This window comes from Nicotiana sylvestris, chromosome 6 (assembly GCF_000393655.2).
Source record: "Nicotiana sylvestris chromosome 6, ASM39365v2, whole genome shotgun sequence".
NCBI classification, from domain to species: Eukaryota; Viridiplantae; Streptophyta; class Magnoliopsida; order Solanales; family Solanaceae; genus Nicotiana; species Nicotiana sylvestris.
In genome coordinates this window covers 208,132,886-208,204,974 of record NC_091062.1, presented here as the reverse complement: position 1 = coordinate 208,204,974, position 72,089 = coordinate 208,132,886, and the positions used below count along the sequence as shown (strand labels likewise).

Here is a 72,089-nt window from a genome sequence, read left to right as displayed (position 1 = left end):
TAATATATATATATATATATATATGATGAACAACTTGTCATATGAAAGATTTTCGAGTCTGTTTTCCAACGCTTTAAACCGTTCATTATTTGGACATTCCTACACAAAGTTATGATCAAATTACCAAAGGTTGGAAAAATGCGATCCTGTGTCAATTCTGCGATCGCAAAACCATTATGCGGTCCGCATAATTGATCTGCGATCGCAAATCTGGTCGTAAACTGGACCAATGTAGCCCAGTTTTGGGCACCAATTCCGCGATGCATTTTGCGACCCACATTCTTGTTTTGCGGTTCATTATGCGACCGCAGACCCGATTTCGGAGGCTTATTTTTACTATTTTTATAACCCGATCCCATTTTAATATATAGGCTTTGGGACTTCATTTGGGGTCATTTTCTATTGATTTTAGAGAGAGTTGAAAACATATAGAGAGATAAAGAGAGAGAAGGAGCCTAGCTTCATAATCACCCAAATCTTGCTCAAGTTTTCAAGAATCAAGGAAGATAACCACTTGATTGTCCTCCATCCGGGGAAGTCCTTCTTCCAAGATTTCATGTAAGAGGTTAAGGGTTCAAATATGTTTTGGGGGATTAGAAATAGGCCATGCATGTGGGACTAAGTTGTAGTATATGATATTAAAGAACTAATTTGGGTAGTTCCTGTTAAAATTGGTTGAGAGAGGAAGGAATTTCCATTTCAGACCTTGTAGACTACTTCACATGTTAGGTGTTTGATGAAATTCCTAAGAGAGTTACACCATGGGTAATATTCCTAATTATTAATCGATTCCCGCTATCTCTTTATAGATTGTTATTGCTAGAGGTGTTGGTGGATTGTAAAAACTTAAGGAAAGCTTAAACAAGGTATGTATGGCTAAAACCCCCTTTTCTTAGAAATTGAGCTCACATGGTGTCCCCGCATATGTTGTAAGTCCGAAATTTGATTTATGTAGTATTAGTTATTTCAAAGGATTTGGTGTTGCAAGAATATATGTGAAAGGTGTGGCTCAATGTGTTCAATGTGCTATTCTTGGTAAATTGGGGATATGTAAAGAATGTGAACTATATGCTAAATAGCCTAGATTTCAAGTCAAGCTTAAATTGTGATTATTATGTCGAATCATGAGAATTCCTCTCTATGCTTACAACTTGAATTGCTCTTGTATGTGTCCATTATCTTCAATTGTAAGTTTGATGTTGAAAGTGAAAGTGATGTGGAATGTGAGTTGTGAAATGTGGCCTAGTGCCAAGTATGAGGTGATAATTGTGGCCCTAAGTGCCTATGAATTGATATATGTGAAATAAAGATTGAAATGATATGATTAATAAGAAAGGAACAACACCTTGGTAAGGCGGCCTAGCCGCTCGGGCCGTGATCGGACGTCATGTTGCACACATGGTGGTATTGTGCTGATATTGAATTCTAGAAAATGAGAATGAATTGTGATTGAGGTACATGGCTCAAATGAGGCAACCTAGCCGATCAGGTCATGATCGGACTCCGTTCAAGAAAGCATCGATCGGACTCCGCTCAAGAAAGCGATGGTATTGGGAATGATTATGAACAGAATTAGATGCCCCAAACTAAAGCTATGGAAATTATGTGAAAGCTGTGTGATTCCTTTTATTTGATGGTGTGGTGATTGTTTAAAGCTTTTGTTGAATCCTTATGATTTCTTTGTTGTTGTATGGTTGTTCATTCTAATGAGATGGTGTTTAGTTATACATACTAGTGCCATTCGATGGCACTAACGTCCCTTTTGCCAGGGGTGCTACATCTTTAAATAGATGTAGTGCTTCTATAGCAGGCAGTGTTGGTCGCAGCTAGTGACGCATCTCCCTTTCAGCTGACTTGAAGAGCCCAACTTCATTTTGGGGTCCTATACCGTTGTTTATCATGTACTTTGTATTTTGAGGTCTATCCGAAGCCTTGTTGCCGACATTTTCTTATTACTCTTCAGTTGTATTTAGAGGCTCCGTAGACAGGTTGTGAGTTGTATCAGATATTGAAAATTTGAACTAGATATGTTGTCATTTGGCAGAATATTTCCTTCGTATCTATTAATTGTAATAATTTGGTTAGTTTGGTTGAAATGTTAATGAAAGACAAAGATAAAAATTGTCAATGTGATGCTCATAAAGTAGAATTTATGGAGTTCATCTCCTTGTTATTCATAAATTAACTTTTGGGTAGAATGAAACCTAATAGGCTTGCTCAATCGGGCTTGCTCGGTTGAGCGCTGGTCGCGTCCTTCGGTCTTGGAGCGTGAAAAACTTGGTATCAGAGCCTAAGGTTTTAAAGTGTCCTAGGATGTCTCGGAGCCGTGTCTAGTAGAGTTCTTCTTATCGGTTTGTTGTCGACCACATCTATAAGTTGGAGGCTATTCGGACATTTAGGAATTTCACCCTTCTTTAATACTCCAGATCGTGTGGTAGAACCCAAGATAGGGAGCTAATTTCCATGCTATGTCTTATTCTCCAGATGATTAGTCTCGATACCATAATCCAAGAGTTTGAAGCATTAAGAAGGGAATGACCCCACCATTGAATCTGAGGGAGATTGCCCAAGCGTTTGTTAGGAGAATGTATCGAGCCATGGAGGGATTGGTAGAACTTGTTGCTAAGGGGAGTACCCTTATTCCTATTAATGTCACTGTACCACCAAATAATATAGTATATTAGTATGTTACCAACGTGCGTTAGGGAGGTGGAGTCGAAGGGCATCGATTAAGTTATTGCCCTATCAACCTAAAGTCACCAAGTAAGTCACTCCCTAGTACATCATTATGAACAACACAAAAATTTTACTCATTACATGTATACATCCATATTGAAGAGTCCTCATAAACATGGTTTTAATATGATGTGAGTCACAAAAACTTGTGTGTACCTACTCCTTGAAGGAGACATATTGTTCGTGAATCCACTCTATCACAAATTCTATTAATTACATCCTCTTGTGGAATTAAGTTCTATAAATACGTCCTTGAATGGAGTTATAACTCTACGATTAATACTTCCCACTTTATTTCCTAAATTCTCAACAAGAACTACATTCGATGAATTTGTTACAAAATCTTTTTATGGACAACTTCTGCTAATTTGTACCTATACACGCACCGTCATAAAGTTTACCTATGTGGTGTCAAGTTCCATGTAAAGCATCCCAGTGTTGCGATCCTTCTCGATTCACTCTTTTACTCACTTATGTATATGGCTTATATGGTTTGAACAGTCACTCTACTCTCTTGCGAGTATCATCATGAAAGCTTCTCATTGTCTAGTAACATAAGAGCATACCTTAACACCTATCACATGAGTGTATGTCAATCGAAATGGTCACCGTGTGCATAAAGTCTCTCTAAAAATTGAGATCATCACATCCCCGTCATAGGAAGATCTTGTGTCGCCATCTTAGTATAACTTTCGTGTCCATTTGGGACATCCTATAGTAAGTAGCTCACTATGTTCCTAGTATTATGGTTGCTCGTGGCGTGGTCGTGTATTGCAGTTGGGAGTTAATATAACAGAAGCATATCCAGCTCATAACAAATGTTTATTTTCACTTTACACATCCACAACATGTGTTAATTGTGTTCCTTAGTTAGTGAATTCATTGTGGTAGTTTCCCAACACTTATTCGATAACCATGAGAGAACATATCCTTCTATGTGTCTTTGTAACACCTCATTTCTCATAAGGACCCTTACTAGGTTCTCCGGCAAGACCAAGCGCACCTTTGGGTGTTATCATAGCACAACGCCTATTTCTCATGTTTTTCTGTCTTTTATTAGCATCTGGGCAGTTCTCAAGTCAAAATCAATGGAGAACTCATTATGAACATCTACAAACCTTCCACGATTATTTTATACTATCTCATTGGGTTCCCACCTCACTTCAAGTTCATCAAGGGTTGATAGCATGCCGTAATTGCTGAGATTGAATGATCTCCTTTCGATAATGGATTATATACACATGTTCTAGTCCAACGATCTGCTTATCAGTCTAACTCTCGTCTTTTGGTTTTGGGTCAGCCAAGGAGCAATACACCAAGTAACACATTCATATGTCAAAGCCTTTCTCTCATTTAAGTCTTATTCTCCCAATGTGGCTAGAAATAGCTAGTTGTGTAGAAGTGTGTTGTAGTACTTCATTGTGAAGTATAGTTGCTAAACATAATTGGATTTTTGAATTCTAGAGTTATACATCATGTGACTACATACAGAGATCTTCTTTCAAAACTTTAGCTTCTCGTAATCCCTTATATTACCACCCTTCCTAGTGGTTACAATGTAAAGGTTACTTCCATAGGCTCTCTCACTTTCTTTTCATTTACCTTACATCATGTGTCGTTTCTCCATATTTTTTTCAATACGATCTTATCTTATTTTCTCGACTATCTATCAAACTATATGATTCGATTCAATTCACCTCACTTTTATGTACTCTACAAGCCCTCTTTTCAAAAAACAAATGACACTGGAAGTTGGTAAATTCCTCTTTACCATAGACTTCTAAAGTCTTCAACTCAGTTTAAGCTTGTTGGTTCCAAATGGTGCTCATTAATTTTTCCGCCCTACTATCTATTTCATCTTATAAATCTCATTGTAAAACTCATTTTATGTTTTATGGCATCAAAGAGGAAGTCTTATAGCATCAAGGATGGGGACATATTCCTTTTATTAGAATAAATAAATATTGCTAGTATTCCTTGTAGATGTTCTTCTAGCAACCATTTACCTGCTTTGCTTGTCCCTGTGACTAGATAACCTAGGTTACTTTCCCCCGATAAATACATTAAGATGTCTCATTCTTTCAAACTTATTCATGTGGACACTTTGAGGCCTTATTCTACACCAACTCGTAATGGTTTTAAGTATTTTTTGCCATTGTTAATGATTTTCTAGGGCTACGTGGGCTTATCTCATGGGTTCCAAAAGTATTGATTTCCCTTAAGTTCAAGCTTATATTGTCATGATTTCAAACCAAAGTGCGTCCCCTTTTCAAAAGTCTTAAATGGGACAGATTGGATAGGTTACGTGGCCTTCTGCTCACTCGACTTCTAGGATTATTGACAACGTCATTGTCATGTGCGGGAAATTCTGCTGCCCCTAGCATTCCACCTCCTTAAGGAGGATAGGAGTTTTAATTGTCTTTCTTCCCGGAGCATTACATCAACCATTAGAACCCCTCTAACCAATACATGATTTCACCCCTATGGTAGGATGTCCTAGATATGTGGTTTCACTCGTGAAAGGTTGAGATTATATGCATTCAGATTTTTGCACGTATCATGAGCATATTGATTTGGAAGACAAGTTGTCGTATCTTTAGTTCTCTCATATAGGGTCAATTATCAGGAAAGGTTAGGCTATTTACAATATGATAATCTCATAAGTGTTCAACTTCTTTTCATCCTCATGGGCTTGTGGCATAGATTCCTTGTGTAAGATAACGTTAGGAGTGTAATTCAACTTCATGTATTTTGAAACCCATATCGCATTCAAGGTGCCAGAGTATTCTCATTCTTGATAAATGGATTTTCCCTACACTCCAGGAGACGACTGGGTCACGTACTTGAATATTCCTCCTTAATGATTTCTATTGCCAATGTACTAGTTACCCATGTGCCTCATTTGTCTAATAATTGACGTCGTCACCATGTCTAACCATGTTAGTGTTGTTCGTAGTAATCTTCGTGTCTCTTAGCTTATAACCTCGTGAAATACTTTACTCAGCACATTAATGGATTCCTGAATAATTTCAGCCAGATCTTGAACTCCGTTGCTCCTCATTGTATTAAATCTATTGGGTATTGAAGGTTCAAACATGTCAAAGAGAAAGCATCCATGTATGGTCACATATATTCGATTGGTAAATTTTTATGGTCAGTTAATGATAGTACATCTTAGAGTAATTGTTAAAGGTCATCAAAGGTTTAGCATGGGTGTTCGCGTAGAGATTTAGAGTTTAGAAGGGTGAATGAGTTATTCTCAATATTTTCCCCCTGAAGATGTTACATGAATTGATAATGAAGGTGAAATAAGTGTAGTTCACATTAGGCCATGATATGAGTATGATGTTCCCCATCGTTGTTCTCCATGTATTCTATGTTTTCATATGTTTATGTCTAAGAATGTAGTTGGAAATCCCTTATGCATCATTTCAGTGGAAATTACTGATGGTGGAGGTAATGGATAGTTGGCTTATGAAAGGTATCTACTTGTCATCCCTTGTGCATCATTTCTGGCGAAGTCTGTAAGTATAAGAGGCCACATTGAAGGCCGAGAGTGTTGTGGAAATAAAATATTTTCCCTTGATTGTATAGCAGTTGGTTTTGATTTGAAAGGTACCTTCTAGGTGTTATGATTTAAAAATGAGCAGTCTATGTCCAGGAATCATCGTGATAATATAGTGCTTGTAATGATGAGGTTAATGATATATATGTGTGTATATATATATATATATATATATATATATATATATATATATATATTGTGGTGCTTTGTCGAGTTGTGGATGTGTTTTTAGGATGGTTTTGGTGGTTCTTTAGCTGGTAGATAAGCCTAGTTACAAAGGAGACTCTACCGAAATTTCTGGAAACTTTGGGAGTTAGTCAAAATTTAGGGACTTGACATAGGTTAGAAAAGAGATATGTTATGTTAGGTGTTGGGGTGGGTTTTACCTCTTATTCGAGGACGAATGATCCTAAGCGGGGGAGAATGTAAGGACCCAAAAAATTTCGCTAAGTAAATTAGGATTTCGTGGTGCTATGTAGGCTAATTATAATGTTTTATGTGCTACTAACATGATAGGCATCAATTGGATTTGGTAAATAAGTGTAAAAGTCATATAATAAGTAATGTGGGGTCTAATGGGAGGCCTAAGTCTAAGTCAAGTTAGAAAATTTCATAATGGGCTAAAATTCCAAATGAGTTTGCACAAGTCCACACTTTGAACGAGCACATCTAAATATATATATATATATATATATAGAGAGAGAGAGAGAGAGATAAGGTTTTATGTGATGAACAACATATCATATGAAAGGTTTTCGAGTCTATTTTCTAACGCTTCAAACCGTTTGTCATTTGGACATTCCTACACAAAGTTATGATCAAATTACCAAAGGCTGGAAAAATGTGATCCTATATCAATTATGCGATCGCAAAACCATTATGCAATCCGCATAATTGATCTGCGATCACAAATCTGGTCGCAAACTGGACCAGTGCAGCCCAGTTTTGGGCACTAATTCCGCGATGCATTTTGTGACCTACGTTCTTGTTTTGCGTTCCATTATGCGACCGCAGACCCGATTTCGGAGGCTTATTTTTCCTATTTTTATAACCCGACCTCATTTTAATATATAGGCTTTGGGGCTTCATTTGGGGTCATTTTTCTACTGATTTTAGAGAGAGTTGATAGCATATAGAGATATAAAGAGAGAAAAGGATCCTAGCTTCATAATCACCTAAATCTTGCTCAAGTTTTCAAAAATCAAGGAAGATAACCACTTGATTGTCCTCCATCCGGGGAAGTCCTTCTTCCAAGATTTCATGTAAGAGGTTAAGGGTTCAAATATGTTTTGGGGGAGTAGAAATAGGCCATGCATGTGGGACTAAGTTGTAGTATGTGATATTAAAGAACTAATTTGGGTAGTTCCTGTTAAAATTAGTTGAGAGAGGAAGGAATTTCCATTTCAGACCTTGTAGACTACTTCACATGTTAGGTGTTTGATGAAATTCCTAAGAGAGTTACACCATGGGTAATCTTCCTAATTATTAATCGATTCCCGCTATTTCCTTATAGATTGTTATTGCTAGAGGTGTTAGTAGATTGTAGAAACTTAAGGAAAGCTTAAACAAGGTATGTATGGCTAAAAAACCCTCTTCTTAGAAATTAAGCTCTCATGGTGTCCCCGCATATGTTGTAAGTCCATAATTTGATTTATGTAGTATTAGTTATTTCAAAGGATTTGGTGTGGCAAGAATATATGTGAAAGGTGTGTCTCAATGTGTTCAATGTGCTATTCTTGGTAAATTGGGGATATGTGAAGAATGTGAACTATATGCTAAATTGCCTAGATTTCAAGTCAAGTTTAAATTGTGATTATTATACCGAATCATGAGAATTTTTATCTGTGCTTACAACTTGAATTTCTCTTGTATGTGCCCATTATCTTAAATTGCAAGTTTGATGTTGAAAGTGAAAGTGATGTGGAATGTGAGTTGTGAAATGTAGCCTAGTGCCAAGTATGAGGTGATAATTGTGGACCTAAGTGCCGATGAATTGATATATGTGAAACAAAGATTGAAATGAGATGATTAGTGAGAAAGGAACAACGCCTTGGTAAGGCGGCCTAACCGATCGAGCCGTGATCGGACGTTATGCCTCACACATGGTGGTATTGTGCTGATATTGAATTTTGGAAAGTAAGAATGAATTGTGATTGAGGTACATGTCTCAAATGAGGCAACCTAGCCGATCGGGTTGTGATCGGACTCCGCTCAAGAAAGCAGTGGTATTGTGAATGATGATGAACAAAATTAAATTCCCCAAACTAAAGCTATGGAAATTATGTGAAAGCTATATGATTCCTTTTATTTGAGGATGCGGTGATTGTTTAAAGCTTTTGTTGAATCTTTATGATTTCTTTGTTCTTGTACGGTTGTTCTTTCTAATGTGATGGTGTTTAGTTATACATACTAGTGTTATTCAATGGCACTAATGTCCCTTTTGCCGGGGTTCTACGTCTTTAAATGGATGTAGGTGGCTCCATAGCAGGCAGTGTTGGTCGCAGCTAGTGACGCATCTCCCTGTCAGCTGACTTAGTGAGCCCCACTTTATTTCAGGGTCATGTACCGTTGTTTATCATGTATTTTGTATTTTGAGGTATAGCCGGAGCCTTGTTACCGGCATTTCCATATTACTCTTCAGTTGTATTTAGAGGCTCCATAGACAGGTTGTGGGTGGTGTCGGGTCATGAAAATTTGAACTAGATATGTTTTCATTTGGCAGAATGTTTCCTTCGTATCTATTAATTGTAATAATTTGGTTAGTATGGTTGAACTGTTAATGAAAGACAAAGATAAAAATTCTCAATGTAATGCTCATAAAGTAGGATTTATGGAGTTCATCTCCTTGTTATTCATAAATTAACTTTTGGGTAGAGTGAAACCTAATAGGCTTGCTCAGTCGGGCTTGCTCGGTTGAGAGCCGGTCGCATCCCTCGATTTTGGGGCGTGACAAGGTCGCAACGCCCTCGCAAACATTTTGAAAAGGATGGAGGAAATGGAGAACAAGAACAAGGTACTCCGAGATCAAATGAAAGAGCACCAAGAAAGGGTTGACTAAATACCGGGTGACCTCAAGTTGTTGCCGAAGAGAGACACCCGTCGGTTTGTTGAACAGACGTACAGTGATGGTGTAGCCCCACATTCTATACCAAAAATCTTTAAAATACCGACCTACCTTATGATATATGATGTCACAATCGACCCCGAAGATCTTATGACTCATTACGTCACCATAGGAAAAGGCAATGACTTCGCCAAGGAACATGTGTCTTCCATTTTGTTGAAGAAGTTTGGCGAAGCCCTCACAAGAAGGCATTAACCTCGTATTCGCAGCTACCAGCATGCTTCATTGAAACCTTTGAAGAAATGGCCGACAAGTTTGTAACGGCCCACGCTGGAGCCAAAAAGGCTGAGGCAAGAGTGAATGATATATTTGCTATCAAACAATCTCCGGGAGAGGGACTGAGGGACTTCCTCGCTCAGTTCAACTGGATAAGGATGCCTTTGCTAAATGTGTTAGAAGGAATAACGGTCGCAGCCTTTCAGAACAGGCTGAGCAGGGATGGTTCAAGAGTAAAGAGGAATCTGTTAAGTTAGTTGATGAAGTACCCCTCAACCATTTGGGACAAAATCCACAATGCTTATTGTGACGAAGTCCGCACAGATGAGTACGACCTTAACAGGACAACCCACCGGCTAATATCAATGCAAACGGAATCCAGAAAGGATCGAAGGGATAACGCCAAAAGAGATCACCCTATTCCGCGACCTAACAGGGAACGACACCAACCATATATCAGAACGGCCATTGCCCCCTCCCCCCTCTACGAAGAAGGTCCATCCAAGCCAAGGACAGGAACTCATCGGAGCGACAAAAGTATGCCCCTTATTATCTGCTCACAATTTTTGTGTGTCACCTACAAAGATAGTCTACGCCCTGGAGAAGCTCGGACCAAAAGTGATGTGGCCGCCAAAGATGAGATCAGACCCTAATACCAGAAAGTCTGACACCCTCTTTGAGTTCCACTAAGAACGAGGGCACAAGACGGAAGACTACATCGCCCTAAGGCAGGAAGTCGTGCATATGCTACAACAAGGACATCTTAAAGAGTTGCTTAACGATAAAGAAAGAACCAATTTTGCCAGAGGATGTGAACATTAAGGGCCACCCAAAATGCCCTCACCAGCCCGTACCATCAACATGATCATCTGATATGACGCCTCTATTAATAGCGTGAAGTTTACCACTACCCACAAACTCAAGTGATCCATCACTCGCGAACGGTATGATGAACTCGAAGAAAGTATCATCTTTGATAAGTCGGGTGCCGACGGTTTGGTCTTTCCTCATCATGACGCCCTTATTATTACTCTACAAATTTTGGATATCAATGTTGAACGTCTTATTATAGGTGATTGAAGCGGCGCGTGGATTATTCATCCCTGAGTACTTACCCAAATGAAACTCGAGGATAAGATAGTGTCGCGCTGCATCACACTAACTAGTTTTAACAATGTAGTTAAATGGACATCCCAAAAAATTACTCTTCCCATTTTGGCTGGCGGCGTAACTCTAGAAACAACATTCCACATCATGGATCAAGACACCGCGTACAACGACATAACGGGATGACCGTGGATATACCTCATGAAGGACGTCCGCTCCAGCCTATACCAAGTTATCAAATTCCCAACTGCATGGGGGATATTCAGTATATGAGGAGAGAAATATACATTCCGGGAATGCTACTGCATCACTTTAGATAGCATGACCTCCGAACAAAGGAAGGATAAAGAAAAAGAGGCAAGTAATCAATAGGGTTGAGGTTAGGGCATGACGAGATCGGGGAAGGCATCAAAGATCCCGACATAGTCGAAGACACAAGGTCGACCACAGAAGACCTCGACCCCGTTCAATTACACCCCAACGACCATAGCAAGAAGTCTTATATCGGTTGTAAACTTCAGGACCCAGGTAAGTTCAGTCAATTCTTAAAAGTAAACATGGATTTGTTTGCTTTCAACCATGCAAATATGCCAGACATCCCAAAGGAAATCTCTATGCACAAATGAAACGTCAACCCTTTCTACCCCTCGGTAAGGTAGGTCAAGCATAAATTCAACTCCGCAATCAAAGATGTAGTGCACGAGGAATTGGAAAAACTGTTAGAAAATGGTTCCACTAAGGAATCAAAGTACCCCAAAGGGTTTCCAACGTGGTAATTGTTAAAAAGGAAAATGGGAAATGGCAGATGTGCGTAGACTTCACAGACTTGAACAACGCATGCCCAAAGGATTCGTTCCCGCTACCTCATATCTACCAACTCATTGATGCAACAGCCATACGTGAGCTGTTAAGTTTCTTGGACGCTTAATCAGGCTATAATCAGATCGTCATGGAAGAGGAAAATCAGGAAAAGACCGTCTTCGTCACCCACCAAGGAACGTACTGCTACAGAATCATGCCCTTCAGACTACAGAACGCAGGGGGGACCTATCAAAGGTTGCTAACAAGGATGTTCAAGGATCAACTCGGTAAGACAATGAAAGTATATATATGAGATGTAGGCCAAGTCGAAAAGAGGAGAAGATCACATTGATTATTTGAAAGAAACTTTCGACATACTCAGATGGTACAGAATGAAGTTGAACCCGAAAAAGTGTGCGTTTGGCATAGTCTGAGGAAAATTTCTAGCTTTCCTTGTATCACATGGAGGGATCGAGGTCAACCCTAACCAAATCAAAGTAATTGAGAGGATACCCGACTCTTGACCACCAAAAAATAGGTCCAAAGGTTGACTAGCCGTATCACCGCACTATCAAGATTCATCTCACGGTCGTCAGATAGGTGCCATAAATTCTTTGGTGTACTCAAGAAATAAAACGACCTCCAATGGACTTCGGACTGCATCCTGGCTCTGAAGGAACTAAAGGCATACTTGTCATTCCACTTTTGCTTTCAAAACCATAGCTGAGGGAGTGTCTCGTCATTTATCTAACTGTATCCGAGATAGCTGTGAGTGCAGTCCTAATTCAAGAAAACAAAGCTCCGCAATCTCCCATCTATTATATTAGCAAAACACTAGCCGATGCCGAGACAAAGTACCCGCACCCCGAGAAACTGGCGTTGGCCTTAGTTGTATCTTCACGGAAGCTTAGACCGTATTTCCAATGTCATCCCATCTCGGTCGTCATAACTTCCCCCCTAAGAAGCATTTTACATAAATCATGGCTATTAGAAAGGCTGGCCAAATGGACCATTGAGCTCAGCGAGCACGATATCATATAGCAACCACGAATGGCGATAAAGTCACAAGTGCTCACTGATTTCATCACCGACTTCAGCTCAAAAATAATGCCTGAAGTCGAAAGGGAGCCCTCCAAGCTTTCCCCCAAACACAAGACCTCTGGGCCCTATACACTAATGGTGCATCCAACGCGTCGAGGTCCGGACTTGGACTCGTACTTGAAGTCTCAACAGGTGAAGTAATTCTCCAGTCCATAAGGTGCCCCGACGTGACTAACAACGAGGCCGAGTATAAGGCTGTCATTGCAGGTTTGAAACTAGCACTCAAGTATGGGTTAAAACGGTCAAAACTATGTTGTGACTCCCAGCTCGTAGTCAACCAAGTCACATGAACTTTTCAAATCAAGGAACAAAGATTGCGAAAATACCAGACCGAAATTCGCAAGCTGCTATCCGAGTTCGACGGATGTCAGCTCGACCAAATTCCACAAGCACAGAACGCCGAGGCAGATGGCCTAGTTAAACTAGCCGCATCCACCAAAAGCATCACAACAGGAGACAAAAACATGGTCCATCTCCTCAACTCACCACTAGACCAAGTCGAGGTAAGAATCATTAACTTGACTTGGGAACGGGGAAATTGTATTATCATATACTTGCAAGACGACATACTCCCACACGATATAAAAGAAGCCAAGAAACTAAAAATGCAAGCGGCCAAATACAACATCCTCTATAACGACCTGTACAAGAGAACTTACAGTAGCCCTTTAGCAAAGTGCCTTGGCCAGAACCAGACTCGGCGTGTCCTTAAAGAAATCCACGAAGGCCATTGCGGGGCTCATTCGGGCAGCTGAGCACTGGTTATCTGCCGCATACAAGCGGGATATTATTGGCCCACCATGAAAAAAGAGACTACAGACTTCATGAAAAGATACGAGCAATGCCAGAAGTTCGCCCCAATGATTCACTAAGCAGTCGAACACCTCCACTTGGTCACCTTACCTTGGTTGTTCATCAAATGAGGAATGAACATCATAGGCCCCCTCCCGATAGGATGAGGTAATGTACGATTTCTTTTAGTTTTAACTGACTATTTCTCTAAGTGGGTAGAAGCAGGAGCATTCGCCCAAATATGGGAACGGAAAGTAATCACTTTTATATGGAAGAATATCATATGCCAATTCGGCCCTCCTAAAGAAATCAGCTGCGATAATGAACCCCAATTCTCGAGAAAGAAAACCGCCAAATTTTTCAATACATGGCATATCCAAAGAGTACTCTCAACCTCGTACCACCCCGCGGTCAACGAGCAAGCAGAGTCCTCCAACAAATCGATACTAAACATCATGAAGAAGAAGCTTGAGGATGCATAGGGACTGTGGCCGAAAGTACTACCAGAAGTATTGTGGCCATACTAAACAACTCCGAAAATGAGAACAGGAGAGACGCCCCACTCTTTGATCTCTGGGAATGAGGCAATAATACCAGTCGAGGTCGGAGAGCCCAGTTTAAGGTACTCCTACAAGAGCGGACAAGCAACGACGAGGGCAGAAGGCAAGAACTTGACGAAGTCGATGAACGAAGAGATATTGCCTATATAAGAATGATCACCCAAAAACAGCAAGCAGAACACTATTATAACAAGAAAGCAAAGGTCAAGCCACTCAAAATCGGGGATTACGTGTTGAAAGCTAAAACCCAAGCGAGCAAAGATCCAAGGGAAGGCAAGCTGGGAACAAATTGGGACGGTCAGTAAAAAATCACAACAAAAGTAAATAAAGGATCATTCCAACTAGAAACAATGGAAGGAAAGCTACTACCAAACAACTGAAATATCAGCTACCTCAAATACTTCAACTTCTAAAAGAAAGAGTGCCCTCTCAAGTTGTACTCTTTTTTCCCTTACTTGAGTTTTGTCCCAGTTAGGTTTTCTCAAGGAGGTTTTTAACGAGGTGAGAATGAACACTCCAAGTTGAACTACGCGAAGGCAAGTCCTTGGTTACTATTTCATTGCTCGACCTATCACTACTCTCTAGGTTGATCAATGAAGGGACTAGATAGACCGGGACTGGGATGCCAGCCAACACACAAAATCTATAAATTTCTCCAAGTATGTAATAAATGCAACAATGTCAAAGCAATAAACTTTACACTTACCAACGCATCATTCTTGAATCTGGGTTATGTCTCACCTTGGTCGAACTAACACCTATTGGCCCTCAGTCACAGTTAAATTCAGGTTATGTTTGACCATGTGCTAACTAACACCTACCGACCCTCGGCCATAGTTAAATTCATGTTATGTTCGACCTCGCTTGAACTAATGCCTATCGGCCCTCAGCTACAACTTAATTTGGGTTATGTTTGACTTCGCTCGAACTAATACCTACTGGCCCTCGGCCATAATTAAACTCTGGTTATGTTTAACTTTGCTCGAACTAACACCTATTAGTCATCTGTCATAATTAAACTCATGTTATATTCGACCTCACTCGAACTAACACCTATTGACCCTCGACCATAACTAAACTCGGATATGTTCAACCTCGCTCGAACAAGACATAGAAGCAAAACACGCAAGTATAGAAAGCAAACCACAAAAAAAGGAAACAGATGTATAAAACAACCCGGACATTCCATTTCATACTTAAACATTTTTACAAAAGCTCGTGAAAATGCCAAAAAAAAACATATAAACTTAAAAGAAGAAAAAGAGAAAAACTACTGATCACCGCCATCAGGATCTTGTGCATCTCCACCACCCTCACCACAGATGCCTGGGCCATCTCGATCCTTTTCTTCATCATCACCTTTGCCCTCAGGGTATGCATCATCATACCAGGCGTTCTCTTCAAGCTAGTCCACGCCTCTGTCCCCCTCATCATCACTAGCCTCAGCCATCATGGGGTCATATCCACAAGCGACTCGAGCCTTGCGGACCTTAAAACGAACATCATCAAAGGCGATTGCAAAAACAGACCCCGCCTTATACAAATCTCGGAACATGTCTAACTGAGTTTCAGCATGAATCCATTCCTTGTACAAGTATCGAGGAACATTTGGGAAATTGGAAGTACGTGAGGAAGACAGTTGCGCAAGTAGTTAAGCCTTTTCAGCCTCTAAAGAGGCCATCAGTCATGGAGGAAGGAGTTGTATTTCTCCAGCTCTACGATCCTCTCCTCTAATCTATCCTCTTTTTCCTTCGACGTAGATTGATCAATCTCCCACTCAGCCCGAAGAGTCCTATTTGCAACCTCTAACATCTCTAATTTTCTCTGAACCTCCAAACGAGAAGACTCCGCCTTCTCAAGTTCACTCTGATTCTCGGTGACCTCACCATGAAGAACCTCCATCTGTAGCGGTATTCTTCTAATTGCCTGCACAGCTCAACCACTTGTGCCTGAAGGTCACCACACTGGGCCTCTATGGCCCTGCTGACCTCGAGCTCCTCCTCCCTACTTCTCAGCGTCCCCTCGAAGATGTTGCACTTCTGGATGACTCTCACCAGCTAGTCATCCTTCTTCTTCAGCTCATCGCAAAGGGCCTGCAGATTGCCGCCCTCACCAAACCACCTGCGGAACTCCCGATACTTGCCACGATACTCGAAATATTTATTTTTTAGCCTTAAAAATATTTTCCTCTGCTTGTCCTCTCTTCGGAACTTTCAATCTCCAAAATCACAGTTTGCAAAAAGAAAGAGTAAGGCATATATAAAAACACCCCTCTCAACAAAAGCAAAAAGAAAAGGACAGACACTATGCACTCACTCGGAGAGCAAGACCAATTATGCTTATCGATAAGGTGATATCATCTAGTTCTTTGAGGGTCTTACCCTCAATTTCGAATCAAAGAGGCTCGAGGGAAGGGACTACGTCCCAAGCTAAATAAAACCCTCCTCCATTATTTTCAGGTAGGCCGCATCAATGTCATCAGCAACAGTTTTACCCCTCTTGTCGGTCAGTAAAGTAGCATCAGCGGTTGGCTGAGACGTTGATGCCTTCTCTCGCCTCGAAGTCTTGAAGGCATCATCAACCGATTTCTCCACTTTGACAACCACCAAAGGCAAACCCACTTCGGCTACCTCTAACCTCGGGGACCCAGATTCCAACTCGATGCCATCCCCGATAACTATGGTCGCCATCTCGAGCAAGGAGAAATCACCCGCTAATGAATCAACGGTTTTGGTGACCCTGTCACCAATGTTTACAGACCTCCTCTTGCGGGGTATTAATTGCCTCTCGCTCGGGATAGGCTCGTCATCTTCATCTATAAGACGATGTAGGGAAGAGGTTGAGGTCTCTACGATCTTTACAGCTACAAAAGGAACGAAACTAAACATGGCAGCAAGAAGGTTGGGGTGTTTTTTAGGAACGAAGGGGTGGGATCCCTCGCCCTCCTCGAATACCCCCTGGTCGATCCGAGGAAAAACACAAGAAAAGGGGGAAAATCATCAAGGAAAATGAAAAAAAGGGAGCCAAGATTCCAACAAAACGAGTAACTTACTAGTCGAATGGGGAGTCGGCCCAAACCTCTTGAGGAAACCCAGCCACTCACAAATCCCTGCAAAGGGAGGGAGGAGCTGACCGACCCAACTAGAGATGTCCTCGATCAAAGGAGGAGGTGAGGTCTTGGCTGCATAAAAAAATAATGAGAGGCCAGAATCCACAAGTAAGAAAAATAAACCAAGTACCTACATGTAAGATAGTAAGGCGCTTACGAGTGCAATTCCAAGCTTCAGGGAAACCATCGACGTTGGCCACCACGTCCTCAGTTCTAACAAAGAAAAAGTTGAGCCAGAATTGGCGGTTAGCCTTGTCGTTCATCCTCAGCACCAGACATTTGCCTCCTCAATGGTGAAGGTTCAGCATCGTCCCTCTCGCGCCCCCCTTTTTCCCTCCGCGAAGAAAAGTCCGGGTTTCAATGTTCATGGGGGAAATAACTCATTTCCTTTTGGGAATTTGGGTTTTGAAGAGTCGCCACCTAATGGATTATGGTGTGTTAAGGCACCTAGAGCGATTAACTCTTGGATTGGTTTGCATTACCAGAGATTTAAGGTAAGGGCTCAAAATAACCTTGTAGGGAAGGTGTTAGGCACCCCTCTCGGTCCACAACGGTGGGTCCCAGCCGAACTTATACTTATGAACTAGTCCATTAACAAATAAATAGTTGAAACAAATAATTGCAAATATAGCATGTTGGACATTGTATGACTCAGATAATAAGACAAAGGATTTGAACAAGTTGTGTACATATAAAAAATAAAATTTTAAGCAAAAGGAATTTGGGAAAGGAAGGGTCCTAGGTTGGTTAGCCTACAGGATCACCCCACGCAATGTCCGGTAAACACTCCTCAATGAGGGGCTATACGTGACATTAGCACGTAGTCATCATATCCATATATTTACCCTTCCCACCCCTTAGCGGTTATTAAAGCAAGCGTTGGTTAGCGAACTCTATTGCGTGTTGTTACCCATCCCTTCTTAATAGTCCCAGAGGAGGTTAGGACCTCTACCTACGGGCAGTTTTAGACAGACCCCTAAGGTTTAAGGAGAAAATACTAAGGCAACAAGCAATAACACATAGGACTTCAACAAATAAAAGCATGAAATAGCATATAAGAGGCTCAGGTTTACCTTCACAGATAATGCATGTAAACAGCATGGCCCAAACACAAACAAGGGCAGTATTATTAAACAGGATCCTAAGACATGATGTCTAGGTGAGTATCAGAACATAAGAGATATGCAGATTGGTTTATAGCTCAGAAGCAGGGCCCCCATCAGTTTGCCTACTGATTTTAAGCCTGTTAAACATTAAGCAGCGAACACAAAGACGCAGTTTTTAGACATATAAGAATTGGTTACCTAAGGCTTGCCTAGGCATGGGACAGTGCATAATTAGTACCAGAATTATTAAAGAAAAACTGTTATAAATTATTTTACCTAATCATACTGTTCTAGGTGTCACAAAATACATGATCATTACCAATTTGTTTAAAAACAGGGTGAGACTGTTTATATCCCTTTTCATGCATCAGTAGTTTAATTAGGTGTAGTATGAGTGAGTGTGAATGATATCGTAAAACAAGGTATCTAATATGCACACAAAGTGATTTATATGCAGGATTCCTAAAGCAGGGTTTCTAAATGCATAGCATGATTGCAGAGTTACCTAAAGCAGGATTTCTAAATGCAGAGAAGGTTACAACATCGTAGAGCATGATTTCAAGTGTGCAGGAGATACTGTTTATTTAGTGTCATTTATCCTAGAAACAAGATTTCTAAGTGATAACAAGAATGTCAAAGTGAAATGCCGAAAGTAGTATACATAAAACCTAGGGAGCATGGTATCTAATGCATGATATGCTTTACACGTATTAGTCCTAAAAAGGAATTCTATTGCGCATATAGTGAATGTAAACCTAAAGCATGGTTTCTACCTTTTGATATCTATAACATGTGTAGCTACCATTCCCTTTTCACTAGCCATCCCCAACATATGTTTACAACAATTATTACAAACCAGTGTCGAATGAATTACATAAGTAGATAGGAAAAACAAGAAATTATACTATATGGAGCCTACAAATAGGCCCAAATTTTTAGAATTTTCAATGTCAGATTGCCTCACAGCCTTTCACATAATCCGGGTGTGTCAAAGTTCCCTAAGGACCTCAAGGGATCCCAGGTAGTGCTCACACCCAGATTTTATAATCATAGTTGAGTAGTGTAGTGTGGAAGGGCCAACTCTAATGCATTACAGTTCAGAGGGATCTCATAGGGATCCCTAAGCAGTCATGCATTAGAGGGGCAAAACTTAAATGTCTAAGAGTAGAGTGAGAGTGTTTGACATAGTTTTGAAAGGGTTTTAGTAAGAAAAAAGTGTTAAAAGAGACTTGTTTGAAACAATTTTGTGGAGTAAAATAGGGAGTCATGCAGTAAAATAACTTTGAAAAGAGAGAGTTACATGATTAGACAACAACAGATCAAACATGGAGCCAAAATCAACTCAGCAATACTTAAAGAACACAGAACCAAAACAGAAGGAACAAACCTACACACATGGGTGATAAGGATTGGGGACACATAGAGCACATGATGGTAAACACATAACAGGCAGAGGTTCACATAGATATAGCATCAGAAGCTCTTAAGGGGTTCATGTGATTGGGGTACAACATGAACTTTAGAATTAAAACAGAACTAAATAACTTTAGGGTACAAATTGTTTTGCCAAAGAGAGATTCATACTAAAACCAGTTAGACATAAAAGGGGATTGAGTCACATTGACTACAGAAGATAAACATTTTGATCCTAAGGGGTATTATATAACTAACATAAAGAGATTAGTTACATGTTGAACAGCAGAAATAGAGGTAGAAACAAATCAGGAACATGATGAACTGGAGGAGAAAAAGAAACATATTGTTTTTGAGACTTAAATTGAAATCAGGACATACCAGTAAAGAAGATAGTAACACAAATGTGAAGGGGCAGGAGAGCACACTAGTCAGCCTTGGCTTGCAGCTGGCTAACTCAGAATAATAGTAAGTAACACAGAAAGAGAGAGAAAGCAGAAAGTTTTGAGTGTGAGAGAGAGAGAGAGCTTTTGAACCAATGTGTTCGTCTGTGCGCTAATGAAAGACCAAGGTATTTATAGTTTGAAAGCAGGTAGCAAATAATGTAAAAATCAAAGTTCATCATTAATTATGGGGACTCAGAATCAATCATCATAAAATCAAGATAAGTACTCCCTTCAATTGGGGAGTTAACTTCAAATGTTAATAAACATGTGACAAATAAGGAAGGAAGTCGTATAAGGCTGAGCATAACGAATAAGGAAATATTTTCAGCATAGTACAAGTACACAACATGTAATAGAGGCTAGGTTCAGTATATTTCAATCAAGGAAATTACTTAAGAAATCAATTAACAACATAATTGACCATAGAATAAGGTCAGAAAATATTTTACAAGATTAAAAATCAGTATAGAGTATCGTGTGAAATCAGTGAAGGATCAATCACAATGACTCAAGGATTCAAAAGTAGAAAATAGCACTGATTTAGCACAACTTTATTAGAAGAAGCACATAGTAAGCAAAATCAGAACTATAAGAAGAAGAGTAGGGCAAAAATCATATAAAAATTAGGGATTCATGTAGAGCATAGCCTAATTAATAGAATAAACATGATACAAGTAGGAGAAGTGAAGAATCAGAAACATTGATGAACAAAATAGGGTAAAATCACATAATAGGCATGAATAATCATAATCAGAAACTCTAACAAGCAAACATAGGGTAAAAATCACAGAATCATACAAATTAGTTGGACACATTATCAAAACGAACTCAGAATCACAGGCCAAACCCAAGAAACTTAGGGCTTTAACATAATAACTCGAATAAAAGAAGAAAACTAAAATAAACGTTTAAACATGGTGAAAATCATAGAAAAATGCTAAAATCAGAAGGAAAAGCCGTTTTTGAAAAGGGGTCAAGAAACCCTAGTTTGAAGATGAAGAGTCGTTTTAGAAGAAAAGAACAGTAAAAATAACTCGAATAGAATCAAATCTTGTTACAGATATTAGAAATCAAGAGGCAAAATCAGGGTTTCAGAGAGAGAATCGGCTCAAAAATCACAGGTTTTAACCGAAAATGGTAGAATCTTACTCAGACAGCCATGAACGATAGGAAAATAACATGAAAAACCATGGGAGGTGAGCGAACCACCTTCTGGTTCCTTTGAGGACCTCAAGGCAACAAAACCCGGTGCAGGAGGGAGAGCCATGAGGCTGGGAGGGTGGTGAGACCACCATAATGACTGACAAAGCGACGGCCGGTGAAAGGGGCTAGGTTTAACAGAGAGGATTTTGAGAGAGAGAAGAGAGATGTAACGGCGAAGAGAATGAGATCGAATGAGAGGGGAATGGGGGTAGTCTTTAGGGTTAATTATGGTAAGGACGAATCTGGTTCGTTGATCAAAATTGATCAACGGTCCAGATCAAATAGGGATTGGGTTGGGTAGGATAGTGGATTGGGTCTTGGGGGTATTGCACTGATTTAATCAGGTTTGGGTCTGGTTTAATTTAGGCTAGAATTGAAATGAAATTAGGCTATTTGTTAAATACCCAATTCAAATTAATTAAAACAATTTACAAAATAGCTAATAATTATAAGAATGAGTTTCATGCATAGAAAATAGTTTAAAATAATTATTTAGTATTTAAAAATACAAATGACTAAGTTTTGGTAAAAATAGTACAAAATTACTTTGCAATTGTAGCCAAACGATGACAATTTGGCTAATTATGAAATATTGGTTTAAATAGGACTAGAAATAATAAATTAAATCAAGAAATTATTTTTGAAATCACTCGTAATGCCATTTTGTAATTATTTATTGGAAATAAAATGCTGGATAAATTAATAAAAATATAGGGAAATTATGGAAAAATACCAATTACTATTAATGCATGCATTTAAAGGTATATATGCAATTTTAAAATATTTTTTGGAAAAAATTGGGTATCAACAGCCCCCTTGTAAAAGCTGGGGACGAACAGATGCATCAGGTGTTGAAGTGTGATCTCGGCCCAAGCTAACTCCGCGAACTTGGTAGCGTCCTTATGAGCTTGTAGACATACGGCACAAGCTGAGCCAAACAAACACCATAGAATCGATAGAATTCCTCCGCCAGTGGGAGGTGAGGAAGAGTGTAGCCGACGTGAAAGAGATAGGCATAAAATGCACAATACCCAAGACGATGGTACTACACCGCGTCCCACCCTGCAGGGATCAGCTCGACGTGATGGGGAAGGCCGTATTTTGCCTTAAGCTCTAACAAATACGCCTCATTCTTCAGCGATTTAAAGGCTTCGGATTCGACCTCAGTCAATTTTGAGAAATCAGACCTGACATCGGGGTTATGCGAAACTATCTCTTCCACAATCGGGAAGCTTTCGTATTCAACAACAATGGGAACGTTCTCCGCATGAGGAAGAATAATTTTCGCTACAGGGACCGAGTCGCTTCCCTCGTTGGGCCTACAAGGTATGTTAGACATATTTTCAACAAAAAAAGAGGAAGGTATCAAACAACAGGGAATAAAAACGATAAGGATCACTGGAATATAAGGGAAATATGCACAACAATGGAAGATGAAGAGGAAGATACAGGGTTTCGATGCAAGAATTTTTTAAAGTTTGAAATTATATCCTCACCCCCTATTTATAGGAATTCAAGCATCATAACCAAGAAATTGGCTCATCATTACATGGCACCGTAATCGAAGCAGCATATCCAATCAAAATTCACACAAAACGAAGCGACACATAGGGAAAATGCGTCATAATGACGCATGACTTCATGACATCACCTTGATTCATTGACAGCATAATTCCAAAATTTGTGGCTCACAAAGGGCCACGACGCCAGCTCGACCCCGTCATCACGATCCGATCAGCTCGTCCAATCGTTTCGACTGCAATGAACAGAATAATCATCTAGTTCATCCTTTATTAGGTGAATCACTCCTCCTATTTACTTAAATGTCTTCTTTTTTAAAGCAAAAGTCCACCTTTATGGATGGGGTTTAGGCGATGACCCCAACCCGTATATTATCAAAAATAATAAATACACGGAGGAGGGCATAGACCATAGCATCCAAAGCAAGATGAGGACTGATATAAATCAGCTCTAAGAACACTTGGACCCAGACGATCTGCCTAATTTGGGAGATGACCTCCATTACAATTTGACTATAATGAACTTCACAAAAGGATGTTATACACAAGGTTAGCAACACTATATAATGTTCAAAATTATCTACTATTGGCATCATTAATAACAAAATGATTCTTCTTAGGCTTAAATCTGAAAGTAGGGATGCCATCTTGGTCGAGTCTCAATAATGACTTCATTATATTCGGTAAGGAACTAGAATTATCCATTAAAAACCTTACCATTTATTGATTCTCCCATATTTGCCATTTTTTTAGCCACAATATTGCCCTCTCTGTAAGTGTGAACAAAAACAAAAATACCTTTGTTAGAGAGTTGAATACCGATCAATGATATATCAGATATGCCAATGTGTTGTCATTTTGTTGTTAATCATGTCAATTATCAATTGGGAGTCAGATTCCACCATCACACAGAGAAAGTCTCTGTTAATACACAAGATCAATCCTTGTAGCAAAGCTTTGGCCTCAGCCACATTATTGCTATAAAGCCCATAATTTTTAGCATAGGCCAAGATAAAGCGACCTAAGTAGTCCCTGACAACACCACCACCACCAGCACCACTACCGGATTTCCCTACAGCCATAAATCTTTAGTTTTAGCCATCCATTGTTAGGATTCCTCCATGTAACCATTTTACTGATGATAACTGGTCTAGCTTTATCAACTGTATAGCACATATCATACCACTCTAGAGGCAGATGCACTATAGGAAATAGGGCCTTTAATAGCAAATACATAGATCTACAGACCTGCATAATTATGAATCGAGCAGACACGTACATTTTTAAATCTAGCAGCGCATCAGCTTTTCCATATCTCCCAACATATGACTGATGGAAGACATTTGATTAAAGCAACGTGAATCCCATTACTTAGCTTGGTTAACCACCAGGACATAAGAAGTTGCCTAATATCTCATTTTCTGATAGTGATGCCACAACTCTGACTACAGAAAAACCATACTTGATCAGCAATATGGCTCATACAAAGTAGGTGCAGGATAGTCTCTTCTTTATGAGTGGTACATCAAGAGCATTTAGAAGGGAGTGTCATTTTCAACTTCTGAAAACATTCATCAATTGGAATTCTTCCCTGTAACATTCTAAGTATAAAAAAAGAAACTTTAGAGGGGAGTTTCTTATGCCAGATCATAGCCGCTGTAAAGGAGTTATTCTGGTGCCTCCTCAAGTTTTGCCAAGCAGACTTACAGGTAAAAACTCCATTCGGGTCAACTGTCCATATTAGCCAGTCATCTGTACCTTCATGGATCTCAATCCCTATGATATAGTTGATAAAATTGTTAGAACATCTCTGAGCTTAGAAAGAATCCATCCTCTGTCGTCAAAGAAGCTATTCACAAGAACTTTTCTGGGAGCATTTTGGTAGTGAATCAGCTTTGCCAAGGCTCCTTTACCTGACCAATTATCCCCCCAAAAGGACATACTTCCTTTCCTTATCTTTCACAGGATAAATTTCTCTACATCTTCTTTGATATCCATAAGCCTTTTCCAGTTATGAGATTGGCCATAAGACCATTTTATGAGAATAGAATGTTTCCTTTTGCAGTATTTAGCTTCAAGAAAATCTCTCTGACGACTAGGCTTGGTCCTGAAGTTCCACCATGCCTTAGCAGAATTTTTTTTACAAAAATCGTTCAATGATTTAAAACCTACTCCACCTTCTTGAGTAGGAAAACATAGATCAGTCCATGATTTCCAGTGGAACTTGTTTTTGTGCTCTTCTTTACCCCAAAAACATTAGCAATAATCTTCTCAATTTGGGAAAGGATAGTTTTAGGTGGGTATAAAACAAACAACAGATGCAAAGGCAGTGAGTGAAGGACTGAATTTATCAGGACCGCTTTACCACCATAAGATAGAAGTTTCTTTGCCACCCTTGCATTCTGTTAGAAATTTTAGCAACCATGTTGTTGAAAAAACTACTTTCTTCCGACCAACATAAATAGGAAATCCTAAGTATTGCATAGGGAATTGAAGATGGGGAAAACAAGTAATATTCTCAACCTCAGTGATAAAAGGTTCAGGGAAGTTAGAGGAGACATAGAAGCCAGATTTTCTCTTATTGATCATTTGGCACGAGGTTCTTTCATATGTGTCTAGTTTAGACATCATCATCTTCAAGGATAAATGATCACCTGAGGAAAATAAAATGGTATCGTCTGCATAATACAAATGATTAATTAAATGGCCCTTTCTCTCGGATGAATATGGGATAAATCCCTTTGCAGGTAACTGGTTCATCAATCTAGATAGTAGCTCAGCTCCAAGAACAAATAAAGAAGGGGACAAAGAATCACCCTGCTTGATACCCCCTAGTGGATTTAAAGAACCTATGTCTTGTTCCATTCAGATTGATTGAGTACCAATTACTAGATATAAGCCTCCACACTCTATCAATCCAAATCTCAGAAAACCCCATATGTTTCAGCACTAGGCATAAATAGTTCCAATCCACCCTGTCATAAGCCTTGGTCATGTCAAGTTTCATGACGACATTACCAATTCGTGGATATTGATTAATGTTGTGCACCATCTCTTGAGTCAACATGACATTCTCAGTTATGGATCTTCCTTGATAAAGCCAGTATGGTATGGAGATATAAGATTCTGGATTAGAGGAGCAAGCCTCCGGTTCATCAATTCTGAAATAATCATGCGTGAGAAATTGCTAAGGTTGATCGGCCTTAACTCCGTGAAATGTTGAGGAGATTCCACTTCAGAAATCAGGATAAGACATATGTGAGTGAGAGATCTTGGTAATGGGTACCTGCAAAAAAAATCAAGTATCATTAGTAGTAAATCCTCCTTTATGACCTCCCAACATCTGTGGTAAAATTTTCCAAAGACCCCATCTGGTCCAGGAGCACTGTGAGTGCTCATGGAGTTCTTCCATGGATGGTGGGTCTAATAGTCTGTTGTTATCTTCTTCATTTACAATCATTGGAATACAATTCAGAATAGAAAGATCCTTCCGTGCATCATCCTTAGTGAATTATTTTTCAAAAATTTGACAGCTTCTTGAGCAATATTATCCTCTCCTTCAATCTAGCCTCCACTCCCACTAATCATCTTGGCCAGAGTTAATCTTCTCTTTTTCCCTTTGACTATAGAGTGAAAGAACTTGGAGTTCACTTCTCCTTCTACAAATCATTTTATTCCTGATTTCTGCCCCAAAAAGCTTCCTCCTTTTTATGAGCCATAACCAATTCTGCATTAGCCTGATTAAGAAAAACTCTATTAGCCACTGAATTGTCATTAATGGACTTCTCTTCTAGATCAAAAACTTTTTCTTCCAAAACCTTCACAATAGTAAATATGTTACCAACTGTATTTCTAGACCATTCTGAAAGCTTTTTGCAAGTATTTTTTAACTTCAGGTGAAACTTTCAAAGTGGAGAGCCACTAGTTTCAACATTCCAACCTTGTTCCACAACACTCATGAAGCCAGGTTCCTCAGTCCAGATATCAAGAAACCTAAAGTATTTAACATGGTATCTATTGTTGGACTTAGCTGAGATCAACAACGGAAAGTGATCAGAGCTAGTCCTAATCAAGTGATTAATATTGGTAGAGTCAAAAATATTCAACCAATCATGATAATTAGAACCCTGTCTAGTCTTTGCCAGACTCTCTTATCTGGAGACCATTCATTGCACCAAGTAATGCTTGAGCCAATGTATCCAGCATCCAATAATTCACAGTCCATGATACACTATATAAATGCAAGACTTTTTGACATTCTATGAGGGGAGCCCCCCTGTTTCTCAGCAGGATCAACAATGCAATTAAAATCCCCGGCAACTAGCCATGGCATATTATAGTTATCACTGATGTTTCTGAGTTTGTCCCATATGTCCTCTCTCAAAAGTTCCTCACACTTTGCATAGACATAGCATATCAGTACAGAGATTCCATTTATCTTAATTCTACAAGTAACTTGTTGATCATCCTCCTCAATGGTAGCACAACCAAGATTAACTTCCCAAAAGATCCAAATCTGACTGTTGCAATTTGATTAAGCATATTGGTAGCCCAAAATTCTTTTGAACTTGTCTAGTTTGTTTGCCTTATGAAAAGGTTCACAAAAGTCGATAATTAAAAGTTTCTCAGCAATGATTAGTTGTTTAAGTCTTTCAAGAGAATCATTAGACTTAATGCTCCTGATATTCCAATAAAGGGACTTAAACACAATCACTAATATAAGAGTTTTTGTTCTTTGAGACCCTTCTAGGTTTTTGGTTTTGTTGATTGCCACTCCTTCCTCTTGTTGAAGTTCTACCACCTCTGTTGTTGCCTCTTCCCCTTCCTCTGCCCCTAGGGGATAGGTGTCCGGAGCTGATAAGATTGTAAAAGGTTGAAGTCACACTAACATCTACCAATGACTGGGGACAAAAGTTCTCAACCAGAGTATCTGCATGATTATCGTTGTCTGCCTCTTCACTATCAACACTTGCATATTCTCCACTTGCTTCTGAACTTTCTTCATCTCCATTTTAATCCATAACATCTGAGTTATTATCCTCTCCATACACCGAGTCTGATTTTTCTCCAGGTTTTAAATGGTATCCTGTTTCATTCTATTTTTCTTCATCAAGAGTTGTATCACTAATAATTTTCAAGTAATTGTGTTGGACTTCTTCAGGATTGACATTATAATTTATTGCCTTTTCCTGTGCATGCGATTCTATTTGATTGTTCACCTCCACTGGAGTGGTCAATAAGAAAGTTTGAGCCTATGGAGCAATTTGGTCCTGCTACTTTTGGACCAAGGCTTCTGAGTTACCTTGGTTCTCCATATCAGTTTGACATATATTTGTTGGGACATGTTTTATCCATGTCTGGATCTTGCCTCCATCTTCACATTTGCCGCATTCTAGTTTTTCTTTCTGCCTCTTTTTCTCCTTTTGTTACTTGATTCTGGTATGTCAGTAACAATAGCATTCGTGGATACACTCTGAGCAACTTGATTTTTGTTATTAGGTACCATATTTTCTTCAGTTTCAGTGCCTTTCCCTTTTCCAAGTACTTCCTTAACTATAGGGAGTTGGTTAATCTCTGAAGGTTCTCTAATAGAGATGCCCCTATTTTCTCTAGGAATCTGTTTGATTTTCTCAAGTTGTTTGTTCTGATCAGTTTCCCTACTTTGCTGGTGGTTTACTGAAATTTTCTTGTCTTTTGTGCTTCTCCTCCTTGTTACAGTTTGAAAGCCATCTTCACCATTATTTTCCTGTTCTTGTTTGTCCTCCTTCTCTTTTCTGTTTTGTTCTTCTCTTTGAGCTTTAACTTTATCATCCCTGGCCTTATTTCTACACTGGATCTCAAGATTTCCCTGAAGTTTGCAGTATAGACAATAGCTTGGGACCTTTTCATACTCAATGTCAAGCCATTTACCATCATCAGTTCCATCCAATCTTTTATAGCCCAACCATATTTGATCTAGTCTTGGATTCAAAAGATCAATTTCAGCCTTCTTGATTTAGAATAAGTGGCTTGATTTGGTGCTACAACTACTCCTACATCACTAACCAACTTAGAGATAACTTTCCATCTGAAAAGGTGACATTGTAGTTGATGAATCAAAATCCACACCGGGACAATAGATGTCTCTTCTTCAGGTTTGAAATCAGTTGTCCATTTTAGGATCTTCATAGGTGATTCTCCAATATCAACATACTCATTTTATAGGATATGATTGTGATCCACCTCATTTGTGAAATCAATGTATATATCTATAAAATCAAAATAAGCTATTTTAACTGAACCTATTAGATGAAATTGGCTTATAAAAACTTCTCTAATCTCCTCCATTGTGGGTTTTCCTCTGTAGAACTTACCTATTAACGTAAGTTTACAATCTTGAGCCAAAGTAATAAAGTAATCTTCTGCTGAAAATAAGACTGTCGATTTACCTAGATGAGTGTCGTATCTGATCTTGATTTGTGCAGTTCCTTCATCAAGGGATGGAAGTTTTGCTTGGACTGCTGCAGCAAATGATGGCTTTGACACATTTTAATCACTACCTCTATTACCAAACAGAGCATTAGCTCTGTTGTTACCAATCGGGGCCTTCACCTGTTGCATGTTGGTTGAACCTGGGTTCTGATCTAGCGGGTTAGATATTGGGTGGGTGATTGTAGCTTGGGTAAGATCATGTTGTTGAGCACCAGAAAAGCCAGTTGTAGGTTCATTGTTTCTAGGTGGTCGATCAAAATTCGAAGATATTCTGGGTTGTGTGGGGATGGTGTTCTTGGTAGAGTTAGTGTTTGGATTAATATTGCTAGTATTATCTTTGGGTGTATCGGCAAGGGTGGTTTGACGGTGGAATCAGATGCTTTCTTATAGTTTTTTGGTTTGGAAGTAGCCGTTGTTGAGGTGATCTTAGATGTTTGGGCGGTGGGATTAGGTTGAGTAGGATTGTTTATCAAAATTTCATTGGTTGAATTAAGTGGGTCAAGGGGAGGTGGAGGGGATATTGGTTGGGGGGGGTCACTTGAATGCATTGGGGATACTGTATCTGATTTAGAGAAAAGTGAGAGCATTTGTTTTAGTGAGAGAATTAATTACGTTAGTAAGGGGTCACTTGGTTGCTTAACAGCTTACTTAAATATCATTTATTGTTATTTATTACTATTAAATATTATATTATTGCACATATTTTTTGGTATAGTTTTTGAATTGTTATAACTTTTCTACCAGATCTATTTAACGCTTGTCATACTTTCGAGAGTTACATTTAGAAATATTATTATTTACTAAATTTAATCCATAATCATATAAATTTAATTATTTAAACCAAGAATTATATTTTTTTGGTCAAACACATTATGCTAACATGTAAAAATAAGAATGTTAAAATTCTGATTTTAGTCTTTGTAATATCTTGCTTAGCATGTTTATCCTTCAATTAATTGGTATGTGCACCTTTAATCATTTGCTTATAAATGTTCATGGATTTACCTAAATTATTAATATGTCCCACCAGTTAAGAACTAATGTGTTATGTTAAGTTTGTATTGTTACTTCATATTAGATTTAAAATATAGTTTAAAATCGTAAAATATGACACATTTCCTATAAAGGGACCAAAATCATACATTTTAACTAATTGAAAGATTAAATGTGCTCAGTCATATATAAAAAATAAAAAAACAGAAAAGAAAACAAATCAGAATCTGTTATGAATAGATTGTAATTAGAGTGAATGTCTATCTTATAGAGAGTTTTATTTTGTGGCTAAGTCATTTTTCCCCTATAAATTGAGGGGTCTTACCTCATTGTATATCATCCCAAAATTCAATAAGAATTTCGTCTCTCTCTTTCTCTGCAACATTGTTCTTCTTCTTTTATTGTTTTCGTCACACGTTATCAGCACGAGACTCTACTGTCTCAAAAAGCTCTTTGAGAAGATTAAGGTATAACTTTTCTCCTCTTTTTAATTATGACTGACATTATAAAAAGAAAGTTCGTTGCCCTTGAAATTTCGGGCAAGAACTATATGACATGGGTGTTGGATGCTGAAATCCACTTAGATGCAATGGGTTTTAGAGACGCCATTAAAGACAAACTAAAGCATCCAACCAAGACTGTGTTAAGGCCTTGATTTTCTTGCGTCATCACATTGATGAAGGGTTGAAAATAGAATATCTCACAGTCAAAGATCTGCTTGTTTTGTGGAATGGCTTAAAGGAAAGATATGACAACTTAAAGTTGGTCACTCTTCCACAAGCACGATATGATTGGGTTCATCTAAGGCTCCAAGACTTTAAGTCTGTTTCTGAATATAATTCTGCGATGTTCAGAATTACTTCTAAATTGAAACTCTGTGGAGATACTATCACTGACTATGATATGCTTGAAAAAATGTTTACAACGTTTCATGCCTCCAATATAGTCCTGCAACAGCAGTACAGAGAGAAAGGTTTCAAGAAGTACTCTAAGCTGATTTCTCTTCTCCTTGTGGCTAAGCGAAACAATGACTTGCTCATGAGAAATCATGAAAATCGACCCACTGGGTCTACACCATTGCCTGAAGTGAATGAGGTGTATTCCCATTATGCTAAGCGTGGAAAAGGCCGTGGCCTTATTCGTGGTCGTGGTCGTGGCTGTGGCGTAGACAAGGAAGAAATTCTCCTGGTGTTAATCACCTCCCAAAGAAAAATAACCACCAAAATTGGAAAGGGAAAGATGAGAAGCCAAAGGCAAATGGTACAGAAACTGAATGTTATCGTTGCAGTGGAAAAGGGCATTGGGCAAATATTTGTCGTACACCAAGATATTTGGTTGAGCTTTATCAAGCATCTCTAAAGAATAAAGGCCCTAAAGCTAATTTGACAATGAATGTGACATCACCCACTTAAATGTGACAGACTTCTTTGAGCACCCTGATAGGAAAATAGACCACTTGCGGTGATGGACCCGTGGTTAAAGATGATTAAGTAGTTTAATTTTTATTTTCGCCTATTCTTAGTAGCTAGTGAATAAATATCATGTAACCATAGTTCTTTACATGAGTAGTAGTCATTAGTATTATTTATTTTATAAAATAGTGTTAGTTCGTTTTGATTAAATATAGTTATAATATTTGTTTTATACAATCAATTGAGTATTTTGCATTGGACAATGTACGGATTATGTATCTGATAGTATATAGTTAAGGACATGTGCGATCACGCCCATACAGTTCGCGTCGTAACACATGTGGCATATCTTTTCCCACTTCTGAATTTTCCCTAACTTGTAGATACAACTTGTTTAAGATGGGTAGATTTTATGTTGAATGCAAGGCAAGCTTTATCTGTAGTGTCAAGCCTTGAGTTGTAAGGAAACAGTCCAACATGCAATGACCACCGAAGCTTAAAAGCCACAACCAAAATACAGAAGTGATTGACCATGAAACAAATAGAAATAATTTTTTTTCATTACAATGTGTGCTCGTAAAACTAATTTTTAAATTAGTTTGTTTTCTTTTCTTCTACAATTGCAATTTCACACTGTGTTAATAGTATTATTTAGATGTATGGTATTTAATTCTACTTAATGTCCTTATCTTTCTCATTATTAGCTCCCTTGTTAATCGCTTGAACAAATTCATGAATATATTTAATCGATAAGAATATACTAATGTTTATTCGTATATTTGTTTTGTATGTCAAACTATGGAAAGCAAATATGGATATCCCACAAAGCAATCTTGGATCAAAGTTCAATTGTAAAAATATTTGTTTAGTTGATTCATATACGACACATACAATATTCAAAGAGAAGAAATATTTCTCTCATTTAAGTATGTGTAAGGCAGATGTTACTACAATTTCTGGTAGGAGTAAATTAATTTAAGGCTTTAGAGCTGCTATAACTCTACCTAAGGGAACAATACTTATCATAGAGAATGCAATGTTCTCCTCCAAGTCCAGTAGGAACTTGTTGAGTTTTAAAGATATCCACCGAAATGAATATCATATTGAGACAATAGATGAGTAATCTTGAATATCTCATTATTACCAAGAAAGTCTCTGGCCAAAATAGAGTTATTGAGAAGTTCTCATCTTTAACTTGTGGTCTGTATTGGACAAGAATTAGTGCAATTGAGGCACATTCTACCGTAAACCAAAAGGTTACTGATTCCAATACTTTTGTACTTTGGCATGATCGATTGGGACACCCTGAATCAATTATGATGAGACGAATTATTGAAAACCCAAATGGGCATTCATTAAAGAATTTAAAGATTCTTTTAAATTATGAATTTTCCTGCACTTCTTGTTATCAAGGCAAGTTAATTATAAGACCATCACCAACAAAGGTTGGGATTGAGTCCCTTGCGTTTTTAGAAAGTATACAAGAGGACATTTGTGGACTTATTCACCCCACCTAGTGGGTCATTTAGATATTTTATGGTCTTAATAGATGCATCTTCTAGATGGTCTCATGTGTGCCTATTGTCATCTCGCAACCTCGCGTTTGCAAAATTAATGGCACAAATAATTCGATTACGGGCACAATTTCCCGATAATCCAATTAAGTCTGTTAGACTTGATAATGCTGCTGAGTTTTCATCCCAAGCATTTAATGATTATCGCTTATCAATTGGGATAAAAGTGGAACATCCTGTAGTTCATGTTCACACTCAAAATGGCCTTGCAGAGTCTTTAATTAAACGTCTGCAATTGATAATAAGATTGTTACTCATGAAAACGAGGTTGCCCACTTCTGTTTGGGGTCACGCCATTTTGCATGCAGCAATGCTAGTTTGTCTCAGACCGACAAATTATCATAAATATTCTCCGTTGCAATTAGTTTTGGTCATAAACCTAATATATCCCATTTAAGAATTTTTGGATGCGCAGTGTGCCTGTAGCACCGCCATATCGCACCAAAATGGGTCCCCAAAGAAGGTTAGAAATATATGTTGGGTTTGAATCGCCCTCTATTATTCGCTACCTCGAAACAATAACGGGGAATTTATTTACTGCACGATTTGCAGACTGTCGATTCGATAAGACACTTTTTCCCAAAATTAGGGGGAGAAGTTAGTGAAACCAAACGGGAAATTTTGTGAAAAAATCCATTATTATCTCATCTTGATCCACGTGCCTCTATTTGTGAAAAAGAGGTGCAAAAGATTATCCATTTGCAGAGAATAGCAAATCAAATGCCAACCGCATTTACGGATTTGAAAAAGATAACAAAATCACATATCCCTGCAGAGAATGTTCCAATCCGTATTGATGTCCCTACTGGACAACCTTCTAGTGTCATAGCTAATGAGTCAAAAATACGTCTAAAACGTGGAAGACCATTAGGTTCTAAGGATCGAAATCCTAGAAAAAGGAAAACAAATGATCAAAATGACACTACGAAAGAGTCTCATGAAGAAATCCACGATTTAACCAATCCTGAGATTCATGAGGAAATCACTGAGCCTGATACTCAAGAAAATAAGGAATTATCAATAAATCCAATCGATATTGAGACAAATTTGAATCGATTGGATATAGTGGTGGATTATGTATTTGCATATAATGTTGCATCTAGTATTATGCAAGATAGTGAGGATCTTGAACCTCAATCTGTTAGAGAATGTCGACAAAGATGTGATTGGCCAAAATGGCAAGAAGCAATCCAATCAGAGTTGAATTCACTTGTAAAACGTGAAGTTTTTGGACCTGTAGTCCAAACACCTAATGGTGTTAAGACTATTGGCTATAAATGGGTCTTTGTACGCAAGAGGAATGAGAAAAATGAGATACAAAGATATAAGGCACGCCTTGTTGCACAAGGATTTTCACAAAGGTCTGGTGTCGATTATGAAGAGACATATTTACCCGTTATGGATGCTATAACGTTCCGTTATCTCATTAGTTTTGTTGTCCATAAAAAGCTTGACATGCATTTAATGGATGTGGTTACAGCCTACCTTTATGGCTCACTTGACAATGAGATATACATGAAAATTTCCGAGGGATTTAAAATGCGTAACGCACATAATTCAAAGTCCCGGGAAATATTTTCAATTAAATTGCAAAGATCTTTGTACGGTCTAAAGCAATTAGGACGAATGTGGTATAATCGTCTTAGTGAGTATTTATTAAAGGAAGGTTATATGAATGATGCCATTTGTCCATGTGTTTTTATAAAGAAAACAACATCGAAATTTGTTGTACTTGCCGTATATGTTGATGACATAAACCTTATTGGAACTCCTATAAAACTCCAAAAGGCAATTGATTATTTAAAGAAAGAATTCGAGATGAAAGATCTCGGAAAGACAAATTATGTCTTGGTTTGCAAATTGAACATTTGGCAAACGGAATTTTTGTTCATCAATCTGCATACATAGAAAAGGTATTGAAACGGTTTTACATGGATAGAGCACATCCATTAAGTACTCTGATGGTTGTTCGATCACTTGATGTGAATAAGGATCCATTCCGACCTCAAGAAAAGAATGAAGAGCTACTTGGTCCTGAAGTATCATATCTTAGTGCAATTGGTGCACTAATGTATCTTGCTAATACTACAAGGCCTGGCATAACTTTTTCAGTTAATATCTTAGCAAGATATAACTTTGCTCCCACAAGGAGACATTGAAATGGAATCAAACACATATTGTGGTATCTAAAAGGGACTACCGATATGGGCTTATTTTATGGCAATAATTGCAGTCCCGATCTTGTTGGTTATGCCGATACTGGGTATTTATCTGACCCACACAAGGCTCGATCTTAAACAGGTTATGTGTTTACCTGTGGAGGCACTACCATATCTTGGCGATCGACTAAGCAATCAATTGTGGCTACTTCATCTAATCATACTGACATAATTGTTATTCATGAAGCAAGTCGAGAATGTGTGTGGTTGAGGTCTATAATACATCTTATTCGAGACAAATGTGGTATGAAATGTGACAAACTACCCATAATTTTGTATGAAGACAATGCATAGTTCAATTGAAGGAAGGATCCATAAAAGGAGATAGGGCAAATCACATTTCACCAAAGTTATTTTTTACTCATGATCTTCAAAAGAATGGTGATATCAATGTGCAACAAATTCGTTCAAGTGATAATATGACTGATTTGTTCACAAAATCTCTACCGACATCAACCTTCAAGAAGCTAGTACACAAGATTGGGATACGAAGGCTCAAGGCTGTGAAATGATGCTCTCATTAGGGGGAGTTTAATACGTGTTGCACTCTTTTTTCCTTACAAGGTTTTGTCCCACTGGGTTTTCCTTGCAAGGTTTTTAACGAGGCAACCAAAAGGCGTATTGTTAGATATGTGTACTTTTTTTCCTTTTCTAGAATCTTTTTTCCCATTGGGTTTTATTTTAGTAAGGTTTTAATGAGGCAAATTACTTATTAAGTAGACATTCAAGGGGGAGTGTTATGAATAGAATTGTAATTAGAGTGAATGTCTATCTTGTAGAGAGTTTTACTTTGTGGCTAAGTCATTTTTTCCCTATAAATTGAAGGGTCTTACCCCATTGTATATCATCCCAAAATTCAATAAAAATTTCCTCTCTCTCTTTCTCTGCAACATTGTTCTTCTTCTTTTATTGTTTTCATCACAGAATCTATATATTGAGGGACATTAGCCAGGTGATGTGGCAGTCCTCGTTGATTAGGAATTACATTTATCTGATTTCTCATTTTTTTTTTTAGTTTTTTCCTCTCATTTTAATAGGATACTCAATTATTAAATCTAAATAGTTAAGCTATTAAAAATGGAAAGCACCTTTTCAGAATTTTCGACAAACTAACCGTTACAAAGCAAAACTTTCACGTTTAAGTTCATTCAAACTATTGAAGAGGATACACCACTGTTTTAGCGTCCTCCAGAAACAACTCAAACAAAAATTTACAAGTTCTCAATTTCAATGACGACAAGCAGGCCAGCCAGTGAAGATAGAAACCAACAAACTAGAGGAAATCAACCCAACAGTCGTTTAAAACCTTTATGTTTTCAATTTCAAAGGCACCAAAGCAGAGAAGAAACCAACATTCATCTTTGGTTAGTGATTGTTTTCATGTATGTCTCAATTAAATTTCCTTCTTACTCATCTTGGGCTTGTATTCGTTTTTTCATCTTCGCGTCAGAATCCTCGCTTCAACTTTGGTTGATGTTTTGCTCTATTAAATTCCTTTTTTTCATCCAGTGACCTGTATTAGTTTTTTGGTCGTTGTGTCACCATACTTGGAGATCGATAGCATCATTATTATATTTTGCTAGAGTAAGGAACAATGAACCAAGAGTATTGAGATTTCGGTGAAACATTTTCCTCCTCTTCTATTCCTGCTTTCTATTTGGCTTATACATAGTGTTTGGCCTGAGTGCATTTTTTTAGGAAAAATAGAAAAATGAAAAACAAAAAATTGTGAAAATCACATTAGTCAAGAAAAGCAAAAACCAAGCAGAGATGCTTGCTCAGCGTTTATGCAGAAACTTTACTTAGTATCATCGTTGCATAAAGAAATAAGTAAAGTAGTTGAAAAGAAAGAAGATAGCTGTTTTAAACTAGCAATCAAAAACTATTACCATTTTTCCCTGATCCTTTTCTGAAACAAAAATCCAAAGAGTGACTAATTATAGAGAAGTTGGAAGGAGGGAAAAAAGTGAGTGTAATAGGATCCAAAGAGGGACGACAAACCATAGAAATAAAGTAGGAAAACACATATGTTTTATATATTCTGGTCCTTAGTAGAAGTATTGTTGCTTGATATAAATCATCATCCAATAACAAACCGTTTTATTTATTCATTCTCTCTTTTGGTTTTTTCCCTCTATACAAGATTTTGTTCTCATCTATCTGTCGCTTTGTTTCAATGTATATTCTAGCTCCGTTAGCTAGAATTGCAATAGAGAACACTTGTATGATGCTGAAGCACAACACATAAATTCTTTTACTATATATATATCTCTTTATTGCTTCAGTTTTTATAGATGATCGTCCTAAAGGGAGACAAAGCTAAGGAACATAATGTCCCACTGTCACATTAAATTTCAAAGGCCCAAGCAATCTATCGCTGGTTTTATCCTCTATTTGTTGTTGTTGTTGTTGAATGTGTTAAGAATTAGCTCTCTCTTTTTCACATTTTTCCTTTCATGTTAGTGGGAGGCCTGGAGCAATAAAAGGTGTCATATGCATATTTTTGTTGAAGAGCTAGCTAGCTTCTCTTAACTCTCAAAATAATCCTATTATGGGGATGAGAATACACATACTCATGTATATTTTAGTGTTCTTCAAAAAGGCTGTGAATGAGTATATGTGAAAAAGTGGTAAGAACTTAATCCATGTTCAGTTTAAATGTAATGGATTTCTTTTTTCCCTTCAAAACTTCAGCTTAGTTTGGACGTCAGAAATTTCTGCTGCCTTCAAGGTCTATAATTCATTGCATGAGAATATAATATTCATGCATCTGCCAATATTTCAGCAAGTTTTGATTGCTATTAGCTATTTTTTTTCAATAAATGAAAAATCAGCTAGCACTTCATATCAATTTCTTGCTACCTATGACTACCTTACTGCCATCCTGATCTATCGCCACCCTTCTTCATGTTTCTTTATAGCAAAAAGGAGACATTAAAGCAATAAATCATAATAAGTTGGTAAAGAATGCTATTGCCTTGATAGTGATTGAACTGTTAATGCAGTTTTACCAGTTGTAGTAGGTTATTTATCCATTATAATAGTTCATGGTAAAATTAGGAATAAATATTTGGTTAGTAAAAATGACTTTCTTTTATATGACACAATTATTTAATCTTATTTTAAATTCCTTTAAGATCGCGCGCGCGAAGCGCGAGCTAATTTACTAGTTTATCAATAATTGAGAAGCCAAAAGTACTATTATCCCAATATACGACGAACTATTATAAAATTTTCAGAGTATGTTTGGAAAAGCAATCAATCAAATCACATCTTATTAAATAGTACTCCCTTTGTCGTAATTTATGTGGCAATTCTGAAAATTGAGTAAAAATGGCGATTTATTTTACTTTGAACGCTACTATATAAATTGGGCTGGAGTATGAAAGACGAGGTATTCTCTACCAAAAATGGTGTTACCTATTTTGGCGTTAGGGGGATTTCGAAATAGGAAAGAAATAAACTTACGTAACCACGTTTTAAGTTTCTCAATATGTTCCGCCATTTATAATCAGGTACGTATTAAGGGTTTGAATTCGTTTGCAAAGTAAAAATGGGACGATCTAGCCAGTTTTCGGACTGGTCATTTAAAAATAGCCAATATTTACCAAGTCAATAAAAAATAGCCACTATTTTGCTGCAACAGAGACCGGTCCAGTATAATATACTGGAGTTTGGTGCACTTGTATATGAACTTCCAGCATATTATGCTGGAACTCCAACACACGGAAAGTTCCAGCATAATATATTGGGGATTCGAGCACTTGTATATGAACTTCCAGCATATTATACTGGATCGGTATACTTTGCTGGAACTCCACTATATTATGCTGGAGTTCTAATATACTTATGCTAGAACTCCATCATATTATGTTGGAGTTCCAACATACTTATCCTGGAACCCCAGTATAATATGGTGTAATTCAACTATACTTATGCTGAACTCCAGCATAATATACTGGCATATTTTCCGGATTTTGATCAGTATTTTCGCTCAAATTTATCTTTACATGAAAAGTGGCTAAATTTATATTACTTTTGAAAGTGAGCTATTTTTAAACGACCACCCGTAAATCTGGCAATTTTTTAATTTCTCCCGATGCAGAAGTTTTGATTGAGCACAACTCCAGTCTACCCGAGGTACGTACCCTCCATGCTCCATCCTAGAGGTTTTTTCTTTGTTTACCTCCCTTTGTTCCTTTTGACACTTGATCTTCAATTTTGAATTTTGGTTTATGCCATATTCAATGGACAGAAAATTGATACTAGAATACACTAGGTATTGTTGAACTCACCGATAAATTCCTCGAAAACGTTACTTAGAGTAACGCTGTTCTCTTTCAGCGCTAGGAGTTTCTCACTCTGTTTTAGGGTTTAGTAGCTTTCCGGCGATCCCTAATTTGTTGCTCAAATCCCAGCCGTGATAGCTACGACGACAGTCCTCTGGTGAGGGCGTGTTTCCAATAGTGTTTCCTTGGAAATAAACCAAAAAGCTTCAAGCAATTTAGGTTCGTTTTTACCAAAATTACCCCTGTTTCGTGTAAATCAGATATATTTCAGTGTATCGTGAAAATGCTGCTGTTGTTTTTTTTAAGTGGTCGAATGCTGATTGAAAGATTCTTTTGAAATGTTGATTGCTGTGAGTGCTGATTTTTTAATCCGATAGATTATGAAACGCCAGTATTTGTTTGCTTGAATGCTGATGAGAGTTGATGAAGTTATCAGAAATGCAATCATCCTAAAGTTTGCTGCTTTTTGAATTTTGCCTGTAAAAGGCTGAAAGTGTACGATGATGGAATTTTAGCAGAATGTCATTACTTTGAGTAATGTTTTCGTCCCTATTATCTCAGGTCTTATTGCAGATTAACTTATCAGGTTGTAATGATGTAGCAGACTGTCGTTACAAAATAACGAAATATTACTCAGTAACATTTTGACCGATGGAATTTTGGAATAAGATAATACATAAAACCTTACCGAAAAATAGTTTAATCTATTTCTGAAGTTTTTTCTTATGAAGTGAGAAATTTCATTAGAGGCATAAAGTAGATGCAATCAGTACAAGAAAAGATAAGTACAAGGAAAGAGACAGTATTAGCTCTATTAAAAAAGATCTATTTCTGAAATTTCTGAAAAATATTGTATTACTTTTGTTAATTGTTCTACAAAATAATTTATTTAGGTTAAAGTTTTACTACTTCATGTATGTTTTGAGTCTGGTGAAATTGCACACGCGAGGCTAGTAGTAGAATACATTCTCTTTGTGACTAGCTTGAGTTCAGAACTTGGCAAGTTTGGAAATAGAAGAATTGACTGTTTGTCAGCATTCACAAGTGTTTCAAGTTTCGTAAGACTTGCATATGAAATCTCCATCTTTTGGGAAGTGATACAATATTCTGACATCGCCCAGGCCCTTGTAGGACCTTGATCCTTTTTCTTTTAGACATCTGAATAAAATCAAGGAAAATGTAGTTTAATTTATCTTTTTGCCTGATTGATTTTCAGGAAAAATGTCCACTGAAGTACCTACTCATGCGCCATAGAAAAAGAAAGCTATTGTAATGGATCGAATCTCTCAGTTACCTGACCCTATTTTGCAGCACATACTCTTCTTCCTACCTCCAAAAGATGCAGCTCAAACTAGTGTGCTCTCTAAGACCTGGCTGAAAGTGTGGAATTTGCTTCCTGTATTTACATTTGATTTTGACCAAAACCTTTCCATACGGGAACTCTTGTCGACAGAAAAAGAGGGAACGAAACAAGCTGATGTAAGGGATGCTTTCCTACGTATTATAGAAGGCTCATTGATCAACCTCCGCATCCAAAAGGCAATAATAGAGAAATTCAGGCTTTCTCTTAAACTTTCGGATCTAAAAAGTGCCTCTTGCATTGACGAATGGATAGGATTGGCCACCAACAACTGCATCAAAGAATTAGACTTTCATGTTAAGTACCAACAAAAAGATTGGTATATTAATTCTCAAGATGAAAAAGATTTGTATATTTTGCCAGGTACAGCATTTACAGCTAAATAGCTAGTCGTTCTAAGATTGGGAGGCTTTAAGCTCGAGTGGCCTCTATTTATTGATCATATAAAGCTTACTAAATTGAGGGAGCTGTCTCTTACTGATGTTGCTTTGGAGGAGCGGATAATCTTGGAAATTTTCTCTGCTTGTCCTGCGGTAGAAGATTTAAGTCTTATCAGGTGTCGGGGAGTAAAACATCTATTGATATCTGATCTCCCGAATCTTCTGAAGCTTACCTTGCATCAAGCGAATGAGATAACATATACAAGTATTCTGATTCAAGCTGTTAACCTTCAAAGTCTGTATTACAGAGGATATAACGGCGAGTTAAATTTTGACGTGGCTGTTTTTAAACTTCTGAAAGAATTGAGCATAACATATGAGCAGATTACCGACCAAATGGTAGAAAATCTTGTTTCTGACCTACCCATTCTTGAGAAATTAGAATTGAACTTTTGTTTTAAGTTGACGAGGCTTAAATTTTCGAGTTGTGTGCTTAGGCAGTTGACATTCTGTTCTCACAAGAGTCTGATGGAAGTTGAGATAGACACCCCAAAGCTGCTCCGTTTTGAATATGGAGCTCCTAAATTGCCTGTCATATTCTCTTTGACAAGATCTTCTTTACAGGAATCTTATCTCAAATTAACACCCAATGATCATCTCAACACAAGTTGGTTTCAAAATTTGAGGGCATATCTATCTAGATTCGAACAACTGAATGTACTAGTTTTGTCTATAAATTCAACGAATGTAAGTCTGCACTCCATTTTCAGTTTATTTGGTTAATTTTTATTTTTCGTTACATTTGATTATCTTTTTCGTTCATTTTTTGTTGATTATCAAGATTACATTTATTGCGGAAGAACTGAATGGAACATCATCCTGCCCGTTATCTGTTGTCAAGCATTTGAAGATACAGCAAGTTATGCAATCTCTAAATTTCGAAACTCTGTTAGATAGTTTGCTTTGGACCTGTCATCCAGAGACTTTATCAGTTGACAGAACCTGGGAGCACAATGAAGAATTTATACAGGTGAATGTGATTTTCCTGTCTTTGCTTATATGGTTTCTTTGTTTCTTATTGTAAAATTAATCGTAATGCTTAATTTACCATTCTTGTTCTGCTTTTGGTATGCAATTACAGTTCTTAAGGGAGAAACTAATTGAAAGAGAGATTGTCCCTCCCTGCTGTGACTCTAGATGCATCAAATGTTGGAGGCACTATCTTAAAAAAGTTGAAGTTGAGAGCTCTACTAGACAGTATGGGAATCCTTCTTCTCCACGGCAAGTCTCAACCATTTGTTTCTAACTGAGATGGTAGAACGCTGACGCTATAAGTTTGTTGGTCTTAGGCTGAAAATTAATCTTATCTGGCTTGATTTGCTTATTTTTCACCACTTTATTTTCTCTCTTTTTGCCTCTTATTGCTTAACCAGATTATTCCTAGATCATCTAAGTACTATTGTGGGGTGTCAGTGAGTAAAACATCTTTTGATATCTGTATCTTCCCCAACTTAATAGGCTTATTTTATGTCAAGGAAATGAGAAACACCAGCCAGAGGTATAGAAGATTCAGATAAAAGCAATTATCCTCAAGTCTATAAATCAAATGAAGTAAGAAGCAAGTTAAATTTGATGTTACTGCTTTCAAACTTCTGAAAGGATTGAGCATAACCTGTTGCAGTTTGCTGATCCATCGAATGTTAGAAATCTTCTTTCTAAACTACCCTTCTTGAGAATGTAGAATTGAAATCTTGTTTTAAGTTGATAGGATACCAAATTTTATGCTTAGACAGTTGATGCTTTTGTTCTTTCAAGACTCAAACATTTGCTTCAAACATATACCACATTCTGGAAGGATTATGTCGTCATTATATTAGTCATAATCTCTTGTAGTTCACTGAATAAGATATTGCTAAAGAGAGATATCCAAACTTCAGAAATATTTAAAGCTGTTGATGCAACAGTAAGATGTTTAAGTCATGCATGTAAAATATAGTATTTTGCCAAGGTAACCACATAATCAAAAGTATAATTCTTCTAATTTATAAATATATAATTCCATAAAATTCTTGGTATAATCATGTGTTGTACTGTACAAGAACTTCTAATCTTGACATAAAAGTATAATTTGCCATAAATATTCATATTTAATGATTTTTGGTACTGTATACAAGACCTTCAAGTATATGATTAATAATAGTATAAACTAATTAATACGTTGGCATGTCGAAACCTTCCACATCAACCACTGACGGAGGTACTCATCATGAGCAAGAAGAGATTCATCCATTGACACCACGTAGCTGCCACTACGAAGTGCAAAGGGAGGTATACGTTCCCACCGCTCGTCAATTCAGCCAAGAGTGGTCCAATTAAAGGCGAAATCAACAAATGTGTAGTCAAGTGCAAGCCCCATTACTTCTAGCACCATTACAGGCATATGTACTTGTCGTTGGACTATCGGTGTCCCCATTGTTTGTAGAATTCGGACTGTTCCAATGTTTCCACGTCCTTTGCACTAGACAAATATTACAAACAGAAAGAAGTATATTAGCGAAAGTATTAAACATAAATTATAATGAATATAAATAAGTTGATAAAAAATATGACTCACTGTCGTGATATATAGCATTGAAATTTGTGGTATCCCGTCGTATGGTCGAGCTAAACCGTATGGGTATAAGCATGTTTATCCCAGAACACTCGTGGCACCTCAACTAGGCAATATACACGGGCGTCCCCATAAAATCAGTGACCTAAAGCCAAATTTTAATAAGAGACCTTATATATTTTTTATTAGTATATATATACCGACATATGCAGGAAAAAAATTAGTGTTGCTATTTTTTTCATACTTGTTATTTATAGTATAACATTCTTAAATGATAAAACCTTTAACTTCACATAGTAGTATTATTATTTATATTAGTAAGAGGTAACTTAAATAAATAAGATGTTAGACATGTAATTTCAATATGTTACTTTTGATATTGTTGTGTAAAAAATATTTACTAATATGAAGATTTAAGTAATTTAATTCAAAGTTCTAAATTATTTTTAGTGTTAAAGAGTAGATAATCTTTCTTTCTTTCTTTCTTTCTTTCTTTTGTCCAATGTTTTTTGTACTTTTTTTGGCAAACTTTAATATTGCCTAACTTGCAATAAAATCATAAAATCCATTATTAAGAAATTTTGAAAATCTAAATCAAAGCTTTACTTATCTCCTACTTGAGCATTCTCAATCAAATTTTATAGAGTCTCAATTAAAATAAAAAATAATCAGTGAATGTGTTATTTAGTTACCAGATATGAATGAAGCTGGTTGAGTAACACGTTCATAGGACAGTGATCTATAAATACTTGTTGATAATTAATCAGCACGGCTCAACGCAACTGGTGGCTTAAAACTAAAATATACTAAAAGACCCTAAAATTTCTTTCATAAAATCCATATAATATTGAGACAAAAAAGTGTGAGAGAACAACATATAATATGTGGGTTAGGTGTACGTTATATGGTATTGAACTCTCCCATATAAAAAAATATAGTATTAAGCGAAAATAGTAATAGTGTTGAGCCTATAATTGATCTTATTTTGAACCTTATGATACTTGTCTCGGGGATTTCTTAGTTATAAAAAATGAGACACAAAAGAACTCGCTTTCTGATGTGTGGATCAATCAAATGTGACAAAAAAAAAATAGCAAATTTAGAGAATCTGAGTTGAAATTAAAAAGTAAAATAGTAACAAATATGAAAAAAGAAAGAAAAAAATAGAATTGATGAGAAGATAAATATATTATTTAACTTAGCAAGAGAAATTTTTTATCCTATTATCTTATTCAATCCTACCTCTACCAAATTTTAAAAAAATATAAAATATTTTATTAATAATTGTATAAATATAAATTATATATATAATATAATAATATAGCAGTACTTTATATTTTTGGGCCTTAAATATTTGGGGCCTAAGACAAAAGCTTCATTGCTTTACCTAGAGCCGCCCTTGGCAATATGATCAATTGCATTGCCAACAAAAAAAAAAAAAGGTATTAGCGTACACGCACTAGAGTAGTGAGTTGAGCAAAAAATATGTCAATATTAAGATGGTGCTCAAAATAATTATAGAAAGTTGACAAAGACGCAGAACAAACTTGAAAAGTAAGACATAATACCCTAATCATGTAGGTTAAGAATGGGTGAAAATCATTTTTCCTTCTGAAGTTTACCTTAAAAATCAACCTCCCTCCCTAACTTTCAACATTAGACATCTTTCCCCCTTACATCAATATCCGGCCATTGACCGGCAGCTTTAAAATATTTGACCACCCTCCATAGGGGCAAATTGTAATTTCACTTTTTATTTTATTTAGTGGTGGTGCCCTAATTAATTATATACCTTATTATTTAGTGTTTTTTTCAACTCTTGTTAATTGCCTCCTAAAGAACCAAACGTTTTCGTCGCAACTCGCGAGCTTCCACAACACGGTAAGTTCTGCTTTTTGACTCACTATTAATATGCTTTATTTAGTTGTTCTCCCATATTTCTTTGTCTTGTTTCCTCATATTATCATGATTTTATGTTTTTTTTTTAAAAAATTAAGAAAAGCTTTAATTTTTCAAATATGATTAAGTCCATGAACCCTAAAGTAGTGACAGTGTCAGATATTTGTGGATGCTTTGGATTATTATGTTATATTGTTGTATATAACTAAGTTGTCTTTTTTTATATGCTAGACATTGTTGTTCAATTTTCTTAAAGTTTAAACTCAGTTAATCAATTGTTATTATTTCAGGAATATTTTTCACTTTAACAATATATTGTATTGGTAATTATTATCAAGTCTTTAATGTGGATGACAATCATTATGGATTACTAGATTTGTTGGAAGATGCTCCCAATGTTGTAATAGGAGGTACGTCTACTTGGTTGGGGAAAACTACTTCCATAGAAGCTACTCATCCGATTAGTGGTGTTACAATAAAAGTGGTTTATGATAATGATTTAACGACATTGTTTAACGGTTGTAGACACTTTATTGGTATTGATGCTTATTTTTTGAAGGGTCCATTTAAGGGGCAATTACTTGTTGTTTCACTTTATGTAAATTCATGTATTTTTCCTTTAGCAGTCATGATCGCTAATAAGAAGGATGGGCCGACATGAGAGTATTTTCTTGATTGCTTGTCTGACTCTATTGGAGATATTGGAGGCATCACATTTATGAGTGATAGATAGAAAGGGCTTAAAAATGTTGTTAAAAAGATTTTTCCTATGGCCAATCATAGATTTTGTGCAAGGCACTTTTATAATAACTTTAAGGTGAAACATCCTGGTCCAAAGCTAAGACAACTTTTCTGGGCAACAGTTAAGGCTTATAATAAGCAAGACTTTTGGCAAGTTATGAATGAAAAGAAAGAAATAAACAAATCTGCTTATAATGAAGATTATTGTAACAAAGTTTCAACTATTCTGTTAGCTTTATAAAAGAGACAGAAATGGAGTGAAAGAAAAAGAGAAAAAATAAGAGAAAAAAGATCAATAAACATGAAGTATCATAAACGACTGAGAACTCTATCGATAACAAAGGTATATAATTAATTAGAGCCTAATGGCCGGATTTTGATGTGGGGGGGGATGCCTAACGTTGAAAGTTAGGGAAGGAGGAGGAAAAATGATTTTCACCCGGTTCAGAATGGATGACCCCATCCCGAAGCAGGTCGCAGATGGCTAGCTTTGTAGAGATTAGCTACAGTCACAGCTAGAATCACTCTCATATTTGCACTACTCTCAAATACTCTCCCACTGTTTCAAGTATATATATATAGGCACATATCACGAGCTTTCCACATGTCTGATTAGAAATTAATGAAAAAATGCGATGGTTTAATAATTGTGTGATCTTTAGAAAAGGATTGACAGAGAAGTACGTATTTTCCCTGTACTTGTTTCATGACCAACATTCTTACATGTATCATGTAGAAATATTCTCATGTAGACTATGTTTATAGGGTAATTAGTAGACACTATAAAACCTTTGGACTAATTACTTTCTGGTGATTATGAAGTGGTATAGGATCACATATGTTGATACTGTTAGTAAACTGTATTTGTAAAATAATTCTGGAAATATAAATGAATATAAACAAAAATAAATATAAATAGAAGTGAACAACGAAATAACAGAAAACCAATTCGAGCCCATTGAATTCAAAGTGTTTTCTTAAGGAATTTAATCCCCAACTAGTACCCAAGGTTATGGATTATTTCCTCCTAGGATAGAACGAATTACACACTGGTGTAGTGGTACTTCAAACTCCAGTGTTTCAGCGAACACAAAGTTCAGTAGCAAATCACACTTACTATTGCTTTGTCTGATGCTAAAAGTATGCAGAAGAAGAAGGAGAAACTCAGAAAATCGTAGTGAAATTCTAAGCAGAATAGTGTTGTATTTATAGCCAAAGTTGGGCTGAAATCTGAAGAGGTGCAACTCTTCAGAATGGTTGTTTCTGCAAAACGGCCACAACATAAATGCCATTACATAAATGGCTATTTACTCCACAATAAAGAGTGAAAATTGAAGAGGGTAGTTAATTTTCTGTTACCAAAACAGAAAAACAGATTAGATTTAATATTAATATTCTGTTATTAAAATAAATATATAATAACATTTCTATTAATATTTTACTATTAACAAATAAATTTGGCCCAAAAGGTTAATCAATCAATCAATCATTTGACCAAATCCGAATCCGAAGCCGAAGCCGAGCGAGCGAGCAACGACAACGACGACGGCGCGAGGCTTGCCTTCTTCTCAACTCTTTAAGAGCTAGAAGAAGAGCAATTGCTTAAATACCCATAAAAAAACTCTTCCTCTTCCAATATGGGACAACGTCCATTTACCAAGGGGGGGAACTTAAAATTTCACTCAAAAATTTCATTTCCCTCCATTCTCATTCACCCTCTTTTAAGTATTTAATATATTAATTAAAAACATAAATAAAAGCCCAACAATCCCCCACATGAATGGAAATGGCTATATCATGGAAATATGCATGAAAAACTGTGTTATTCACAAGTAAGGATTAATTGCATCTAGATAAGTAAGTTTCCCTTTGAACTTTCCGTAGTGAACTTATGTCGGATATACTCGATCAATCGGTAGATTTGATATCTTTGAACCGTCGAACTTTGGTGTATACCTAGACAACCACAAGTCACACAACTAACCCTTAACCGTCTTTGGTTCTCATTGTTGTGTTCGTTTCAGTCATGAACACCGTCTGGTTTCATTAGTGCGTAGAGAACTGGCCTTACAAAGTTCTCCTTGAAGTGGCTAACACTTCATACTTACATAGGTGATTCCTAAACGTGTCATCCCGTAGATACACTATTTGATATACCTCGTATCAAAATTAGAAATCATTAAAAAGCCTTAATGCTTTATCCTTTATCCTTTGTATTGAATATTGTTTCATCACGAGAATTGACCAAAAGTTTAGTTGACAATGTTGAACCGTCATTAATGACTTTGTTTGATCTCCTTGAACCTTGATCTTGGGATCTCCAGTCTTTTAGGTAGAGTTACCGCCACTATGGCTTGTTCTCGATCACAGTCTCATTCCCCTTGATGATTTTTCAACTACCTCTCTAGTTAGGCCTTTTGTAAGAGGATCTGACACATTATCACTTGACTTTACATAATCAATCGCGATAATTCTCTAGAGAGTAATTGTCTAACCGTTTTATGTTTTCGTCGTATATGACGAGATTTATCGTTATACATAACGCTCTCAGCACTTCCAATTGCCACTTGACTATCGCAATGTATGCATATTGGTGCCACGATTTGGGCTAAAATGGAATATCTTCCAAGAAATTTCGGATCCATTCAGCTTCTTCACCGGCTTTATCCAAGGCTATGAACTCAACCTCCATTGAAGAGCGGGCAATACAAGTTTGTTTGGATGACTTCCAAGATACCGCTCCTCCACCAATAGTGAATACATATCCACTTGTGGACTTAGAATCAGTTGAACCGGTGATCCAATTTGCACCACAATATCCCTATATCACTGTAGGATATTTACTGTAGTGCAAAGCAAAGCCCTGGGTATGTTCTAAATATCCCAAAACTCGTTTCATTTCCATCCAATAAGATTGGTCTAGATTGATCGTATATCGACTCAATTTACTTATAGCACAAGCTATATCTGGTCGTGTACAATTCATGATGTACATTAAGCAACCCAACACACGAGCATAATCCAATTGTGATATGCTTTGGCCTTTGTTTTTTGCTAATGCAATATTCACGTCAATTGGAATCTTTGCAACTTTAAAGCCCAAGTGCTTGAATTTTTCAAGTATTATCTTAATATAATGAGATTGTGACAATGCCAGACCTTGAGAAGTCTTATGGATCTTAATTCCCAGAATTAAATCAGCAACTCTCAAGTCTTTTATATCAAACTTGCTAGTTAGCATACGCTTAGTAGCATTTATGTTGGCAATGTCATTACTCATTATGAGGATATCATCCACATATAAGCAAACAATTACTATGTGATTTGGAACATTTTTAATGTACACATATTTATCACATTCATTTATCTTAAATCCATTTGACAACATTATTTGGTCAAATTTCGCATGCCATTGTTTGGGTGCTTGTTTTAATCCGTAAAGGGACTTAACAAGTCTACAGACCTTCTTTTCTTTACCTGGAACCACAAACCCTTCAGGTTATTCCATGTAGATTTCTTGCTCTAACTCTCCATTTAAGAAGGTCGTCTTTACATCCATTTGATGAATTTCAAAACCATAAACTGCAGCTAACGCAACTAACGTTCGTATGGACGTAATTCTTGTAACTGGAGAATATGTATAAAAATAGTCAAGACCTTCTCGTTGTCTATACCCTTTGACCACAAGTCTTGCCTTATATTTGTCAATAGTTCCATCATCTTTCATTTTCCTCTTAAAAATCCATTTAGAACCCAACGGTTTATTTCCAGGAGGAAGATCAACCAATTCCCATGTATGGTTATTCAATATGGATTCTATTTCACTATTGACTGCCTCTTTCCATAACAATGATTCCGAAGAAGACATAGCTTCTTTAAATATTTGAGGCTCATTTTCCAATAAGAAAGTCACAAAATCTGGTCCAAATGAAGTAGACGTTCTTTGACGTTTACTACGTCTTGGATCCTCCTAGTTAAGTGTCTTTCTTTTGTTTCTTCCCGAGGTCGTTTAGATCCTTCACCAATCGACTCACATTCCTTTTTATACGGATATATATTTTCAAAGAACTCAGCATTCTCTAATTCTATAACCGTATTATTATGAATGTCGGGATTTCTGATTTATGAACCAGAAATCGATATGTTTTACTATTAGTCGCATATCCTATGAAAACACAATCAATGGTTTTCGGTCCTATTTTTACCTTTTTGGGTTTAAGAACTTGTACTTTTTTTTCCACGAACACGAACTTGTACTTTTGCCAAACACTTCCACACTTTAAAAGAATTCAAGTTGGGCTTCCTTTCTTTCCATTTTTAATATGGAATGAATTGTGTTTTGCTATGGGGTACTCGATTTAGTATTCGGCTAGCCGTAAGAACGGCTTCCCACCACAAGTTCTGTGGCAAACCAGAACTTATCAATAATGCGTTCATCATCTCCTTTAATGAACGATTCTTTCTTTCTGCAATTATTGGATTGGGGCGTGTAAGGGGCTGTTGTTTGATGAATAATTCCATATTCTAAACAGATTTGTTCAAAAGGAAATTCATATTCACCACCCCTATCACTTCTTATCATTTTGATTTTCTTGTTAAGTTGTGTTTCAACTTCATTTTTGTATTGCTTGAATGCGTATATTGCTTCATCTTTACTATTAAGTAAGTAAACATAGCAATATCGAGTACTATCGTCAATAAAAGTTATGAAATACTTCTTTCCACCGCGAGATGGTATTGACTTCATGTCACAAATATCTGTGTGAATTAAGTCTAAAGGATTTGAATTCCTTTCAACTGACTTATAAGGATACTTAACATATTTAGATTTTACACATACTTGACATTTTGATTTGTCATATTCAAACTTAGGCAATACTTCCAAATTAATCATTTTCCGCAAGGTTTTATAACTAACATGACTCAAACTTAGAGTAGTCAAATAGAAGAACATATTTTGCTGTCAGCGCTTGAAATCAATCACGAAAAAATTTTCGGGTTTCTCCGCCGGTGCCAATGCTGCCGGTGTTGTTCGGCTCGTTGAGGCATTGGCAATCACCATCGGAATAGCTTGGTTTCCGTTAGCAGTAGTCATTTTTGTAAAAGAGTAACACAAACGTTAAAATTACATAGATTTTAATCTCCAATAGAGTACAAAACCACAAAGGTTTTACTCTCCAGAAACAGTGAGTACAAATACAGAAAATATATTAAATTCCTTAAGCTTGTTAGTAACCTGTATTTGTAAAATAATTCTGGAAATATAAATGAACATAAACAGAAGTGAACAACGAAATAACAGAAAATCAATTCGAGCCCATTGAATTCACAGTGTTTCCTTAAGGAATTTAATCCCCTCCTAGTGTAGACACGTGATTTTTGACCCTCCCCGAGAATTTTCATATTTTTAGCGTAAATATTTGAAATTGGGTCTAATATAGCTATTTGGACTACTTTACTTTATTTCGTCGCAAAAGGAAAAAATTACAAAAATATATATATAAATTTTAGTTTATGTATTTCTCATAAACTTGAAAAAATACAAAAATTGTACTTTATTTTTGTACTTTATATAATTTCGAAAATTACCAAAAAATATAGTTCTATTAATGTTTTGTAGTCATTTTAATTTTTGAAAAAAATACAAAAAATATTACTTTATATTTTATCTTTATATAAAAACGAAAATTACAAAAATAGTTTTATTAATATTTTTGTAGCTATTTTAATCTTGAAAAAATATTAAAAAAATATATAGTTTTGTTTTAAATATTAGTCCTATTTTAGTAGCTATTTTGCTTACATAGGATTAGTTGAACAACGTCGTGTTCTTATTCTCGGGTCCGGGCAAAAGAATAATATTAGGGTTTAAACTACCCGTTTTTAGGCCTAATTTTCGGACCTAACCCATAATAATCCGAGTCCACCACACATGGGGGACACGCGTGGGGAACACGGACGGAACCCCACACACGGGGAACCCCACCACGCGTGGGGGACACAAGTCTCGAACCCCACCACGCATGGGGGTCCATTTGCTGGGCAAGGATTACAAAATACACGTGAAAACAGATTTTTAAAGGGGGGGATTCTGAAATTTTGGAAAACAAAACGGGCATTGTTCCTCATCTTCTCCAAAAGGAGAAGAACAAAAAACCCTAGGAGCCCTCCCCAACAAAACCAGTCGCACCCTACCCCCCCGGTCGTCGCCCCAGCTCCCTCACGTCGTCACTGTCCCTATCCCCCCAGCCCGGCAAGCAACGCACAGCTGCTCCTTCTTCGTTGCCAACGACCCCTTTCTGTTTCATCCTCCTCGCGTCGACCCCACGTCCAAATGCCATAACCAGCCCTCACTCCCTCCCGTTCGTCACTGCCCGTCGAACCCCCATAACTGGCCGGAAAAAACCAATAGCCCACGCCCCCACGACCAAACAGACCTGCATCCACCACCCATCACCTTCCCACCGCGAAACCACCAGTCCGGACTCCCTCACGTCCAAACACCACCACCCAAACACCTGTCTGACTCCCTCACGACCACTCCTCTTCCTCCTCCTAGCTCCATAAACCAGTCGTAAAACTAGCTCCAGTTGCACGAAAATGGTGGCTCAAACCCCGTCGCGCTTCATCTTTCTCACGTGAACCAGTCCGGCGATCCTCCATTAAATCTGACGACCATAGTTGTTGCTGCTGCGTCGTCACTGCCCAAACGACCCTTCATTGCTGCTTCGTCCTCAAGCCAAACGACCACCGGAGCCCCGATGAGCGGCAGCTATTGCTGCTGCGTCGTCACTGTCCATCGCGCCACCAGCTCCCTCCATCCCGTCCAGCTTCCCCAACTCCCCCGTCGTCAAATACCACCAGTCGACAACCAGTCCACCAAACCTCCGGCTCAACCTCAGGTCAGTCATCGCCCAAATAACCCACAGCCCGTCAAGGTCGTCGAGAGAGAGAAGGTGAGCGTCGAGGTCGTTGACAATCTTGGTTCGAATTGTCGTTTCCGTTGAGGTCGTCGTTGTTCGTCGAGGTCCGTTACGTTGAGGACAAAGTAAGGTCCGCTTCTAATCCTTCTCTTGTCATCTTATTCTCCTAAAATTGATGAATGGTAGTTGAATAAAGTTATTTTCTTATAAATGTTGTTACTGTATTCAAATGCATCTTACTTGTAGTTTGTTGTGATGGATGTTCAATATGGTTTAATTCTTAACTATTAGGATAGTCAAGTATTAAGAATTGTTGGTGCAGGCAAGAAAAATCACTCATATTATAGTTATATTTTTGGTAAATAATCTGTTTAAGGCATGCATTTTGGGTATGGAATGATGATTCGAATAAATTAATTTCGTTTCTGTTTCGTTGTGATTTGTAAAGTAACTTGTAGGGAAGAAAATTTTGAAAGATTTTTATTTACGTTATGTCTTTTGGTTTTAACAGTTAAGTCGTACATTCCCTTTATAAAACTTTTCCATAACTCATGGCCCTTAATTAAATTTCAACTCTTTAGAAATCGAAGTGTGCCATTGGTTGGATTTTCCGTAGCCCTCGCAAAGTAGAAAAATGTAGTTGCCTTAGATTTGCCTTTGTAAATAATAAATGAGACGAGCCTCGCCAAATAAAAATACAAATCGCAGGGCCCTCAATAGATGGTTATTTTAAATGCTTAGACTTCGGGATGGGCCGTTTAGCGAATTCCACGGCCCCACCCAAAGTAAATGATACGCTAGTCACTTTAGGCGTGCCTTTAATAATTTATCTCCTTAAACTCGGGTGCACATTTATGTGACCCAAATCCAAGTCTCAACGGAATCGAAATGTGCCTCTAATCACGGGTATATTGATTGTGGCGTGGTCTGAGATGTATTTCCATGACGTTGCAAATTCCTTTTAAAAATTAAAGAATGAGACGAGCCTCGACAAACAAAAATGCACAAGCTACGGGGCCCTCTAAATGTATATATTAAAATACGTAGAATTCGGGACAGGCCGCTTAACGAATTTCACGGCCTTTTCCCAAAATAACAATGCGCTAGTTGCTTTAGGCGCGTATTTAATAATGTTATCTTCCTAAACTCGGGTGCACATTTATGTGACCCAAATCCCAATCTCAACAGAGTTGAAACGTAGCTCTAACCACGGGTACATTGATTGTAACGTGGTTCGAGGTGTGTTTTCCACGATGTTGCAATTCTTGATAAAAATAACATTAAATGATAAAAGCGGTTAAAAGATAAAATTGGCAAATAAGTTCATATTTATATAAAATCAGATAATCAAGCTGAATATAACAGTTGAGCGACCGTGCTAGAACCACGGAACTCGGGAATGCCTAACACCTTCTCCCGGGTTAACAGAATTCTTTATCCGGATTTCTGGTACGCAGACGGTAATATGGAGTCATTCTTTTCCTCGATTCGGGATTAAAATTGGTGATTTGGGACACCCTAAATCTCCCAAGAGGCGACTCTGAAATAAATAAACAAATCCCGTTTCGATTGTCCTTTAATTGAAAAAAACTCCCTTGCACCCCCCGCGGGTGCGGAAAAAGGAGGTGTGACAGCTCTGGCGACTCCACTGGGGACGTGACCCAGAACCACTAGTTCAGGGTTAGAAATTCGAGCTTAGATAAATTGTTATATTTGGTTTTATCTGATTTTGTTACATGTTTGGGCTCAATGTGCTAAATGATGTATTTTACCGCTTTGATATTACTTGGATTGTATATATAAACTGTGCCGAAACCCCTCTCTTCTCTCTCTTGAGGAGTGCACGCTGGTCGTGACTTCTTTCTGTTAGTGTCATATACCAAAATAGAACGAGGATTCAGAGGAGTTGCAAAACCGGATGGCCTTTTGGTTACCGGTACACAGCTTCCATCCTCGACTCGAGTTGTCCGCTCGGGTAAGCCAGGTCTAGAACAAATACCCAGGTTATGAACTTAGTATAACAAAGCCACATGCCGGATCCCTAGTAGGAACGCTTATTTGCATCATGTGCATTTGACTTAGGGGACTCAACACAGGGGTTGGGTCCGTCTAGGACAAGCAACCTGAAAATAATAGAACATTTTTTTGGCATCCTATGTGCTACCTGTTGTATTCATTCAAGGGTGAATGGGTCATTTGGCGGACCAATGATAGTCGAGGACAAATGACACTCCTTATCATGCTGATCACGTTAAATAAGAAAGTTGCACGATTTTTTTGATAAGCGTGTTATTATGTTAATTAAGCACATGGGGAACATTATGGAATTCAAGAAGTCTTGGAATTCCACATGTCCCCCACCGCTTCATTTTTAGGAAAAAGCACATGGAGAACATTTGTGGAATCCAAGAAGTCTTGGAATTCCCTATGTCCCCCATGCCACATTTTTGAAAATAATAACAAAATAATAATAAATAAAAAAGAGCATTGGAAAATTCAAAAAGATTTTGTACGTTGTCATCATTTTCCACAAATTAGAAATCGTAAAAAAGAGGAGAAAATAACAGTGTAGAGATATAACTACTTATTTAAAAAAAAAAACCAATGTCCAAGTAGTGTCGAAACTCTATCGAAATTTTGAAAAAAGAAAAAGAAGGAATGTTTTATGTTTTACGTTTGTTTGTTTGTTATGAATAATAGTTTGTTTATTTGTTGTAATAAAAATAATAATAATAAAAATATATAGAAAATGGAAAAGGGTCTTCTCAAAAATAGTTTATTTACCCGAACTACGCGGGTTTGATTCTCACCGGATGTGAGATACGTAGGCAACCCTCATCGGGTCCAACCCCACCTTTTGCTAAAATAGCCAAAAACCAATAAAAAAAAATATGTCAAATTTTAATTTTGTCATAAAGAAGTCGGGTGACGCTGTTTTATCAAGACATAGCCGAATGTTCCCGAAAGGGACGTCGGAAGGCTGACTTTGCATAAACAGCCACCTTTGGGTCATCTTTTTAAGATTTGGTCCAGTTGACCCACACAACCTTAAAAATATTCGTCCCCGAGGCGTTGAAAGGCCGTGTTTGCAATGTTGAGTTTTCTATTTTTGAAAAATAATAAAAAAGAGTCATAAATAAGTCAGGGTGATGCTGTTTTTGTCAAAAATAGCCGAATGTTCCCGAAAGGGACGTCGGAAGGCTGACTTTGCATAAACAGCCACCTTTTGGGTCATGTTTAGGATTTTGGTCCAGTTGACCCACACAGCCTTAAAAAATCTTCGTCCCCGAGGCGCTGAAGGGCCGTGTTTGCAACACTACGTTTTCATTGTAATTTGAAAAAAAAATAAAGAGTCAGCGGTCAGGTGAATACCGTTTGAATTTTTGTCATAATAAGCCGAGCCAGCTTCGGCCGCATCTTAAACTGTTCTTGCCGAAATAGCCTTAGAGTATCTTTCAGTTGTCGAAAGGTTATTTTCGTAAAAGAATGGACAAGTTTGTAAAAGTGTCATAAAATAATCCTCCTCGGCCTCAAAATTCATGTGAAAGTTGGAAGGGGCCACATTTGCAAAAACAACCATTTGGTTAAAATTAGCAAACGGAGGAAGGAAGTTGGCCATTTGTTTTTGAAGTTTGCAAATCTTATGATTAGAATACGTGGGTTGATTGATTTTCGAGTTTGTAGGTCATCTTCAAACCTTTGAAACCCAGTTTGTTCTAATATGAAAATTAAAAAATATTTATTATTGTGTATCATTGTTGTCCGAACTACGCAAGGTCTGATTCATGCGGGGTCATGATACGTAGGCAATCTCCATAAGATTCGACCACAACAAAAAGAAAAGCAAAAAAAAAAAAGAAATGAAAAAAAGAGAATGAAAATAAAAAGAATGAAAAAGAAAAAGAAAAAAAAGAAATGAAAAAAGGAAAAAATGAATGAAAAAAAATCGAAAAAAAAGAAAAAGAAAAAAAAGATGTTGTCAATAATGAGGACCGACTGAGTCCATTCTAACCTGTTTTGTTTTGAATCACAAAGAAAGAAGGTGGTTGGTTTGTGGTAAGCCGGAAATACAAGGCACGCTTTGCGGGGATCAGGCGTGATGACAGAAGCATTCGAGTCCTATTGGGAACTTGTTGACTAAGGGTGATGATATTGAAGTTGGCAATGGTCTGGCAATACTGATGCAAAGCTCAGTGGCTAAGATGCCAGTTTCGCTAAAGTGGGAGGACGCTCCGTTCCTTGGTTAACAAGAAAGAAGCATTTGGTGGCTTATTTTGTTGTCATTTCTGTTGTCCGGATTATTAAGGTTGTAATTTGGATTTTGTCCTGTGTCAAACCTTCTTATCTTTCCATTTTGTCATAGCAGTTTGTTTTAAATTTTGTCCAGTTTGTGTTAGGATTTTATTCTGGTTGTTTTGTTTGTTTTATTATTCAAACCATTTCGCTGGTAGTCTAATACAAAGCCGGTCTTTTGTTATTTCCAGTCGTCTTTTTGTTTAGTCCTTTTATCATTTCGTTCAATGCCGATTCTAGGGACATGACATGCGCACCCAGTTTGGGCCTAATCTTAAAGAGTTAATCATAAAACCCTGGGAAGGTGATCAAAGCATTTAAAGGAAATAAGAACGGTTTGAGATTATTTGGATCCCGAGTCATGTGGAACTAGGGCAAGGAAAACACAAATAAAACCGTTAAAAGCAAGATTCGCCAAATTGGCATGAGGGTCATTCATGATAATGAGAGTGTCGCCCAACGGTGCTTTAGAAATGACAAAGGAAAAAGCAAATGTTTAACATAATTGTCAAGTCCTGCACCATCGGAAGAGACTATAAATCTATGTTCAATTGTGTTGTTTGCACTTGGCATGTTTTAAAGACTGGAATGACGAAGGCATTTTGTTCTGCTACCTAAACACTTTATCCTTCGTTACCCCTTTTGAGCCTTATTTATTTTCTTTCATACCCCTCGTTCGGAATCAGTAGCAACAAAGAGAAAAAGAGAAAGAAAGAAAACAACAAAACAAAAAAAGAAAAAAAAAAGAAAAGAAAAGAAAAGAAAAATGATAGCATAAAAAAGAAAAAAGAAAAAAAAAGGAAAGTCAAATGAAAACAGAGGAGTTGGGAACTACGTTTGACCTGATTCCTCAAAGAGGATACGTAGGCGCTTCACGGCTCGGTCATAGTTTTGAAAAATGAAAAAAAAAATCAATCAATTAAAATATCCCCAAGCAAGAAACTGGGGCAGATGTTGCGTTTGTTGTAAATAAATCTAGTTCCGAAGGTTGTAATTAATAACCCAAAATCGATGCATTTTTGAGCCTTTAATACCCTTTCTTTCTAACCCTATCCAAAACCCACATTACGGTCCAAAGAAAGACCTTCTGACCAGTCTTCAAAAGATGCCAAGTCAGACAAATGAGAGTCTTACCGGCGAACATAACATTCTGTTCCACAGCAGAAAGGACTCTAATCTCCAGCAGAGAGAGTCATACCGGCAACACTCCAAATCCCCAGCTGGAAAGTGATACAAATGAGAGAGTCTTATCGGTGAAAATCTTCACGGACACCATAAGGCGATGAAAGCTGAGAGAAAAACCCAAAATGAGAGAGGCTTGATAGTGAAAACCCTTCGGGCACTACAAGTCGAATAAGATTGGGAATCAGATGGGGAATAGTCAAGGGAAGACCTTGAAAGACGATTGATGACGAAGGATAGGCCACATATGCATGTCATGACCATTAGAGTCAGTGTTTTCATTTGATAGGTTTTTATTTATAGTTTCTTTTGTTAAAGAGTCATTTTTTCCTTTGTCTTTTATTCTGTTCCCTTTTATCTTTTCCTTTCATAGAAATTTCCCCAGTAGAGTCTGTCTGGTCAGAACAAGTGTGAATTGACTTCAAAATATGCCATCAGCTTTCCAATTATGCAATATAAGATCTGAATAGTACATCCAAGTGGTATAGTCAGCAAGGAACAAGCGCGAGGCCAGTGTCAAGAAAGATATCCCCAGCAAAAGGGAATTGACGAGTATCAAAAGGGATATCCTTGCCAAAACCAAGGTTATAAACCTCAAGGCCAAGGCCCATGAACAAAGCAAGGAAAGCAGTGTGCATGATTTGGGGAAATTCATGCTAGACTAAAAGGTCGGGGAAATGCCAGTTTCCGAGCTATGCCACAAAAGAAGAGGGATATCCCCAGCAGAAAGGGATTATCCCCAGCAAATAATATCATCCCTAACAAGTTGTGCAACGCAGAGCAGGGAAGGAGAAAGGGAAAAGCCATCCCAGTAGGAGTATCACAACCAACCACCATGTTTTAAACTAACAAATTTTGTTTGATTTGAAACAGGTAAAGGAAATGGCATTGATACCAGAAATGCATGCCACTAGGGATAGTATCAAACTGGGGCAGAAAATTTTCCTTCCATTTAGAAAATTTCCTGGAAGTCAGGTACCCATTCGGGGAAGAATAAAGATAACGCCAGTCTCAAGGGAAGTGGTCTTAGAACCAGCATCATTCCCAACAGCCTCCTGAAGAGTGAAGCACTAGTTTTGAAGGAATCAGAATCCCCCAGCAGTGTTATCCTCGACAGCGTTATCCCCAGCTGATAACATTTTACCCCCCAACAGGTAAGTAAATAATTCCCCAACAGTGTTATCCCTAGCAGTTTCGAGGAGTCCAACACAGGTTTGTTGCAAATCGGTATCCTCAGCGGTTCCTTTCGGGGAAAGCCAAAACGACTCTTAATGGAGGTAGTCTTCGAAGGGAGAAGCTATGCAAAAAAAAAACAAAAAAAAAAGAAGAAAACAAAAAGAATAAAAAGTATATATATAAAAAAAAGGGAAAGTCATCCCCATCAGAAAGAAGGAAATGGTTCACGTATAGGAGACGCACTTCCTAAGTGAATTTTCATTAATAGGAGACTCACTTCCTAATTTGAAATCATTAAAGTTTTACCCATAGGAGAGACATTTCCTCCTGAGTTTGTTTTAGTTTCACCCGTAGGAGATGCATTTCCTCCTAAGTTTGTTTTGCCCATAGGAGATGCATTTCCTCCTAAGTTTGTTTTGCCCATAGGAGATGCATTTCCTCCTAAGTCTAGTTTTCCCCATAGGAGATGCATTTCCTCCTAAGTTTTACCCATAGGAGACGCATCTCCTCCTAAGTTTGTTTAGTTTCACCCATAGGAGATGTATTTCCTCGTAAAGTTTATTTTTACCAATAGGAGACGCACATCCTAAGTTAAGTTTCACCAATAGGAGACGCACTTCCTAAGATAAGTTTTACCAGTAGGAGACACACTTCCTAAGTTAATTTCACCAATAGGAAACGCACTTCCTAAGTAAGTTTCACCAAGAGGAGACGCACTTCCTCAGCAAGTTTCACCAAGAGGAGACGCACTTCCTAAGTTAGTTTCACCAACAGGAGACGCACTTCCTAAGAATAATTTCACCAGTAGGAGACGCACTTCCTAAGCAAGTTTCACCAATAGGAGACGCACTTCCTAAGTAAGTTTCACCAATAGGAGACGCACATCCTAAGTAAGTTTCACCAATAGGAGACGCACTTCCTAAGATAAGTTTCACCAAGAGGAGACGCACATCCTAAGTAAGTTTCACCAATAGGAGACGCACTTTCTAAGATAAGTTTCACCAAGAGGAGACGCACTTCCTAAGAATAATTTCACCAATAGGAGACGCACTTCCTAAGTAAGTTTCACCAAGAGGAGACGCACTTCCTAAGAATAGTTTCACCAATAGGAGACGCACTTCCTAAGTTAGTTTCACCAACAGGAGACGCACTTCCTAAGAATAATTTCATTAGTAGGAGACGCACTTCCTAAGCAAGTTTCACCAATAGGAGACGCACTTCCTAAGTAAGTTTCACCAATAGGAGACGCACTTCCTAAGATAAGTTTCACCAGTAGGAGACGCACTTCCTAAGTAAGTTTCACCAAGAGGAGACGCACATCCTAAGTAAGTTTCACCAATAGGAGACGCACTTCCTAAGATAAGTTTCACCAAGAGGAGACGCACATCCTAAGTAAGTTTCACCAATAGGAGACGCACTTCCTAAGATAAGTTTCACCCAGAGGAGACGCACTTCCTAAGAATAATTTCACCAATAGGAGACGCACATCCTAAGATAAGTTTCACCAGTAGGAGACGCACTTCCTAAGAATAGTTTCACTAATAGGAGACGCACTTCCTAAGAATAATCTCACTAATAGGAGACGCACTTCCTAAGTATAGTTGTACCCAACAGGAGACGCACTTCCTAAGTATAGTTGTACCCATATGAGACGCACTTCCTAAGTAAGTTTTACCAATAGGAGATGCACTTCCTAAGAACAGTTTTTCCCAATAGGAGACGCACTTCCTAAGTTTATTGTACCCACAGGAGATGCATTTCCTTAAGTTTATTTTACCAATAGGAGACGCACTTCCTTAAGTTTACTTTTACCACACAGGAGACGCACTTCCTAAGTTTACTTTTACCCCATAGGAGACGCACTTCCTAAATTAAGATTTCACTCATAGGAGACGCACTTCCTAAATTATTTTCATTCATAGGAGACGCACTTCCTAGTTCAAAATCATTAAGGTTTCACCCATAGGAGACGCACTTCCTAAGACTATTTTACCCCTAGGAGACGCACTTCCTAAGTTTAATTTCATGCATAGGAAACGCACTTCCTGAATTAAGTTTTCATTATTAGGAGACGCACTTCCTAGTCTAGTTCGCTCAGGTTATACTTTTACTTTAGGAGACGCACTTCCTAGGCTTTTCAGATTATATTTTATTTCAGGAGACGCACTTCCGGAATTGAGATTTCACCCTTAGGAGATGCACTTCCTAGTTTGATTCATTTTAAGTTCGACCATAGGAGACACAATTCCTAGTCCAGTTTTTGAAGTTTACCCGTAGGAGACGCACTTCCTAATCAAGGTCTTTCAAGTTTTTTAGGAGACGCACTTCCTAAATCAAGATTTTATTCATAGGAGACGCACTTCCTAGTTCTAGTCACTGAAGTTTTCACCCTTAGGAGACGCACTTCCTAGTTTAGCTCATTCCGATTCAACCATAGAAGAAGAACTTTCTAGTTTGAGTCATTGAGGTTTTTATTTTAGCAGACACATTTGCTAGCAAGAGTTTTGGTTTTACTCGTAGGAGATGCACATCCTAGCCTAGTCTTTAGTTTACTCTCATCATTGCATCAGTAGGGTAAGTGAGTTACAATTTTGCTAACGACTCACAAATCTTCCCAGTACAAACTGGGTTAGGAAATTTTGTTTGTTTTGTTTGTTTTGGTTGTCAGGGACCCGCCTGTAGAACGGAGGTTGTTGTATGTCGAAGATCGAAGAAGTCAGGAGTCCGCCTGTAGAACAGAGGAACATTTTTCAAGACCAAGCAGTGACCCACTGGAGGCAGAAGGTTACAACAAAAATCCCCAGCATTCGACCAAGTTATAAATAGCAGAAGCTCGCCTCAAGAATGCGAGTCAACAGTCTGAGATGGTCAACAAAAGCTGGTCACAAAAAAAACAAGAAAAAAGGAGAAAAAATGAATCCAAAGTACGGAAGTGGAGAACATATGTGGTCTGCTCAATAACTAGCACCTACAACTCGCAAGTATCAAGGTTCAAATCCAAAGTCTGTATGAAGCATCATTCAAGACTCAAGACCAAGTTTCAGAAGACTTAAAGATAGGAATCCTTGTAACTAGTAGCTGATAGGCTTAGTTAGTCTTTTTCAGTTTTCATTTTTGATGTAATGACAGGACCACGGACCGGAACCTCAACGGAACGGCACCTCGATCGGCTCTTCACCTCGGTACACTCTACCATCTCTCCCGTTTCCGAACTACACGTGGCCTGATTCCTGTATAACCAAGGATATGTAGGCAACTCAGATACCAGGGCTCGGTCACATCCCCTTCCTTTCCTCAGTATATTCCCTCCAAATAATGGTCGGGTCAAAAACATGTCTAGTCGTTCTTTGTCGATAAACTCTTCGTGTTTCCTGTCAAAGAGGGGCAGCTGTAGACACGTGATTTTTGACCCTCCCAGAGAATTTTCATATTTTTAGCGTAAATATTTGAAATTGGGTCTAATATAGCTATTTGGACTACTTTACTTTATTTCGTCGCAAAAGGAAAAAATTACAAAAATATATATATAAATTTTAGTTTATGTATTTCTCATAAACTTGAAAAAATACAAAAATTGTACTTTATTTTTGTACTTTATATAATTTCGAAAATTACCAAAATATATAGTTCTATTAATGTTTTGTAGTCATTTTAATTTTTGAAAAAATACAAAAAATATTACTTTATATTTTATCTTTATATAAAAACGAAAATTACAAAAATAGTTTTATTAATATTTTTGTAGCTATTTTAATCTTGAAAAAATATTAAAAAAATATATAGTTTTGTTTTAAATATTAGTCCTATTTTAGTAGCTATTTTGCTTACATAGGATTAGTTGAACAATGTCGTGTTCTTAATCTCGGGTCCGGGCAAAAGAATAATATTTGGGTTTAAACTACCCGTTTTTAGGCCTAATTTTCGGACCTAGCCCATAATAATCCGAGTTCACCACACATGGGGGACACGCGTGGGGAACACGGACGGAACCCCACACACGGGGAACCCCACCACGCGTGGGGGACACAAGTCTCGAACCCCACCACGCATGGGGGTCCATTTGCTGGGCAAGGATTAAAAAATACACGTGAAAACAGATTTTTAAAGGGGGTGATGCTGAAATTTTGGAAAAAAAAAACGGGCACTGTTCCTCATCTTCTCCAAAAGGAGAAGAACAAAAAACCCTAGGAGCCCTCCCCAACAAAACCAGTCGCACCCTACCCCCCGGTCGTCGCCCCAGCTCCCTCACGTCGTCACTGTCCCTATCCCCCAGCCTGGCAAGCAACGCACAGCTGCTCCTTCTTCGTTGCCAACGACCCCTTTCTGTTTCATCCTCCTCGCGTCGACCCCACGTCCAAATGCCATAACCAGCCTTCACTCCCTCTCATTCGTCACTGCCCGTCGAACCCCCATAACTGGCCGGAAAAAACCAATAGCCCACGCCCCCACGACCAAACAGACCTGCGTCCACCACGCATCACCTTCCCACCGCGAAACCACCAGTTCGGACTCCCTTACGTCCAAACACCACCACCCAAACACCTGTCTGACTCCCTCACGACCATTCCTCATCCTCCTAGCTTCATAAACCAGTCGTAAAACCAGCTCCAGTTGCACGAAAATGGTGGCTCAAACCCCGTCGCGCTTCATCTTTCTCACGTGAACTAGTCCAGCGATCCTCCATTAAATCCGACGACCATAGTTGTTGCTGCTGCATCGTCACTGCCCAAACGACCCTCCATAGCTGCTCCGTCCTCAAGCCAAACGACCACCGGAGCCCCGACGAGCCGCAGCTGTTGCTGCTGCGTCGTCACTGTCCATCGCGCCACCAGCTCCCTCCATCCTGTCCAGCTTCCCCAACTCCCCCGTCGTCAAATACCACCAGTCGACAACCAGTCCACCAAACCTATGGCTCAACCTCACGTCAGTCATCGCCCAAATAACCCACAGCCCGTCAAGGTCATCGAGAGAGAGAAGGTGAGTGTCGAGGTCGTTGACAATCTTGGTTCGAATTGTCGTTTCCGTTGAGGTCGTCGTTGTTCGTCGAGGTCCGTTACGTTGAGGACAAAGTAAGGTCCGCTTCTAATCCTTCTCTTGTCATCTTATTCTCCTAAAATTGATGAATGGTAGTTGAATAAAGTTATTTTCTTATAAATGTTGTTACTGTATTCAAATGCATCTTACTTGTAGTTTGTTGTGATGGATGTTCAATATGGTTTAATTCTTAACTATTAGGATAGTCAAGTATTAAGAATTGTTGGTGCAGGCAAGAAAAATCACTCATATTATAGTTATATTTTTGGTAAATAATCTGTTTAAGGCATGCATTTTGGGTATGGAATGATGATTCGAATAAATTAATTTGCGTTTCTGTTTCGTTGTGATTTGTAAAGTAACTTGTAGGGAAGAAAATTTTGAAAGATTTTTATTTACGTTATGTCTTTTGGTTTTAACAGTTAAGTCGTACATTCCCTTTATAAAAAATTTCCATAACTCATGGCCCTTAATTAAATTCCAACTCTTTAGAAATCGAAGTATGCCATTGGTTGGATTTTCCGTAGCCCTTGCAAAGTAGAAAAATGTAGCTGCCTTAGGTTTGCCTTTGTAAATAATAAATGAGACGAGCCTCGCCAAATAAAAATACAAATCGCAGGGCCCTCAATAGATGGTTATTTTAAATGCTTAGACTTCGGGATGGGCCGTTTAGCGAATTCCACGGCCCCACCCAAAGTAAATGATACACTAGTCACTTTAGGCGTTCCTTTAATAATTTATCTCCTTAAACTCGGGTGCACATTTATGTGACCCAAATCCAAGTCTCAACGGAATCGAAATGTGCCTCTAATCACGGGTATATTGATTGTGGCGTGGTCTGAGATGTATTTCCATGACTTTGCAAATTCCTTTTAAAAATAAAGAATGAGACGAGCCTCGACAAACAAAAATGCACAAGCTGCAGGGCCCTCTAAATGTATATATTAAAATACTTAGAATTCGGGACAGGCCGCTTAGCGAATTTCACGGCCTTTTCCCAAAATAACAATGCGCTAGTTGCTTTAGGCGCGTATTTAATAATGTTATCTTCCTAAACTAGGGTGCACATTTATGTGACCCAAATCCCAATCTCAACAGAGTTGAAACGTAGCTCTAACCACGGGTACATTGATTGTAACGTGGTTCGAGATGTGTTTTCCACGATGTTGCAATTCTTGATAAAAATAACATTAAATGATAAAAGCGGTTAAAAGATAAAATTGGCACATAAGTTCATATTTGTATAAAATCAGATAATCAAGCCGAATATAACAGTTGAGCGACCGTGCTAGAACCACGGAACTCGGGAATGCCTAACACCTTCTCCCGGGTTAACAGAATTCCTTATCCGGATTTCTGGTACGCAGACTGTAATATGGAGTCATTCTTTTCCTCGATTCGGGATTAAAATTGGTGACTTGGGACACCCTAAATCTCCCAAGTGGCGACTCTGAAATAAATAAACAAATCCCGTTTCGATTGTCCTTTAATTGGAAAAAACTCCCTTGCACCCCCCACGGGTGCGGAAAAAGGAGGTGTGACACCTAGTACTAAGGTTATGGATTATTTCCTCCTAGGATATAACGAATTACACACTGGTGTAGTGGTACTTCAAACCCTAGTGTTTCAGCGAACACAAAGTTCGGTAGCAAATCACACTTACTATTGCTTTGTCTGATGCTAAAAATATGCAGATGGAGGAGAAACTCAAAAAATCGTAGTGAAATTGTGAGCAGAATAGTGTTGTATTTATAGCCAAAGTTGGGCTGAAATCTGAAGAGGTGCAACTCTTCAGAATGGCTGTTTTTGCAAAATGGCCACAACATAAATGGATATTTACTCAACAAATAAAGAGGGAAAATAAAGAGGAAAAATTGAAGAGGGTAGTTAATTTTCTGTTACCAAAACAGAAAAACAGATTGGATTTAATATTAATATTCTATTATTAAAATAAATATTTGATAACATTTAATATTTTACTATTAACAAATAAATTTGGTCCAAAAAGTTAATCAATCAATCGATCATTTGACCAAATCTGAATCCGAACACAGTTGAGCTGCATCCAGAAGCTTCAGCCAATTCTTCTGTGATCCGGTTACAAAATAGCGGAGATATTCCTCCAACATACCATTGAACCGCTTCGTCTAGCCATCAGATTGCGGATGAAAACTTGAGCTGTGACTTAATTTTGACCCAAGGCACTTAAAGAGTTGGGTCCAAAAGTTTTTAGTGAAGCGTGAGTCGCGATCACTAACAATGTCTTTGGGTAGGCCCCAATATTTGACGACATGAAGAAGCGTCGAACTGTATCTTCTGTTGATATATATTGTGGGGCTGCTATAAAGGTAGCATACTTGGAAAACCGATCCACCACAACCAAGATAGTTGTGAGATCTCTGACCTTGGGCATTTCGGTGATGAAATCCAGGGAAACACTTTCCCAAGGTCTCTTTGGGATAGCTAGTGGTTCCGAGAGTCCCGCTTGTGTCAAGCGATCCAACTTGTCCTTCTGGCATACTAGACAAGTCTTCACATACTAAGAGACGTCATCGTCCATTTGGGGCCAATAATATGCACGGTGAAGTAACGTCATGGTGCATTTTTCACTAGGATGTCCAGCCCATAGAGTATCGTGACATTCCGCTAGAAGAGTCCTTCGCAGATCTTCTCCTTTAGGAACATAAAGTCGGTTCCCTTTCACTTTCAGGAAACCATCTTCCATGTAGAACTGGCAAGTCTTGCCCTGCCCTACCAAATCAACCAAATACTATGCAACAAGATCCTTGATGAGTAGCTCATGTATCTGGTCCTTGATGGTGGTGGATACTTCGCTCCCCCTTAGGGTGGCGAGTAGGCACACCGATGCTAGGTCAGTTCTCTGACTGAGTGCATCAGCAACATGATTGGTCTTCTCACTTCAGTACTCCAAGTTGAAGTGGAATTCAGCTAGGAGTTCCTACCACCTGGCCTGTCAACCATTCAGCTTTGGTTGGGTCATGAAATGGCTAACAGCTGTGTTGTCTGTCTTGACCACGAACGGGGTCCCAAGCAAATAGTGCCACCAAAGGCATAAGCAATGGACGACAGCCAATAATTCTTTCTCATGGGTGGCATAGCGCCGCTCTGCATCCTTCAACTTCTGGATCTCGTACACTACAGGATGCCCTTCTTATAGCAAGACTCTGCCGAGGGCATAGTCGGATGCATCTGTTTGTATCTCGAATGGCTTGGCCAAATCAGGGAGGGCCAAGACGGGTCTACTGGACATTGCCACTTTCAATGCATCGAAGTCCTCCGCTCGCCTGGGTCCCCAGTCCCAAGGCATGACCTTCTTGAGGAGTTCTATCAACGGTACCGCAATGAGGGAGTACTTTTTCACAAATTGCCAATAGAAGTTGCATAGGCCAAGGAACGCCCTTAAGGCATGGATATCCTTAAGCGGCAGCCAATCTGTGATTGCCTGAATCTTTTGTTGGTCCATCTTGATTCGCCCTTCCTCGATTACATGTCCTAGGAAGTCAATATGCTTTTGAGCAAAGGAGCACTTGGATAGCTTCACATATAGTTCGCGCTCCCCCAATCGGGCTAGGACCTTTTGCAAGTGCTCCAGGTGTTCTTCCAGTGTTTGGCTATATACCACAATGTCATCCAAGTAGACAACCACGAATTCGTCAATGTACTCTAGGAAGACTTGGTTCATCAGGGTGCAAAATGTAGTTGGTCATACGACCCATATCTTGTCATATTGGTCATCTTGTGTTCATCACCCTCTGCAATCCGAACTTGCCAATAACCTGTCTTCAGGTCTATCTTGGTGAACACCGTTGCACCACCCAGTCTATCGAACAAGTCTTCCATTAACAGAATAAGTTAGTTGTTCTTCACAATGATTTTGTTTAGAGCACGATAATCCACACAGAGTCGCAGGCTGCCATCATGTTTCTTTTGGAATAACACAGGGGACCCGTATGGGGATTTCGGGGGCACGATGATCCCTGTGTCTAGAATTTCCATCAATTATCTCTGAAGATCATTGAGTTCGGGTTGTGATATTCTGTAAGGCACCCGAGCGGGTGGCTTCGCGCCCGGCACCAACTTAATCTCATAGTCCACAGAGCGCCTAGGCGGGAGTCTCTTTGGCATTTCCTGTGGCATGACATCTTCAAACTCCAGTAGCAGCTCCTTCATGGGTGCAGGAATGGGACCGATGAGCATTCTATATCTTTAATGCAGAGGGTTGTCAGGAACATAGGTTCATGTCTTTTGACCCCCTTCTTCAATTTCAATGTCGAGATGTTCTTAGCAGCCATCTTCATGGATATGCACGGGATAATGCAAGGCTTGGCCCCGTTTTCTCCCATCATCAGTAAAATGACAGCATACGATATAGGCATGGTGTTGGTTTGCCTCAGGAATTCCAATCCAACTATCAACTTGAAGTCATCTATAATCACCACTCGCAGGTTGAATTTTCCTTCGTAAGGGCCAAGATTCACTGGTACCTCTTTGGTTATCCCACCTACTGGCTGAGGAGGTGAGTTGATAGCCTTGACACTACCTCTGCCCTTTCCTACAACTAGACTAAGGCGCTCCACCTGAGTCGAGGCTAAGTAGTTGTGGGTAGCACCTGTGTCTATCATTGCCCGAATGGGCTTGCCATTTACCTTCATCTCTACGAACATTAAGGTCCTCTCTTATTTAGGAGAAATTCTCTCATCCGCCTTCTTTTCCCTTTCTTGGTGCTTGGAAAGGGGTCCTTCTTCTTATAGATACCAGCACTGGTTCCCGCTAAGGCCTCAAAAATGGAGCCAACAATTGCATTGAAGGCACCTACTGGTTCGGTCTGGTCTGCATCGTATGTGTCGTCATCCGTCCCATCATCAAAAGCTTGATGGGCGTTCATATGTGCATGTGGACATTCATTATTCCAATGTGTTCCGCTGCAATGACAACATCCTAAAGGGGGTTTTCTCCCCTGATCATTTTTGTTTGATGCAACACTATTGCTGCCTGAGGAGGGAGCCTTTGATTTGGTTGTACTTCGATCTCCCCCACTTCTGCTAGGGACACCATTGCTAGGGTGGCCTCCTTTGGATCCCGCTCGGGCAGTCGGTTGAGGCCTATCCTTTCGGGTTTCCACTTGATAGTCCCCAAGGCATTCAACTGCTTGGATCGCCTTGGGTAGGGTATCCACCCTTTGTCTTTGCAGCTCCATACGGGCATAAGGTTTCAACCCTTCTAAGAAAGTAAAGAGCTTGTCTTTGTCCCCCATGTCGCGTATGTTTAGTATGAGCACAGAGAATTCCCGCACATAGTCCTGCACTGATTTGGTCTGGCGGAGCTCCCATAGCTTTCTCATTACATTGTATTCAACATTTTTGGGGAAGAACTATAAGCGTATGGATGCCTTCAGTTCTGCCCACATCTCGAGAGCACCTTCACCGGCCCTGATGGCTTCATATTTCACCAGCCACCATAGTTTAGAATCACCCTAAAGATACATGGCAGCAGTTGCTACCATCTTAGCTTCTTCTAGACCCCCACGGCATCGAAGTCTGTTCGATGTCGAAGATGAAGTTTTCCACTTCTTTGGCATTCTGAGCTCCACTGTATGGCTTTGGATCAGGAATTTTTAGTTTTTGCGTCGCGGAGGCGAGGTTCACAGCACCCCAATTTGGTTTCCGCCTCCTCGAAGCAGGCCTTATAAAGCAGCATTGACAATATTGAGCTAGTCTGTCAAGTTGTCAATAGTTTATTGCATGGCAGTCATCTTGTCTGCCTCTTGTGCCCTGTGGGCTAAATCCTCGGTACGCTCCTGTTGGAGGCTCTCGAATTTGCCAAAATTTTTGGTTTCCTCTGTGGCTGCCATTTGTCGGTCTCCTTCTGAGTCGTGATTGATGTTTTCTATGTCAACTTCGGCCTGGAGCATTCTGCGGTCCAGGTCATCCAACCTTTGCACTAGGCTGGTTCTTATTTTAGGCACCGTATCCACGATGGGCTGTAATATGTCAACCACCTCTTCGAGGGCCGTAATGCATTCCCGATGATTCACCATGGTCAGAAATGGTAGTAATCGCAATATGTTCCCTCGTCTGATGTCGAGCCTAGGCTCTGATACCAATTGTTACGCGATGCCTTCCTATGATTCCTTGGTTAGGCGACATAAGGCTAAGCAACTGATGTCAGTGCAGTTACTGTCCGCCGCTGAGGTCCCCCTCCGTATGCTAGACGATATTATCAGTGTCATACGGAAAAACCAATGTCAAGAGCAATTGAAAGAACATAAATGAGAATTGAGAATGAAAGAAAGTTTGATTGCATTAATGAAAGCTATTACAGAAAGGCAATGCGGTGTCGAGGAGGAGAGACACCAGTACAGAGAATTGTTTGTTTGCTAGATAGTTTTGAATGCTTGATACCCCCTAATAATGCTTAAAAAAATAAACCAAAGTTACAAGACTAGACTCTAAGCTAGAAAAATAATAATGGAAGTACATAAAATAAAACTACTCTATATTTACAATAAAAAAGACTTAATTTTCTGCAAAGCAGAAATAGGTCCGTTATCAGCAACATTGTCATTGACATCACGGTCTGTGCGCGCGGCGTTGTCTGTGCGCGCGGCGTTGTCTGTGCCCGCGGCGCTGTTGGCATCTGCCTGCGGCCGGGAGCTGGCAAGGGATATCGATGGGGCGACAGAGACACATGCGCACTTGTCACTTGGCGCAGC

The 72,089-nt window shown here is 38.4% G+C and overlaps 2 protein-coding genes and 1 long non-coding RNA gene across 3 annotated transcripts; 2 read left to right on the top strand and 1 right to left on the bottom strand.

The window, feature by feature from the left end:
* Window positions 1-25,074: 25,074 nt before the first annotated feature.
* LOC138870144 (uncharacterized) lies at window positions 25,075-29,817 on the bottom strand. Its single transcript, XR_011400381.1, has 2 exons — window positions 29,228-29,817; window positions 25,075-26,536 (listed from the first exon to the last, which is right to left on the bottom strand). It is a non-coding gene; the product is annotated as an uncharacterized lncRNA (long non-coding RNA).
* An 11,212-nt stretch (window positions 29,818-41,029) lies between these two features.
* On the top strand, window positions 41,030-41,503 carry LOC104243163 (F-box/LRR-repeat protein At3g58930-like). The gene has a single exon (XM_070149918.1). It carries the CDS (start codon window positions 41,030-41,032, stop codon window positions 41,501-41,503), a length of 474 nt encoding a protein of 157 aa, XP_070006019.1.
* Window positions 41,499-42,979, top strand: LOC104243162 (uncharacterized). The gene is made up of 3 exons (XM_009798314.2): window positions 41,499-42,244; window positions 42,339-42,527; window positions 42,639-42,979. Exons 1-3 carry the CDS (start codon window positions 41,894-41,896, stop codon window positions 42,801-42,803), a joined length of 705 nt encoding a protein of 234 aa, XP_009796616.1. The 5' UTR covers window positions 41,499-41,893; the 3' UTR covers window positions 42,804-42,979.
* Window positions 42,980-72,089: the final 29,110 nt, after the last annotated feature.

Bases quoted from the DNA above. Each gene is read 5' to 3' on its own strand.
- LOC104243162 (XM_009798314.2), top strand. From the start codon at position 41,894: ATGGTAGAAAATCTTGTTTCTGACCTACCCATTCTTGAGAAATTAGAA. The intron at 42,245-42,338 runs GTAAGTCTGCAC...TTGATTATCAAG, and splicing joins TGTCTATAAATTCAACGAAT to ATTACATTTATTGCGGAAGA. The intron at 42,528-42,638 runs GTGAATGTGATT...ATGCAATTACAG, and splicing joins ACAATGAAGAATTTATACAG to TTCTTAAGGGAGAAACTAAT.
- LOC104243163 (XM_070149918.1), top strand. From the start codon at position 41,030: ATGGATCGAATCTCTCAGTTACCTGACCCTATTTTGCAGCACATACTC.